Source organism: Adiantum capillus-veneris, chromosome 27 (assembly GCF_014529385.1).
Source record: "Adiantum capillus-veneris isolate H3 chromosome 27, ASM1452938v2, whole genome shotgun sequence".
NCBI lineage: Eukaryota > Viridiplantae > Streptophyta > Polypodiopsida > Polypodiales > Pteridaceae > Adiantum > Adiantum capillus-veneris.
In genome coordinates, this window is record NC_140957.1 from 125579798 (window position 1) to 125651886 (window position 72089).

General features: G+C 40.9%; 1 protein-coding gene across 4 annotated transcripts; it reads left to right on the forward strand.

Annotated features, from left to right (window-relative positions):
* The first annotated feature begins 43709 nt into the window (after positions 1-43709).
* Positions 43710-49576, forward strand: LOC147422721 (F-box/kelch-repeat protein At1g67480-like). Of its 4 annotated transcripts, XR_015186808.1 has the most exons (6): positions 43710-43916; positions 46143-46435; positions 46509-46731; positions 47066-47451; positions 47782-48557; positions 48673-48934. XR_015186808.1 is itself a non-coding variant. In XM_086503278.1 (5 exons), exons 1-5 carry the CDS (start codon positions 43907-43909, stop codon positions 47875-47877), a joined length of 1008 nt encoding a protein of 335 aa, XP_086359404.1. In that variant the 5' UTR covers positions 43710-43906; the 3' UTR covers positions 47878-48934. The 4 variants fall into 4 exon arrangements, 3 of the variants coding, with proteins under 3 accessions (XP_086359404.1, XP_086359402.1, XP_086359403.1); XM_086503278.1 differs by having other exon boundaries at positions 47782-48934; XM_086503276.1 differs by lacking the exons at positions 47782-48557; positions 48673-48934 and adding an exon at positions 48952-49576 and having other exon boundaries at positions 43717-43916.
* Positions 49577-72089: the final 22513 nt, after the last annotated feature.

A 72089-nucleotide genomic window follows, 5' to 3' on the forward strand; every position in this document is an offset into this window, starting at 1 on the left:
GACATCCTACGTGATTCTGCACCAGGTGTTTTGGGTTGGGGTTTTGGTTCATAGTCCTTAGGGAGAGCGACCTATTGGTGTTAGTAGGGTCTCCTTCAAGTTCTGTGGTGTTTCGAGATTGTTTGATGGGTGTTCGGCTCTAGAAAGCGTTGTAGGAAGTTTCCTCTTATGCACTCTTGAAGGCTGTGACTTAGACATTGGGTAGAGACCTCTGTAGGAATTAGTTAGGAGTCGGTCGAGTGTAGGTTGACACCCTATGCTTGCTTCCATGCGCCTGCGGGTCGAGCTTTGTCCTTAGTTGACAAATCTTGTTAGGTGAGTTCTCGTTGTGCTGACGTCCGTCGTGGTGTATCCGTCAAACACGGGTCGCCACGATGGACGTCTGCAGCATAGCTTTCTAGCACTAGCATAATGTCAATACTCAGGGAAAGTGACTCAGATGGGGCACGGAGACTTTATGAGATCGTCAATCTCACGAAGTGAACCTTAACAAGCAAACACAACAACTCTACAAGCAAACCAACACTCAATTATCAGGGAAATCTGTCTATGTCCTTTCTCACAGCTCTAGGTCATCACGCCATTTCGGCACTCGAACGGACTCGAAATGCAACGAAACTTTAGGAGTAGTTCTAGGACACCTAGCACTATCCTAGAAAATTTGTAAATAATCCGATAAGGTACCAAAATCACGATCCATCATGAAAAAGGTCCTAAAAACTGCAACAAAATTATCCAGAAAGGTCGCCATATGGTCTAGGGGAACACTCTCCTATGGTCAAAACGACTAAAAACAACGATTTAAGCACTCAAATCTGAAATTATAGCTCACAGACGTGTAGTCACTGAAAATGCTTACACTTAATTTAAAGAGCAAAGAGAGAGGAACAGAATGCAAGTTTCGGATTCAAAAATTGATTACCCATTCATTAACTACAATGATTACAAGGTTGGAGCCGCTCATAGCTTGAGCGTACGTTTTTTGAGCTCCCACTTCTTCTAAAAATAAGCCTCCTTTCCCATTAAGGTTATTGTCATTTATAGCTAGGGCATTCTAAATGGCCAGTGGCTGGCTCACACGGACCTTTACAAATAACATGACAAAATTACAACTCAGGGATTGACTGTTACTGTGGAATTGGGATTTACACAGAGTATTACTACACTAGCTCGAAAAACTAATAGAGTACATATGTAGTGTCCGGCTTCGTGTCCGACCAGCTGGGCGCTCGTTTGATCTCTCATCAAACATTCCCCCCTTCCTAATTTGTGTCGTCCCTTGACACGACCTTGTGCCGTCTTGTCATAGGGTTGTCTTCAGCTTTGTCTTCAAGGTTGGTCTTCATCTTGGGAAGCACGTTCTCGTTGATGACGCTCCCCCTTCCTTGAGTGATGCATAGTTGTCATGTTGTTGATACGTGAGTTGAGCTTTGATTATTGAGGCAACGTTTATTCTTGTTGTGCATTCGCCTCTTGGTTGCCAATCTTAGCCGCCGTAAAGATGGATGTTGAAGTGTTTGATCGTGTAGAACTGATCCTCTTTGTGGCGTGGACGTTATGATGGATATTCTTTCAAGGTCCACTACAATTTGAGTTGTCTGCAATAGTTCACCAATGTTGAAGCACTGTGTGAGCTACGTATGGTTGTTGTGGATAGCTCGCTTGCTGAATTTTTCATTACTTGTCGTTGTAGGCCATTCTTTGACTTGCCATTTTTTTATGGAGCTTTGTTGTTGCCCTTGAAGATAAAAGATACTCTTGATAAGCATTTGGAGACCTGCTGTGTTTGCTCCAAGTCATTGTCAATTGATTTAGGTAGCTACTTCCTTATTGTTGATGTAGAAGAAATATATACAAGAAGTTGATGATGAGGGCTTCTAGATTAGGGTCTTAAAACCTGGATGACCAAAGGGAAAAACCCAGTGGCAAAAAAGTGCTTGTTGTATACGCTCTTATTGGATTTGAGCATTTGAACTTGAAGTACATGTCATGCAAGGTGAGTGCTTGGGAGAAACAAAGGAAGAGTGCCTAATGCAAGTGCCAATTATGGGACACTCTATATGCATATGAAAATTTTCAAACAAAAGCATGTAGTGTAAGAGATGGAGTTGATGGGTGCTTCAAGGAACAAATGTAGCACATGTGACATCAAAGGACGTCTCAATAGCTTCTATGTTTCCAAGAAGGGTTTTCGATGCAAAAGCTTCTCCACTCATACCTCACTGTGTTGAATGCATGAGTGTCTTTTGGACCTCCTCCTTCACTTACCACTATACTACAATGGCTTTGACTTTTATGCTCACCTATACCAGCATGAGCGACACAACGTAATTATACTCAACTCTTCCAGCTTGAGCAGTACCTAGAATAACTAAGACGCTTAGACCACAGAGAATATTACATGAAGGTTTGGGACTAACGCCTCGCTCATTTATTGGCTTAGCTACCCGACTCTGACTTTTATGCCATGTATTTTTAATGGCGACTTGGACTTACCTCTTCAAGGCCAGAAACCCAATTCCATAAGTTTTGGAAATTTAGGCCTCTTCCATTAAGTTGGTCTTTGGATGCCACCATTTTGTGGAGTAGGTTGGAATATTTTGGCTCCTCTTGACTTGCTTGTCGTATGTTGAAACTGCCTTGTGAAGCAAGTCCTTCGGCTCTTGTAGGGCTTGATGTAGCCTTTGCATTAATTTCCATGAGAAGCGATTATTGAGATGTGTGGGTTCTCTGTGATTGAGATTCCACTAGCAATTTTGGAACCCATCTTGTTTTTGGTCCTTGTGTGACCGTCTTTTGCATTTTCTCCTTTTGCTCAATGACTTGATGGACACTAGGTTTCGGTAGCCAGATCTGATGATTTCCTTTGTAGAAGCCTTGCTTTTGTAATTGATGACAAGGTATCCATCTGTAGATTGCAGCAGCCTTGGTTGCAATTGGCTTATGTTGGATGTTGGTTGTCTTGCTTGCATTGTGGTAGAAGCTTGTGCTGCCTGATTTATCCTGGTTGTTCCAGATTGAGCTACAAATTTTGGTAACCATATTTGAGTGTTACCTTCATAAAATCTTTGTGCTTCGAGTAGCTTAACTGGAATCATCCGCTGCCTCACCTATCTTTCTTGGGTACTTTGACTAGCGTCTGACTTTCATAACCAAACTTGTCGCATTTCTTGCTTGGAAGGTCTTTTCTTCTGTCCTTTTTTGTTGTTCTTTCTCCTGCTTGAGTTGTTTTTATTCCGTTGATAGCTTGGCTTTCTCGTTGTAGAACTTCTTTGTTGAGGTGAGTAGATCCAGGCTGTTACTTTAGGCTTTTTGGCCCAAACATTAGCGTGTCCTTGGAAGTAGCCCTGAGCAATGATTGACTCATTTGATGCTACCCACCCTATCACCTTTTGTTGATGTGGAACTTGTGCTTCATGTATCCAAAATGGGTCTTTGACTTGGATGTGCTCTTTGGATACCAACACTTGGTTGACATTCTTCGGCTTCTTCTGGATGCTTTTTTGTGATGGAAACTTTGGTTGATAGACTTTTTGCTTTGGTTTCCATTGCATTGTTGATGGTGTGGCTCTTGACGTAGAGGCTTCGTGGAAAACTCGATGGAAGCTCGTTGAAGGTAAAGTCGTCTGGCGAGGTTGATACACTTCAGTGTTTACCTTTGCTTTACCTTTTTTCGCGATGGTTGGTTGCTCCTTTTTTGCATTGAATTGAGGTGCTTTTGGGGCTTTTGATGGTGTTGTTGTTGCGACTTTTGATTGTTGTCGAAAGAAGATGTTCCTCCAGCTTTCTATCAGGATCAGAATCTCGTTGATATGATGGGAGTTAATTATGTGGAAAATATCCTTGTACTCCCCATTACTCAATTTGAGTACTGCTTCTGCCACTCCGAAGCTAGGAATCGGCATTTTTGAACTTGTGTACACGATGTCCTCTAGCTCGATGAATGGTGGCTTTCCCATCATGATCCAAGTTCCATATGTCATTAGATTCTTTGTTGCTTCTGGATCTATCACAGCTGAACATGTTATTTTGAGTCCTGTTTCTCTGCATATGCCGAATTTGATGGTCATAGGAGACAATCGATCTTCTTCCTTGTCTCTGTTCTTCTTTTGATCTTGCGTTCGTTGAATATTTGACATTGAACTTGGAAACTTTTCTCCTTCGTCTGCTTTTGTTTGCGCTTTTTCTGTAGTCGACTTATTTGAAATAGCTTCTAGTGATTCTTCAGGTATGTCAATGATGACATATTCTTGTTGTTGCTCTGCTTCCTTCATGTGCACTTTGGCATCATGCTCCATGACGTAGCTATCTGTTTCACCTTTTCTGCTTTCACACTCACAAATCTCGTTAGCTTCCTTCAACACCTTTATTGTAAATACGGGAGTTATATCATACCCTTCCTCATCACAAAATTTAGTCGGGGTCACCTCATTCACACACACATCAAGAGTGGCCAGTATTTGATCCATCCAAAGGGTTCAAATAACTCCTCTGGAAATGGCTCTGGTACATATGCCTCATCTTCTACTGAACACTCTAGGATGAAATATTGCTTTCTAAGACTTCCACTCTCAGGAGCTTCGTACATCCAAATATGCGCTTTGCTTTCTAAATCAGTTGTGGAGTTTAAGTCTTCCCCCGGGGTTCATACTACATCTTTATAACTATGATTTGTAACACTGATCTTCGTAGTGACATCCTTGTGTCTCAAGTAGATATAGTCATAGCCCCAGTATTGTACCATTTTGAGTTGACGCATGAATGGTCTACCCAATATGATATCAAAGTTGCTGCTCTTGTCAAAATTCATTATGGCAAAGGTGTGCTCATACTCGATGCCACACTAGGATACAATGATTTGGTCTAATATTCCAATCGGTTTCTCCGTGTATCCATCCACTAATTGCAGTTTCATTCGAGTTTTCCTAAGAGCAAGCTTTTCCCATTTTTTCCATACCTCTTTGGTTGCAATGGCAATTCCTGCCCCACTATCTAATATAGCAACCGTCTTTACTTCTTTATACTCAAGTGGTAAGGTGGTGTTTCCTTCGTCTCCTTCATAGTAGTCACCCACCTTATTTACCGTTACTGGCTTTGTCTATCGCTTCTTCTACGAGGTGTCATCCATGTTTTTGTCCGCAAGTTGATCATGAGAAGGAATTTTCAACCCCATGTTTTCCAGGTGTTTGCCCATTTGGCCCCATAGATGCGGTCTAATTTTTAGTAGCTCTGAGAGATAAAGTGTGCATTGTATAGGAGAAGACATCAATTCATGCAAGCTCTTGGTATCCATCATTTTTGGTGTGGCTTTCCACTGAGAAGGTACCATTTTAACCTCCGATTTTGTTTCATGTTCTCCTATGAAAGATGGCAAAGTCTTTAGAGAGCGTGGTTTACTCTCTTGAGATGCGACAGACCCGAAATCCCTGTAAAGAGATCGTAGATCCCCTAGGAAGAATTTGTGATCCATGTTTATCTCAGGGATAGGTGCTGACTGTAAAGTAGCACTACCATCTTTTTGGTTTCTGATTGATTCCCACAAGGATTGTGGCCACGGTTCTTCTACCTCTGGAATTGGCATTACTGCTTGTGAGCCCACCCCATCTGTGGTATTGGCTACTTCCCTTGTATCTAAAGGTGCTTCAACTCCCTGCTCTTCCTGGTCTCTGTTTACAATATCCTGGCTCTCTAATTCTTGGAGTTTATCGTGGATTAGCACCTTTGTTTTTGGAGCATCTGGAACATGTAGTTCCATAAGAGCTTGGGCCTTCTGGATAAGCTCCTTGCACATTTGCAACCTCTCTTTTTCATACCCTGGATGAGGGTACGTTAGCCATCTATCCTCTTGGGTTTGGTTGGGTTTTAGCCTAGCTTCATAAGATTTCAAGATCACATCCAAAGGTTCAACCATTTTGTTGACCAAGACTGAACCTCCCGAGTTAGTCTTTGACTCTTTAGGTCCCTTTGTGTTTTTGTTTCTTTCTTGATCTTGTCTAAGCTGCTCTCTTGTTTGATTCAGTTCAGTTTCCAAAACCGCTTTCTCCTTCAGCCTCTTTTGTCCCATCTGCCTTTCCATGATCTTCTTCCGAATCTTCTCACCAGTTTGTTCTCAGATTCTGTTTGAACAGGCAATGTTGCTTTTTCAGCTGGTCTGTTTTTGGCAGCTTCTTGAGCTTGAGCTCGAGTCATCACGTTTAAAGGAATGGCGAGTTCTATCTCGGATCCGCTTGAAGAAGGCATCACGCCTACAACATTCATTGTTGCTTTCCCTTTGTAGTCTGGATTTTTAGCACACTATTGGCATAGATGGTCTAAACCACAATGTTCACAGAATACAAATAATTCAATTTGTGGACCCTTATTTGGACAACTTCGTGCCCAATGATCACCTCCACACTCATAGCACGGACCTTCTTGTTTCACAGCTGGTGATCCAGCTACTGGTTGTTCTTGCCTTGTGAGGATGTTCTTTGAACCATACTCCTAATGATTGGCTATGAACATGAGCACATTCACATCGGAGTATTGGTTTCTCGCGGGTTGCGTCATATACGTTGGCTGAGTGTAGTTGACTACTACTCTACCATCATTCAAAACAGGTGGTTGTTGCCCTACCACATGTTGTGGCTTTGGCTGAGTGTTACACCATGGAGTGGGGTGATCCCCTCCGCAAGTATCGCATATCCTCAATTGAGGTTGTCGTACATCTAGGTTTTGTTCGTAGCCTTGGTTTATTCTTCTAATCACACCCTTGACCACTTGATCAATGATTGGTTCCCAAGGAGTTTGAACATCTTGCTTTGTTGTGGGTTCTCTCTTTGGAGAAGAGGCACTACTAGTCGTGTTGTCTGTATCTTCAGTCACCTCTCCATAGGCCTTGCAATTGTCAACTAGATATAGAGCTTCTCTAGTGACTTGCTCAAATGTTGTGCATCCTTTTAAATACAGGTCCTTTTTTAGAGTTTCATTCCTCAAGCCCTCTATGAAGAGAACTGATAATCTCTCATCTTGCGGTAGCTCTCTCACAGGACATCTCTCAACATATCGTTTGAAACGAGGCAAAGCTTCCTTCACTCTTTCGTTTGCTTTTTGTTTGAAAGCGTAGATTTGGGACATTGTGTTATGTTTGATTCCTCTTTTTGAGAATTCCTCTACAAACTCTTGTAAGAGTTGTGCTATGTTTGGAAAATCATCTCTATTTAATGGTTGGAACCAAGTCAAGGCTGTTCCTTCCAATGTTAACCCAAATCCCTCATATTGAGTATGAAAATCCGCAATTCGTTCAGCTCTCAACACTTGTTTGAAGAGTGAGACATGAGCATATGGATCCTTCGACCCATCGTATTTTGTCTTGACACATTGAGCCACTTGATATGGTCTTAACCTTTGTGGTTCAGTCACTAGTCTAACCAATTTGTGGTCTCTTGGAAAGACAACCTTCGCTCTCTCCTCTCGTCTTGGAGAAAATCCCGGTGGAATCCTCTCTGATGTGTATTGTGGCATCATTATTGGATGAAAGTAAGTAGAGATTGGAGTACCCTTGTATGTGTATTGTTCTAGGTCAATTGAATCAACAAGTTTGTACTCACGTCCATACTTATCTACCATCAAAACTTGCACTCCATGCGCATCTGTATATGTGAATGCATAGAGGTTCTTATGGAATGTCAACTCTCCATCGTAGGGTTCTACACACCTATAAAAGATGTATTGATCTCCGTTAGTGAATCTGTTTAAGCCATCACGAGCATAATCTGTAAGCACTCTCACAGATTCATTGGCTTTGATGAATCTCACGTTTGGTTTGTTGATCAGAGGATGCCTCTCCTCTATGTATTCTCCCAATCCCCCAATTGTCGGCATTGCATCGTTTTTCTTGTCTCTGAGTGGAGTAGAGAACCCTAGTGGCAAATGATTTGTCATGGTTAAGGCCCTCTCTAAAGTCTCAAGATAGTCCTTGACGATCCCACTTTGGCTTAGTGCAACCTATCCCCTTTTGTCCTTGACGAGGTCTCTCAGAAGTTAGGAATTTTTGACTTTTTGGTCTTTGGAAACTGGTCTTGGGGTACCCTAAAATTTTGGATTTAGGAAACCCGGAAGCTTTCTTCCTAGCTATACCTGACTCAATTTGGAGTTGTCTATCAAAAGTTAGAGCACTTTTAGTGAACTGCACTTGAAACAGCACTCAAAACAATCTCAGGATCAAAAAACAGGAACTTTGGCTTGTATCTTGGTCTCCAAAAGGTATTTTTAGCTCAAACTTGAGATTTGGGATGTACTCAAGTATATCTATAAGATCACAAAGTCAGATACCCCCACTATGCTGAGAGGTACATGGATCGCGATCCATGTTCCCTGTCAGATTTTTTTTTTCAAATTTTCCCAAATTTTGACTATGTGTAGACAGGGTCATATGCAAGCTGTATACCAATTTTCATCAAATTCTGAGGTCAAGGTACATGGTTTGCGATCCATGTTCAACCACATCTGAACTTGTCCCCTAAGAGGTTTGTTCCTGACTATGTCCACAAGCTAAATCTCAAATCTTTTTGGATTTGGATTTGTTTTGACAGGCCAAATGGCCAACACTAGGTCTACAATGCGGTTTTCTGTCTGTCACCTGTTTTGCTCCCTTTTGACCCAAATTTGCTCAATTTTTTCCAAACTGGACTTGGAGATAAGTTTCTTTGTGTATGCACTATTGATCTGGAAAGTTTCAACTCAAGCTATCACTATGGGTACATGGATCGCGAACCATGTTTGAAGCCCAAATTGACTTCTCTTTGTACCATCAGATTTAGCATGATTAGTAAATCCTATCGTATCAAATTTTTTAGAAAATGACCTCTGGATTGAAAATTAGGTCAGTTCTAGCACTTGCTCATAGTACTTTGTAGTTCTGGGCTTTTGGACAGGTTGTTGATATCCAAATTCACTTTTGAAAAGACCACTAGACTCCCTGTGATGTGCTCTAGCTATGGTGCAAATATGGTATCAGTCTGTGTGACAAAGGAACATGGATCGCGATCCATGTACCTATGTCAAAAGGTACTGAAACTTGGCACACTTCCCTTGGTCTCCTGATACTAGCTATGTGGTTTTTGTGTGATTTGGGCTTGTTTAGGTCAGGCAAAAGTCAATTCACAAGTCTGTTTTAGGGTTTTCACCTTGAACAGTTTTTGACTCTTTTCACCCACTTTTTGAACTTTTTTGACAAAAATTCTTTGGGGACTTTTGTTCACAATGGTCTGTGCTACAGACTGGAAAAGTTTCTGTCCAAAAATTTCTCAAGGGTACATGGATCGCGATCCATGTTCCACCACTTTTGGATCTGAATTTTTGGTGTGCTGATAGCTTATGATGTTTGTAGACTGCTCACCAAGAATTTTTGAATTTGGATCAATTTGGCCCAACCAAAACTGACTTCTACAGTCTGTTGTGGCAGTTTTGACAATGCTCTATTTTTTGCTCTTTTGACCACTTTTTACAACTTTTTGCATTTGGTTCTTTTGGGAAAGTTGTTCCAAATGGTACTAGCTACCTACTGCTCAAATCTTAGCAAAACAAAAATCAAAAAATTTTCATGAGGTACATGGATCGCGATCCATGTTTGACCATGTTTTGACGTGAAACTTGGTCAGCTTGTAGTCCATGTTATGGTGATACTCTTCCCCAGATCTGGTTGAATTTGGCCAACTTTTTTTTAATCAAAAGTGAGGCTTTCTGTCTGCCCTGCGGTTTTTTGACTAGTTTCTGTATTTGGCTATTTTAAACAACTTTTTTCAATTTTTTGACATGGTCCCTTTTGGCAAAGTTGTTCCAAATGATATCAGGAATGTACTTGTCAAATATTAGCCCCAAATGCCAAAAAGGTACATGGATCGGGATCCATGTTTGGCAGCATTTTTTCATCAATTTTGTTCTGTAGGTTCTTTATGCCCTATAGAAGCCAAATCTCACCCCTTTTTGAATTTGGATCTCAAAATCTCAAGATTTGCTCAGTTTTGTGTCTGCAATGCCTATTTTACTATTTTTGCCGTAACAGCCAATTCTGAAGTGATTTTTGAGTTTTTCTTTCAAGCAAACTTTATCAGAGCAGTTTCCCACTAATGCTCACTATAACTGGTCACTTTTCACCAAAAATGGTTTTTTGGGGTACATGGATCGCGATCGATGTTCCTCCATAGAATCTGGCCAAACTTCTCAGATTGCTTCTAGAGAGTCTGTTGATGCCTTTGATCCACAAATTTTTGAATTTGGATCACTTTTGAGGTCTCTACCATCAAATTTTCAGAATTTTAGAGTTATGGTCATTTTGGCCAAAATATGGTTTTCACCCTTTTTTCCCTCAATCTTTTAGCCCAAATTTGATGGTTGTAGTTTCTACTTACCCTACTCCTACGTACTGAAATGAAACATGAAACAAAAACATACAAAACGGTACAAATTAAAGTCGTAACGAAAAACGGTACAAAACTCTGAGAGCATAGAGAAAATCGAGAATGAAATGCTTTTGGCTATCTCACTCACAACCCTCTTTACCTCTCAAGAATAGATCTAGCAAGTCCTCGACTTCTAGACTCTATCAAGCACTAAACCCATGTCTAGCTGCTTCACTCCTAAGGTGTAAATGGAATGGAAGGACAAATCTTCAAAAAAAAGAACGCTCTAAATACGCACTAGGTCACTCACCATCTAAGGATCATATCCCCGGCAATGGCGCCAATGTTAGCGGGTCGCCGCGATGGACGTCTACAGCATAGCTTTCTGGCACTAACATAATGTCAATACTCAGGGAAAGTGACTCGGATGGGGCACGAAGACTCTATGAGATCGTCAATCTCACGAAGTGAACCTTAGCAAGCAAACACAACAGCTCTACAAGCAAACCAACACTCAATGATCAGGGAAATTTGTCTATGTCCTTTCTCATAGCTCTAGGTCATCACGCCATTCCGGCACTCAAACGGACTCGAAATACAACGAAACTTTAGGAGTAGGTCTAGGACACCTAGGGGCACTATCCTAGCAAATTTGGACATAATCTGATAAGGTACCAAAATCATGATCCATCATGAAAAAGGTCCTAAAAACTTCAACTGAATTATTCAGAAAGGTCGCCCTATGGTCTAGGAACACTCTCCTATGGTCGAAACGACTAAAAACAACGATTTAAGCACTCAAATTTGCAATTATAGCTCACAGACGCGTAGTCGCGAACCACAACAAAACTGAAAATGCTTACACTTAATTTAAAGAGCAAAGAGAAAGGAACACAATGCAAGTTTCGGATTCAAAAATTGATTACCCATTCATTCACTGCGATGATTACAAGGTTGGAGCAGCTCGTAGCTTGAGCATACATTTTTTGAGCTCCCACTTCTTCTAAACATAATCCTCCTTTCCCATTAAGGTTATTGACATTTATACCTAGGGCATTCTAAATGGCCAATGGCTGGCTCACATGGACCTTTACAAATAACATGACAAAATTACAACTCAAGGATTGACTGTTACTTTGGAATTGGGATTTACACAGAGTATTACTACACTAGCTCGGAAAACTAATAGAGTACATATGTAGTGTCCGGCTTCGTGTCTGACCAGTTGGGCGCCCGTTTGATATGTCATCAAACAGAGAGGCTATGTTTTTAATGTGGTGAAGCCCTTGGAGGTGCTTGCATTTTTCAACCCTCTTGCAGACAATCATTTGAAAATTTGCAGAGGAAAGGAGGTTGTGTTTATGCAGGAGGTGGCTTGGGGGGGCCTTGTCCGTTTTGTTAGTCTCTATTTTGGACCCTCTGACTTTAGAGGCATAATCATCAAAGGATTTACATGAAAAAAATCTCTCTATCTCCCATTTACTGTACCAACATGTGTACTTCGAAGTACTTTTAAACTTACTACAATTCAGGTTTCAGGAATCTGACTGCTTGTTCAGGTACTTAAAGGGGGTATCCAGGTAGTGTCAAAGTACCAATGATAGGTTTTTAATGCATGTTCTACAATGTAGAAGTGTGAAGATTAAGTACTTAAAGGGCCATGCATGGAACATATCTATAAATTAGGTACTTTAAGTACCATTGTTGTTAGTCTCCAACATTCTTCACATGTATCTGCTTGTACATAGGGTACTCTAAACTACCATTGTGGGTGTTTTGAAAGTTCCCTTTTAAAATACATGCCTGCACATCAGGTACACCAAGTACCTTGGTTGATAACTGTATTGTTACTTTCTAGTGCTAGAGCCTAGAATGCTAAAACACAACATGATTTTAATGACAAGATGCCTCTAATGACTACGCAACATGGACTTAGAAGCCTTAACTTACATGCCTGGAACCATCCAGAGCCACAACCAAACACACACTACCCACAACATAATTTGAGTCCAAAGCATGTTAAACTGACATAATGGAATAACTATAAATTCAACTTTCGTGTTGCCGATGAGTTACATGTGAATCACTCAGTACAAGGCATTCAAAATTTTGTCCAAAAAATCATCTCTCATGGGAAGTAAGCATATACATGCGTTAGAAGAGAGCGTTAAACTGTAATGACAAAACTGGAAGTACAAGGGTTTGCTACAAAGCTTGGCTTCCTAAAATGACATGAACTTTTTACAAATATCCCTCACATGACAAGGATGAGATACTAGGTCTAAAAGACCATTGGCATCAAGAGTGGCCCCATCAAGTATCCTTCATAATTGGTCGTCTTTTCACCTTGCTTGAGTGCAGCTTTAACATAGTCGTCCTCCGAAGTAGGCTTCACATTGAAGGTGAAAGCTTCAGCTGGCCGATTCATAGCATCACGCCACTTGGCAAGAACCTCCTACAAATCCTTGGACAAAAATTCACTACTCTGATCCTCTAGGCTAGGTACAATGATGTAGGAACCAGGAAAATTATAATGGCATTTATAAAGACTGTTATTGATCAATAGCACATTTCTTGTAACGTATCGTGGAACTAGCTTTAGAAAATTCCACAGATTCTTGAAAAAGACTAGTTTTCCACCTACCATTTTGAATGTGGCTACATCACACAATTGTTGTCCAACCCATCCACTGAAGTAGTCACAAAGCCCCCCAAAAGCTGCCTTGATTTTTGTGTTCACTCTGTTGAGCATTGCTGAACTCCAGATGTAAATATTTTCCCAACCCACAGCCCAAGCTAAGAACTGTTTTTCATCCTTGGGAACGTACAAATTCTTGAAGAACAACAATTCCCACTCCGTAGGTATGCACAAATCATACATACAACAAAAATACTTCAAAGCCTCAGTCAACCTCTCATCCTTTTTGTTGATGAGGTCGAACCCATCAATTTCAAGATCAAGTGGTTGAGCATCCAGGTTATCAGGATCTTCAATCCATGAAGTAGAGAGGACATTGCTACATCGCTAAGATCAAGCACTAATGCTGGTCATGAGGGGATATCAAATGGCATCGATGTGATGGTTTTTGGAATATAAGGGGATGGATCTCTGATAATTATTATTTCTTCGACAGGCAATTTGAGAGTCCCCTTTCATTTTCGTATCTCTGTAAAATACATGGGTTTTACATTGAAAAGGAACAGACTAAGACCTTTTTAACCAAAACAAGAGTGACAATTGCAATAACTTTAGAGACAAAGAAATAGAGGCCAACATAAAATTCTCATTTTTATTAAAAAAGCAAGAGTTAAAGATTTTGTCATTACAAGAGAGTGAAGACACGAAGTGTCTTCAATGTCACTGTTTCTTGCAAACATGAGGCTTTGGGGGGTGGGAAATAATATTAGGATGTTGGAGGGGAGTACTTTTTTTGGGGGACTTCTTTGCAGTAGGCGGTAACTTTGGAACTTCCTCGCTCATCGCTTTTCCATCTCTGCCTATCCATATCTACCTAAAACCAAAACCCAAGCAACTTACACACTGATGAGTATGAACATTAGCTATAGCGATAAAACTATCAATGAGGTTGACCCTACAAACTTCCTCTACGTGCTGAGATGCTTTTTCTAAACAAGCCATGAGTAAAAGAGGTCTCACCATCATTCTCTTCCTCAACCTTGTTAGATTGTTTGTTTGAGTGGTTCATCTCTGATGCTCGCATCTTTTTGGACTGCCCAATTGCACCATAAAGGGACACATCAATAAAAATCATTCAATGCCTGTAGGGAGCCATGTCCTATAGCCAAAACAACTTATCATTAGCATGTTTCTTTCGCTTTCTTGACTTCTTCACCTTATCACTAAGGAAGACAAGGGAATCTAGATCTGCATCACCATGAACCATGTGTTGCATCACCTCCACCCTCTCTTGCGCTACGGAATCTGTCATCTTAACATCAACATCTTCCATTGGTTCAGTATCCTTTGGTTTTGGTTCACCTACTGTCTGTTGAGAGGGCTCCACCTCAGTAGTTGGGGTTTTGTCAATTGCCACATGCGAGCCTTCCTCGCAAGCCAGAGTTTTGTCACTTGCCAAGGATGAGCTTCCCTGCCACCTGGAGTTGACTATTCATCAAATTGCATGTATGTGTCTATGATGTGGGCATCCAAAGTTGCATCAACATTCATCTTTCGCACCTCAACTGGTAATGTTGCCACATATGGCATATGACTGGAACCTACAACTACACGACACAAGTTGTAGCTTGTGTAATCTAGAAAAAGTTTCTTATATTCTTAACAAACTCCATTAATCTCAACAAACATGGAGAATAGAAAACCAGTCATTATGCACACGCATAAACTTTGCCGATTCCAGAATACTCTGCCTACAGGAGGGGTTGGCACATTCTTTCTTTGATCCATCCCATCCAGCAAAACACAAAGCATGGTATGCATCGCCACACGCTATTGTATACACACATACTACACTCGAACGCCACAAAACCTAAACCACATGCATCACATGCTCTTGGAACAGTCACTTTGGCCTGTCAATGACTCCCATGCTCGCCAGCAGCTGTGGGACGTAGCAACATTGAGTCACCTCTCTTCACTTGATCCAACAAGCTCTTACAAAATGTGACTTGAGTAGCAAATGTAGATTCTGATGCTACTAGCTCAATTAGCTCCTTCTGCACCACACTTGGCAAGTAAATATTAGTCCATGTCAAAAAAGTACCAATGATACACTCTAAGTACCTATGAGAGTACCAGGACAAGCTCAAAGTACCAATCACAAGAACTTGCCAAGCACATATGAAAGGCACTTTGCTACAAAGACATATGCACTTTCTTATGGTACAAACACATGCATGGTACTTAGCCAAAAAAAGACATGTACTTTCACAATGTACAAACACATGCATGGTACTTTGGAAACAAGGCATATGTCCTTTCAAAGTATCGACCTATGAAAGGTACTTTGAAAGATAAAAGCATACATTTTTTCAATGTACTTATGATAGGTACTATAAAATCTACCAAGTAAGACAAAAATATGTACAGAGTGCCTACATGGGTACTCTTGGTTGTACCTTGAATTTGACCTACCATATAAAAGATATCATATTACTTAGCTTCACAAAGTACCTTTAATCCTAGTCTAATGGAGGACTTTGTGATTCCCACCACCATCACTAAGCTTTGTGAACCACTGGTCAATAAACTTGCATTGGTACTTACAAAAAGTACCATGATCTACTCAATCAAATTCAAATGGTGGATTTTGATAGTTCTACCTATTTGCTACCATTTATAAGCTCTATGAAGCACCAACAATGCCTCATTGGTAACTACAAAAAGTACCATGGTGTATATAATCACAATCACATGGTGCAGAGATGGTGCAATCTAAGACTTTTGACTCGTTTCTATCAACCCTAGGCTTTGTGAAGCATGTTACTTATATAAAGTACCATGACATATTTAATCCTTGTTAAATGGTGGAGTTTGTGTAGTTCTATCTAGTTGTGCCTTGTTAAGTACCAAAAAGTACTAATTTAATAGATTCGTCCATTCATGAGAAGAAAATGGGTGATTAGCATTGCTCTTATCAGAAGCCATAAACCACTCTTTGGTCTGCTACTTTTGGAATGCAAGCTGGTGGATGACACCTCAACCAATGATTTGTTTGGTAAGGTGCACTTTCATGGTGGCATTTCATCTCTGGTGTCCCAATAAAAAAAAACATCAAATCTCATCCAACAATGAATGCAACACCCTCAGCGTAGAGAGAGAGAGAGAGAGAGAGAGAGAGAGAGAGAGAGAGAGAGAGAGAGAGAGAGAGAGAGAGAGCTCTCACTAGCTTGAGGAAGAAATGGCTCGCAGAAGTCTCCTGACACAACACAGCAGAGAGTGAGCTCTCAAAGAGTTGAAAACAGGAGCAATCCATGCAAAGCGACCTTGGCACGTGCCAACACTAAGCAGATTACCTTTTGCATGCTTGCATTTCAAAAAATGATGAAATCTTTGTTACCATATACATGTGGTAGTGATGTGATTGAACATACTTAGGACTGCCGGGGCATTTTTCCCCTCGCTAGGAGGTTTCTTCCCTCGTGCATTGTATATATGCCCATCACTCTAGGTCTATCTTATCGTTCCCCAGCACATGCCTGCTCACTTTCTCCGATTTTTGTGAGCTTTGGCGAGCGTTCGCAAGTCGACAAATATTCTATGTTAGCTCGTAGAGCTTTGTCTGCTTAGATTTTTTATGTGGGCTCATTTCGGCCTTCGTTTCTGCTACAGGCAGTACTGTGTAGGCTATTTCATCATTTTGTGCAAATTTTTTGCCGATACCATTTTTTGCATAACATGTCCCTTAAAGTCTTCTACCGTTTGTGCTATATAGCACATGTTGTTCCTGCTTCATTTCTCCTCTTTTTTGTCAGTTTTCACATTAGGTGCAGCATTTGCCATGGATGACAACAACACAAATGTGTTCAAGATGTTTTTTGTTAAGGACAGATTGGATGGGGACAATTACCCTATGTGGGCTTACATGATGTACATGTCCTTGTGTCAAAAGGTGTTTGGAACATTGAGCAAGGCATTGATGTACGTCTTGGTTCTAAGGATGTAGACGATGTTGTAGGTTTTGGTGACAGGATTGCTGCTACGAGAGTTGTTTTGCCTATAGCTAAGCAAGCTCGTTGGGATGCAAAAGATGCACAGGCTCATGCATTGATTGCGTTTTCTGTGAAGCGCACTATTACTCCTCACATTCGTTCAGCAAAATCTGCAAAACACGCTTGGGATGTTTTAGCTATTCTTTATGCAGGTCGCAATGAGGCAAAAATTGCATTGTTGCATAAAGAGCTGGAGTCAAAGATTATGCATGAGGAAGATGACATGGACACTTTCCTTGCTGGTGTCAAGGATATCAATGAGCAAATTATTTTTGCAGGCGAAGTCATTTCTGACAGTTCCTTTATGCAAACTGTTCTTGATGCTTTGCCAGATTCTTACCAGACTTTTGCTAGTACTTGGAGACTCATGACCCAAGGAAACCCAGAAGTTGTCAAGTTTGATGCATTCTACACATTGTTATTGCAAGAGTCACTTTCCAGAAAAAAAAGGACTAGATAGCATGCAGTTGAATAGACCTTTATTGTTGCTCAAAGAAAAGGTGGTAACAACATTGTGGCCACTTCTCATGGTTCTTCTGCGACTAGTAAATCACTTGTTTCTAATGCTTCTGCTGCAAGAGATTCATCTGGGAATTTTGGTGAATAGGGAAAAAAGAAGACGTGTTGTCATTATTGTAAAGCTAATGATCATTTGATCAAGCAGTGTCCTAAGTTGAAGGCCAAAGAGGCTAAGAAGAAAGAGGGTGGTTCCACTGCAAATGTTGGTTCCACTACAAATGCAGCTATTGTTGAGTCTTTTGTTAAAGGACACCAATGATGTTGATGTTGATGCAAAAATGGGCTATTAGTGCAAAGTGCACTTATGATCCTAATGTCCATGATGCATGTTTGGTAGTTGCCACATATGCTCAAGTGTGGTACTTTGATAGTGGTGCTACAAAGCACATTACCTCTCATCGTGACTTCTTTACCTCTCTCGAGGATGTCTCTCTCATGGAAATTCAGTCACTTGTGCCAACAATGCCTCTTATCCGGTCAAGGGAGTTGGAAAGATTGTGCTTACTACTGCAAATGGTAGTTCTTTCACACTTGTTGATGTGTTGTATGTACCTGAGATCAAGAAGAATCTTCTATCTATATATGGACTTTCTAGACTTGGTCTTGTAGTCGAATTTGTGGATGACAGATGTACAATACATGATCTCAATTTCGGTGATGAAATTGTTGCATCTCATATTTTATGCCGTGGGCTATATAAGCTCACTTTGTATGACAAGTGTGGGCATAATTTTTCAAATGTAGTTGTGGATTCTAAGTCTATTTCAGATGCAAAACTTTGGCATGCACGTTTTGGGCATCTGAATTTTGCCAGTTTCCTGTGTTTGTAGAAATCTGTTATGGTTGCTTCTTTGCCGCCTCTTGAAGCACCTATTAAAACATGTTTGTGAAGGTTGTATTTTGGGTAAGATGTAGCATTCTAAGTTTTCAAAGGATGGTTCAGTTAGGGCCACATGCAGGTTGCAACTTGTGCATAATGATGTTTGTGGGCCCAGGCAAACTCTGTCCTTGGGCAATTACTTGTACTATGTGACTTTCATTGATGATTATTCCAAGCATGCATGGGTATATCTACTTAAAGCTAAGTCTGAAGTGTTTTTGTGCAAGGCTATGGCTGAAAATGTCTCGAAATGTACTATGGGCACCCTCCATTCTGATCGAGGGGGGGGGGGGGAGTATATGTCTCATGAATTCAATGCATTTCTGGCTAGTCGTGGGATAAAACACCAATGTACAGTGCCTTATACGCCTCAGCAAAATGGTGTTGCTGAGAGGAAAAACATGTCACTTATGGAATTGGCACGATGTATCGTCAAAAGTCAAGCTTTGCCGCATTTGTTTTGGCTTGACGGTGCCACTTGTGTACTAAACGCATGTCCTACAAAAACTTTGCAATCTGTGACTCCATATGAAGCATGGCATGATAGAAAGCCTTCTATTGAACACATGCATGTTTTTGGCTGTTTGGCATATGCTTTGGTGCTACAAACACATCACAAAAAATTAGATGATAAGGCCTTCAAATGTATTCTTGTTGGTTATAGTGTTGAAAGCAAAGGTTACAGGTTGTATCATCCGCAAACAAAGCATATCTTGGCCTCACGGGATGTTGTGTTTGTGGAAGAATCTATTTAGCCCTTGTTGTCATGTACTAGAGACAGTAATTTTGTCTCACAAGACATTTATGACACTTTGTTGCCTCTTTTGAGTGGTGGAAGTTTGAAATGTTACAGATCAGCCTGTTACTGATGCAGATGTACATGATGTACTTGATGAGGAAAGGGCTCAGAATGAGTAGGCTAGAGGTATGCCTAAATGGTTGGTGCATACTTTGTGTGATAGTAAATTGGATGCACCTTTGTGTAGTCGTACTCGTTCAGGTTCTTGCCATGCATCTTATGCATCAAATTGTTATGCTTTGACTGTGTCTAGCTTACATGATGTTGAAGAACCTCTATCTTTTGATGAAGCACAGAATTCAAAAAATTGGATGGCTGCCATGCAATCTGAATATGATGCATTTATAGAAAATGACACAAGGAACGTATGTGGTTTTCCTCATGGCAAAAAGGCCATTGGTACAAAGTGGGTTTACAATTTGAAACGCAAGCCGGATGGTGAGATTGATCGCTATAAGGCTCGACTTGTTGCAAAAGGTTTATGCACAACAAAAAGGCATAGATTATGAAGAGACTTTTGCTCCCACCTGTCACATGACTACTGTGCATTTTCTATGTGTATTGGCAGCTCATTTTGGTTGGGATGTACATCAGACAAAGATTGTTATTGCTTTCTTGAATGGTGACATATTTGAGGAAGTTTATGTAACAGTTTTGTCATTAAAGGGTAGGAAGATAAAGTGTGCAAATGTAAGAAATATGTGTATGGGTTGAAGCAATCTCATCGTGGTTGGTATGAGAAGGTTGACACTCATTTGGTCAAATGAGGCTTTCGTAACAGTCCAACAGAAAGCACATTGTATGTAAAGCGTGAGGGTGATGTAGTTCTCATTGTGGTTCTCTATGTAGATGATTTGCTGATCACTGGACCAAATGAGATACATATTTCTGAATTTAAGGCTAATTTTAATGCTACTTTCAAGATGAAAGATTTGGGGCTATTGCATCATTACTTGGGTATACAGTTTAAGCAGTGTGATGGTGGCATTGCCTTGTGTCAGAAAAGTTACATAGAGACATTGCTATGTAAGTTTGGGTTTGAGGATTGCAAACCTATTGCCACTCCCATGGAAACACGTTTTAAATTGAGTCTTCATGATGCTGGTGATCCTGCCAATGTCTCTCTTTACTAAACTGCTATTGGTTGCCTCATTTATGTATGCAACACAAGACGTGATATCGAGTTTGTAGTCTCACAGGAGGTCAGCAGATTATGCATAGCCTAGGGTCTAAGCGTTGGCAAGCTGTCAAGAGGATTTTTTGCTACTTGAGTGGCAGTTTATATCTTGGCTTGTTTTATCCCAAGGGGGGATCATTGCCTCCAGATTTACATGCTTTTTTGGACTCAAATTGGGCTGATTGTTTTGACACACCAGTGTCTACAAGTGGTTTTTGTTTCATGCTTGGCAGCTCATGCATATCATAGTTGAGAAAGAAGAAAACTATTGTGGCCACTTCTAGTTGTGAGTCTTGAGTATAGGGTAGTTTCACAGCTACGATTGAGTGTGTATGGCTCAGACACCTTTGCAAAAAGCATAACGAGCATAACATAAACTTTGCGAAAAGCGTTAACTATCCCAAGCCTCAGTCCCAAGGCCTCAAACACCTTTGAAGGTGGAGAGAGCTAGCGGAGAATGAGGGTAGGGAAGAGGAAGAAGAATCATCCATAGGAGAAAGAAATAGGTCCTCACTTATCATCATTCTTCTTGCTTAGCATAGTAATGGAGATTGTGCGTGTCTGTTGCACGTGTCAATGCAAGGGACTTGTCGTACACTGTGTGCAAGCCACAAATGGCTGCAAGCACACAACCAGACTAATCTAGCAATCTCAAGAGAGCAAGGGTGGATCACTCACCGCCCTACGCTCGCCTTCATGGAGGATTCCTCATTGCGAAGAAGAAGGGGCTACCATTGTGCCGCGCTCAACCACTTTGCCACCGTCGTGCCGTTATCGCAATTCTCAATCACACACACACACACACACACACACACACACACACACACACACACACTCTCCCTCTCTCTCTCTCTCTCTCTCTCTCTCTCTCTCTCTCTCTCTCTCTCTCTCATGCATACACACACACACAAGGAGACGAAGAAGAAGAAGATGGAGATGGAGCAAGAGCACTCTTCAATTGCACAAATGAGAGAATGAATGATTTTTAGGTTTAGGTGACTTTTATATGAGCTTGCCCATTCACACTTGGGCACCCGTGCTTAGTCAACTAACTCTTGAATGTTCCAGTTAGAGTGCACCTCTCATCGGCGATCACTCTACCCTTTTTCTATTGGACCGACAAGCCCGGTCCCTGACTCTACCAAATAAATAATAATGCGTCTGTCGTAGGTGATAGGGTGTCCGTGAGCCGTGAGGGTTAACATTGCCCCCCTTTCTGATGTAGATTCCGTCCTCGACAGCTATGGAGTTGAAGCTCATTCGAGGTGGAAGAGCGTTTGAAATGAATGTCCTTAGCCTTGTTCAGTCACTGAAAAATCAAACAACATTGTCACAGTAATTGCATTCTCATATACGATTAAAAATCATATGCAGTTGTAGTCAGATAAATTGATTGGTAAAGAATTTTAAACCATTTGTCAACAATAAACATTAAATTGTAATATAATCAAACGCATAAACAGTTGTAAAGGTAAAACATTAAAGAAGTTCGGGGTCGCTAATTTAACGGTCGAAAGGCACTAAAGATCGACTATTAATACCATGGGTAAGCTTCTCAATTTTCTCTGGTAAATTAAGTTGTTTAATCGCGAGAGCCAAGCATTTCATGTTCGAAGGCTGACTAGAAGCTATACCTAGAAGACATCGTAGTTAAGCTACGATAAAAGTAATTCTCATGAAATCATCGCTTGACTTATTTACTTTTCTTTGACCCCCCAAAGTCTTTTCACATTGATTCAATTTTGATATGTGTGTGCTTATTTTGTATGCCTTTGGTTTTTTGCTTTTCAAGGAAAAGCGCCCACACTGAGAACCTCTAGGGCTCTAGTACCATAGGCGATATATGTGAGTGAAGTACAAAATCAAGCTGAGATTTCACTTCTAGCTTAATATTTTACATTGTGGCACTTTAATTTTTTTGTTTTGTTTGTTTGTTTTCAGTATTTTAATTTTGTAACTTTGGGGGGTCATATAACATTGTTACGCCCTCCCCCCCCCCCAGGCTCATCACACTAGTAAACTCCCTTATAATACTTAAGCTAAAGGTCAATAGGGACTAAGCCCACTAGAAAGCCCTAGTACATTGCACACAATGCTGCCTAAATCGGATTAAGAACCTTAGTAACCATTGATTATTAGGAAGGAATTCCCCATGGTATTAAGAGAAGATCTCTAATGCCTAGCTTGCTCAAACTAGCTTAGTCGAACTGCTTGCTTTTTAAACCTAGACGAGTGATTATGACAAAAAGTTACATTGAATTTAATGTTTGGTACTAAGCAAATGTGTTGAATATTATGCTACCAATCACAATTAAAGTAGACAAACATAGATGCAAAAAAGATAAGGGACAATGCTAGTGGACAAGAAATACCTGTTTGTGTTGATGATCGCACTTGGTTTGAAGAGTAAACGAGAGAAAGATTCCATGAAGGTCCAAATCCTAGCCACAGCAACACGTTCATGTACACATTATGAAACACAAGAATACATCTAGGAGGCACATCAGTGGGAAAAAAGAACTTTAAAACAAAAACACTCCTATTGTACTAATCCTACCTACCCTCCATCACTCGAGTGATGAGGATCAAAGGTGTTTGATAACATAGGTTTCTATTTCACTGTATTGGATGTGAATGTTTAGGTCTGGGTCAATATTTTGACTTTTATTGTGCGAACTTGTTTGCTAATTGCTCTTGCTCTTTAATATTTTTTGTTTTTTGTGAGTATAAGGCTTTTTATATACATTCCCTAAGATCGGAAAGCTCAAGGGTCAGGAAAAGAAGGGTAAGAGGGAAATAAATTAATAGGCTGACGTGAATGAAGACTCCCCCCTTCCTTGGGTAGATCATACTTTAAAAGGATGTCATCACCTTTTGGAACCAGTTATTCCGATTGGTAATAGGTGAGGATTTTAGCCAATAGTTCTCTATTACCTTGGGTGCCTCATCGAGTTGCAAGGGTGGTAAGGTACTCTCCCATGAACGAACTTGAAGTAGTGCATCAGGTAATAATTGAACAATGGGAGGTGTCAAATCTTTTGTAACTTCATGGAGGTTGCCTATGGTAGGTGGAGGTTGTGTAGAAGCGTTTACCTCTATGGATGCATTACATGAGGAGATAGAAGCTTTATTAGTTTTTTCTATGGTTGACTTGAGCAAAACAAGCCTTTCTCGCTTGAGAACCCATACCAGCTTCGAATCCGGTGTATAGTGTTCTGTGATTTTTCCTTTCCCTTGATCTTTCATCGGCTTTGTTGTCACAGGGTTTGACTCACATGGGTCAGGTGATAGGTAAGAACACAGTCTACGTTTTGGCACCCGGACTTGATCATTCCCTTGATAGTAGCCTTGGGCTTCCAGGAATCCAACGCCACATTTCCTTGCATTTCTTGGAGCGAGTGGGACGTTTCTTACAAGGCTTCTATTTTTTAGCATCAACCATGGTCGCTAAAGAAGATTTAGGGGCCCACTTGTATGTTTTCTTTGTTATATGCGGATGAGTCTTGTCAAAAGCTATATGCATTGCTTCTAGCATATTTAAGGGTACGAGTGGTGGCATTTCATTTCCCTCAAGTGTTATCCAGGTCTTCCCCCTGTTTCCCCAAGTGTCTATGGTTGTTGCTAGGTGGACCCAATCCACATTGTCCGACTCAGTCATCCCAGGTAGTACATCCATATAAGGAGAATCTTCCCCAACATCAGTGTTCGCTTTACACGTGTAACAATACTGCAATGGGACCGAGTGGACTGTGGTGTCAGATCTATGATCAATTATAAACATGTTTCCTAAAGGATGTGCTCTACCACTTACAAGATCCACTCGAATGATAGAATCTTGGAACTGCAAGTAGACATGGTTTATAGACCAGTCATGCACAATTTTTGCTTCCTACATGAAAAAAGGACGTCCTAAGATCATCTCAGATGCCATAGTGTGCTTGGAGAAATCCATACCAATGAAGGTAATTCTTATTTTATGTCCAAAGACCTTGATCTTGAGATCTTATAGCATCCCAATAGGTTTAACAATAGACCCATTAGCCATCTTTACTACTATGGTTGTGGTCCCAAGGTGAGGTCTTCCCATAGTTTCCCAGCAATTTTTAGTCACAATGCTAACCCCAACGCCACCATCAAGGATTCCCTTCACATTTAATCCCTTAGTAGTGATTGGTAGGGTTGCATTGGATTCATCACCCTCAAAGTATTGTCACAACTTGTTAACAGGTATTTCTACCACAAGGTTCTCATCTAGGTTGGGTTGTGGATCTAAGTGTTCCTCCTCTATTGGCATCTCCCCAGCTCCATCCATCTGTGCAAATTGTGGTAGCCTGACCTTCAGTTCTCCATTGAGGAAAGCTCGAAGAGCTAAGAATAGCTCAGGGTATCCATATATTTTAGACATGATGGTGGTTCTAACTTCTGAAGACATGAAATCCATCAATTTGGCAATGTTTAATGGCACCTTTTGGGCTTCAGTCCCTTGACGTGGGACAGATCGGATCTCCATTTCTTCGATAGGGTTAGGTAGTCCCTCTGTAAACATTCTTTCCATCAAGAAGTGAGTATGCCCTCTTTCCCATGACTTTAAGTCACTTTCTTCTTGGATGACACTAGATATGGCTAAGGGTCTATGGGTTGTTGTTGCATAGGGAACATTGTGTCTGTAATCTGGATCTACCTAGGTGCTGGTTCTAGATCCCTTTGGGTATCTTTTACCAAACTCCTTAATTGCTTGACTCTCTCGATCTCCTGTAGGGTTTGGATAAGTTCCTAACTTCTTCTTGGATCCTGGCCATTGTGGCTCATGAAGATCTTCCTTGTTGGTTTCTATCTTAGTGGTCGTTTTGGTCTCCATGGTTTCACCTAAATCAAAATCCTCTTTAGTGTCGTTCATATATATTGAGTCGTCACCAGTCCCTATGTTGGCCTTTAAACTGGGGTTTGAATTCATTGATTTTGCGATCTCTTTCTTCGTGTTTTCTTCTTTTTCTGAGATTGGGAAATTGATGCCGTGTCTCTTTCCTCAAGAATATCATTTTGTTTTTGGAGCATCGATCGTGTGAGTACGTTTACTGGTACCATAGGTGTACTTTGTGATGGCTCCTCAATCAAGTTTAATGGCGTGATCTTTGGTGCATTTGCATTATTCGGACATTGGGCAATCAAATGATCTATGCCACATCGATTACACATGAGTATCAGCATTGCAGACGTGCTCGCTTGATTGGTTTGCATTAGTGTGGTGTTCTTTTGTAGCCTAATAGGACACTTGGCCACACGATGTGGACCTCCACACTCATAGCATTGAAGAGGTGGTCTTTTAGCAGTGTAATTGATGTTTTGGCCTCTTGCAGCAAGAGCAGCTACTTGATAGACAGGTTTGACTTGTCCCCAAGTTCCTCCATGTAGTATTGGACTTTATTCAAGTGCATCCATCCCATAGGCAATATTAGGGTCTATATCTTCCTCATAGCCTTCCAAACACACAATAGATGACTCACAACCCACTTGATTCACAGAAGTGATTCTCGAATGTGGTAGTTGCGGTCCTAGCATTGGAGGTGGTAAGGGTGTTGTTTGGAAAAAAAATTGGGCCCTAGGGACCATGTGTTGTGACGTTTGTTCAAGAGGTGGGGCCGACATCAATGCAGGCACTTGAGGTGTGTCTGTCCATGCTAAGGTTGGTCTATTGGCCATCGCACACTTAAACACTATGCAATCCTTAGCTTGATGACCATACCTCCCACAGGCATTGCAGTTCCCATTGAATTTTACTCTAAAATTAGGGCATTCACTGGTACTATGCGGTCCATAGCATACTGAGCACCATTGTTGCTCCCTTCTTGGATACGTATGATTGTTTTGTGGAGCACAATTGTCTCTAAGACTCTCTTGAATGGCCTTGGTGAGATCTGCTAAAGTCATCAGATATCTTTGGCTCCTTAGCAATAGGCTTTAGGGTCATTGGTTGATGCCTCGATGCTTGCGAGCTAATAGATTTATTAAATTATCCTCCAATTGGATCGCATTGGTGGTGGTGACTGCTTCCCAAGTGGTGATACCTCTAATGACTAGGCCATTGTAGATATCCTCATGTCGTATCCCCTAATGAATCTATCAAGCAATTGATTAGTATTGAAGCGCTCATTTGGATTACAACAAGAATTCAAATGCTTTAAGTGACTAACAAAGTCTTTCACCGACTCTCCTTCCTCTCGTTGGGCTTTTTGGAGTTGAGAGGCTACACCCCAAAGCATTCCCTCTTGTATGTATTCTGTCAAGAACAATCTCCTAAGAGTAGGGTAAATCGTTTTTTCTTCCACCCTTAGGGTTCTATACCAATCCCTATCCTTCCCACTTAAGGTTAGGCTTAAAGCATTACTCTTATGCAGGTCATTGTGTTCTCCTAGAGAATCGCATATTTGTTCAAACACTTTGATATGCTTTCTCACATCACCATCTCCACTAAATTTTTGTCTGAGCTTGGCTATTTGTACTACCTTACTTCTAGGTTCTCTATCAGGCGTGTTCGATTATTCTCAGCAATAGATCGATCGATAGCTTGAGCAAATGTTGCCAAGTCACCTAAGTGAGCAGGCATCGTGGGTGAAGGCACTCCATAGACGACATGTGGTGTAGGTATTGCATTGGGCTTGGCGCGTAGGAAGCCCTTGGGTTCCACGCTCGTTCCACGTTTGGTACGGAGTTGTGCCATGTGGTGGCCCAAAGTTCATATGTGTGGCCCTAGGCATAACAGACATAAGATATCACATGCTAATGCTAGCTGGTATGGTCCCATGGAAATAAGAACTTGGGTGTTGTGGTTGTGGAAAATAGGTTGTTGAAACAATGGGAGGGGTAGGGACTACATGAGTACGAGGACCCATAGGTGTATACAATTAGTACACACTTGTAGGTATTGTTGCAGGCATTGAGCTACCATGTAGCGGTGCTTTAATAACAAATGAGGTCCATGGTGTATTTCTTGGCATGCCCATCATTGGGGTAGGCATGGTAGCCGTGGTGTCATCAAGGAAGATGATGTAGACTTGGAAAGGTAAAGCTATCACTTGTGGGGTGAGATTGCATTGAGACCCCTGGCAAAACAGCATATGGAGGATCAATCGGACTTACTGAGGGAGTCTCCATTTGCAATAAGGTTGGTTGTTTAGCCTCTTCCGTATCCAAGAATCTCATGAGACCCATTGAAGGCATGTGGATCCCCTTGTTCTGTCTCTCTAGCTCAATAACCCTATGGATGACCTCACAAACTCTTTGTTGTTGATCCTCCACACTAGTAGCACCCGTTGTGCATTGTAGGACATCTAACCAACCCACGTGATAGGTGTGACCTATGTATAGGTCGGTTAGAGTTTCCGTTTGTAGTTTGTACTCCCAGTTCTCATTTAAGAACGCTCCATCTAGGATTGAGGTGGTAGGGGTGTCTTTTGAACTAGATGCAATGTGGCTCTCTATGGGTTGACCCTTAGTGGTCGTTGATTCAGGAGCACTCGATTGCTCTCCTAGCAAAGATATTGACATAAGGGCTTTCGCTTTTAACTCTCTTCGTTGCTCCACCTTGTGTAAGCTCTCAATTTCCTTTTCCCTAGCCGCGATGATATACCTCTCAACTTCTTGTACTTCAGCAAGGCTTCTACCATCAGGTAATATAACCTCGGAGGGGAATAGCTCTGAAGAGTCAGGGGGTGCAGTGAATGGAGTATTCACATGCACACTCTCTAAGAGCATAGGCTCTACGTTGGTCATGAATGGCAAATTTACTTCCCCATCCCCCTCATTTGCATCGTTAGCTCCATGTTCGGAGCGAGTGGCTCTACTAAAGGTTTCCTTCAAGCGGCTAAGCACGCTCGGCCCCAACCATGGGCCCATGGCATGCATTTCTTGGCTTGAGCTATCAGGATTAGGCATTGGGTAGCCCTCCATGATGTCCTAGTCAAAGGAAGAGTCACTAGACGCTATATGTGTGTCCTGAGTGGTACTACCTTGGGTTCCCGCCGAGGGCCCGGAACCTAAAGCAGGTGGATATTGAGAACTCGCGTAAGTCAAAATGCTCGCTAGTTGCTCGACCTCTAGCACATGACCAAAGCGTAGATGCATGTGCCTTTGGCACCCTACAAATGTCGGCGAATACCCTTGAAGGTTAACCGCCTGATTTTTTGGGCGTTTTGCACCCCGTTTTCACTCATTTTTTATTTTTTTAAATATTTTTTAATAATCGGTTTTGGATTATAGCGTGTGATAGCTCAAAACAAGAATATTGCTCAGGGGGTTTTGGTGTGCTGCTTTACAACACAACGTTCGGTTACCCGAAGCTCCGATAGTCCTCAAAAAGGTTGATTTTTACTTAGGCATGAGGTTAAAATAAGTAATTTTAAAGGGTGACTGAGGCCTGAGCCTGAGCGTGGGCTTGGGCTTGGGTCTAGGGAATGTCCCTGACCTTGGTCCTACCTTTAAAATTTTAATGCTTTTATTAATTTTTTATTTTTTTAATAAAAATTGTTTTTTCTTTTTTGGGATAAGGTCGCCGCGGCCGCGTTGTGCACGCGAGCACACACACACCTAACCTACCTATTTACAACTAATACAGCTACTGTTACACACTAACATAGTACTACATCAACTCATTAGCTAACAAATCTACTTATTGTACTTTACACAGAGCTAACATTATGGATCTACTACCTAAATTCTAACACCTTATGAACAAAGAAAACACAAAACACAGTACATTGCAATACCTTATTAACAAAAACAGTACACAGTAGCAAAACAAACTCCTTCTCAACACACACACCTTCCTTCTCTACCTTTCCTACATTTCATAATGCACCACAAAGCAGCATAGAGTGCTACTCAAGCTTAATTTAGGGCATTTCTCCGACAGCGGCACCAAAAATGTGCACGTCTATCGCACGTGTCAATGCAAGGGACTTACCGTACACTGTGTGCAAGCCACAAATGGCTGCAAGCACACAACCAGACTAATCTAGCAAGCTCAAGAGAGCAAGGGTGTGTCACTCACCGCCTTACGCTTGCCTTCGTGGAGGATTCCTCCCCGTGAAGAAGAAGGAGCTACCATCGTGCCACGCTCAACCGCTTTGCCGTCGTCGTGCTGTCGTCGCAATGCTCAATCACACACACTCTCTCCCTCTCTCTCTCTCTCTCTCACACACACACACACACGCATGCATACACACACAAACACAAGGAGATGAAGAAGAAGAAGATGGAGATGGAGCAAGAGCACTCTTCAATTGCACAAATGATAGAATAAATGATTTTTAGGTTTAGGTGACTTTTATATGAGCTCGCCCAATTCACACTTGGGCACCCATGCTTAGTCAACTAACCTTTGAATGTTCCAGTTAGAGTGCGCCTCTCATCGGCGATCACTCTACCCTTTTTCTATTGGACAGGCAAGCCCGGTCCCTGACTCTACCAAATAAATAATACGGTGTCTGTCGTAGGTGATAGGGTGTCCATGAGCCGTGAGGGTTAACAAAGATGAAGAAGATGGCAAGTTTAAGCATTGAAGCATGGCTCTTGGTTGGATTTTCATTCCATAGCCAAGAGTGTTGGTGTAGGCTCTCCACTTCTCAACAAGCTAGCAAGGTTCCCACAACCACTTTAAGCATTTTAGCACCTCATGCTTGGGTAGGATTCCCACCTCGAAGTTAGCCCTAGGTTGCGTAAGGTCAAAGAACTTTTTAACACTAACTTTGGAGGTCTTTAATGCAGCTAACCCTAAGGTCTTTTAAGCTCCATTATATGCACATTGCTCTTTGATAGACTACCTACTTTTGGACCCCTATTGAGATGTAACCATCTCTCCTCTTGGTCCCTTGCTGAGGTAAATCTAGAAGCACTTATTGCACATTGCACATTGCTCTTTGGTAGACCGTCTCCTTTTGGACCCCTATTGAGATGCAACCATTTCTCCTTTTGGTCCCCTGTTGAGATAGGTCTAGAAGCACATATCTATATCCTAACTCTTATTCGCCTTTTATCTTCTCATATTAAATGATTAGTTTAATATAATAAAATCATTTGGTAAAGTTAGATATTATATTTTATGACATTACCTCTCTCTTGAAATCATAGTCGTCCTCGACTATGAGGTAGAGAAGATAAAACCTAGTCATTAGTCCATGTTTCTTAGCGGGTAGAGGATTGTTACCATATACATGTGGTAGTGATGTGTGTGAACACTCTAGGACCGCCGGGGCATTTTCTCCCTCTTTAGGAGGTTTTTTCCCACGAGCATTGTATATACGCCCATCACTCTAGGACTATCTATCTTTCCATTTCACACTAAGTAACACACTCTCTATTGTGTGCCTTGAGCTTCCTTCGTCTTCTCCAAGCTGTGTGCATTTCTCTGCAACCATAATTTCAACAATTGGTATCAGAGCAGGTTGCGTCCTCCCGAGCTTAGTCATCCGCTGCTCCAGCACATGCATGCTCACTTTCTCCAATTTCAGTGAGGTTTGGCAAGAATCCGCAGGTCGACAAATATTTCGGGAGTACTCGAAGAGCTTAATCTGCTCAAATTTTTGATTCGGGCTCATTTCGGCCTCCGTTTCCACTACAGACAGGTCTGCATAGGCAATTTCGTCATTTTGTGCAAAATTTTTGTCAGTGTTGTTTTTTGCATAATAGGTACCTTACAGTCTTCTACGGTTTGTGCTATATAGCACATGTTGTTCTCGCTTCGTTTCTCCTATTTTTGGGTATTTTTCACATCAGGTGCAACATTTACCATGGCTGACAACAACACAGATGTGTTCAAGATGTTTGCTGCCGAGGACAGGTTGGATGGGGAAAATTACCCTAAGTAGGCTTATATGATGCAACATGTTCTTGTGTGAAATGGGGTCTGGAACATTGTGCAGGGCATTGATGTACGTCCTGGTTCTGAGGATGTAGGCGATGTTAAGGATGTTGCCGATCTTGTTGCAAGGAGCTATTAGAGTTGTTTCGCCTATGGCAGAACAAGCTCGTTGGGATGTAAAGGATGCGCAGGCTCATGCATTGATTGCATTGCCTATGAAGCATAGCATTGTTCCTCACATTCGTTCAGCAAAATCTGCAAAACAGGCTTGGGATATTCTAGCAGGTCTTTATGCAAGCCGCAATGAGGCTAGAATTACTTTGTTGCGTAAAGAGCTGGAATCAAAGATTATGCATGAGGCAGATGATATGGACACTTTCCTTGCTGGTTTCAAGGATATCAATGAGCAACTTACTTCTGCAGGTGAAGTCATTTCAGACAGTTCCCTTGTGTAGACTGTTCTTAATGCCTTACCAAATTCTTACGAGAGTTTTGCTAGTACTTGGAGACTTATGACCCAAGGAAATCTTGAAGTTGTCAAGTTTGATGCATTATCCACATTGCTATTTTTGCAAGAGTCACTTTCCAAAAAAAACAGGACTAGGCAGCGTGCAGTTGAACAGGCTTTTATTGCTTCTCAGAGAAAGGGTGGTAACAGCAATACAATTACTTCTTATTGTTCTGCTGCAAGTGGAAAAAATTATGTTCTTAATGCTTCTGCTGGCAACAATTCTTCTGGAAATTCTGGTGATAAGGGCAAAAAGAAAATGCGTTGCCATTATTGTAAAGCTAATGATCACTTGATCAAGTCGTGTCCTAAGTTGAAGGCCAAAGAGGCTAAGAAGAAAGAGGGTGGTTCCATTGCAAATGCTGGTTCCACTACAAATGCAGCCATTGTTGAGTCTTCTGTGAAAGGAGACTGTGTTGCTGGTGTTGATGTAGAATGGGCTTTTAGTGCAGAGTGCACTTACAATCATGTTGTCCATGATGCATGCATGTCAGTTGCAGCAGATTCACATGTATGGTATTTTGACAGTGGTGCTACAAAGCACATTACCTCACATCGTGAATTGTTCACCTCTCTTGAGTCTCTCTAATGGGAATTTAGTCACTTGTGCCAACAATGCCTCTTATTCGGTTCAGGGAGTTGGAAAGATTGTGCTTACTACTGCAAATGCAAGTTCCTTCACATTTGTCGATGCACTTTATGGGATCAAGAAGAATCTCTTGTCTGTATCCGCACTTGCTAGACTTGGACTTGTAGTCAAATTTGTGGATGACAGATGTACAGCTCATGATCTCAGTTTTGGTGATGAAATTGTTACATCTGGCCTTTTGTGCCGTGGGCTGTATAAGCTCACTTTGTAATGACAAGTGTGGACAAAATTTTGCAAAGGTTGTTGCAGATTCAAGGGCTATTTCAGATGCAAAACTTTTGGATGTACGTTTTGGTCATCTGAATTTTGTCAGTTTGCTGCGTTTGCAGAAATCTGATATGGTTGCTTCTTTGCCACCTCTGGAAGCACCTATCAAACATGTTTGTGAAGGCTGTATTCTAGGTAGAATGAAGCGTTCTAAGTTTCCAAAGGATGGTTCAATTAGGGCCACATGCAGGTTGCAGCTTGTGCATATTGATGTTTGTGGGCCCATGCAAACTCCATCCTTGGGCAATTACCTGTACTTTGTGACTTTCGTTGATGATTACTCCAAGCATGCATGGGTATTTCCGCTTAAAGCGAAGTCCAAAGTTTTTATGTGCTTCAAACAATTTTTGGCTATGGCTGAAAATGTCTTGAAATGTACTATGGGCACCCTCCATTCCGATCGAGGGGGGGAGTATACGTCTCATGAATTTAATACATTTCTGGCTAGTCGTGGGATAAAACACCAATGTACAGTGCCTTATACACCTCAGCAAAATGGTGTTGCTGAGAGAAAAAACAGGTCACTTATGGAAATGGCACGATGTATGGTCAAAAGTCAAGCTTTGCTGCATTCTTTTTGGCTTGAGGCCATCATGTGTGCAAGTTATGTACTTACCAAGTATCCTACGAAAGCTTTGCATTCTATTACTCCATATGAAGCATGGCATGATAGAAATCCTTCTATTGAGCACATGCGTGTTTTTGGTTGTTTGGCATATGCTTTGGTGCCAAAAACACAGCGCAAAAAATTGGATGCTAAGGCTGTCAAATGTATTTTTGTTGGTTATAATGATGAAAGAAAAGGTTACAGGTTGTATCATCCGCAAACAAAGCATATTCTGGTTTCACGGGATGTAGTGTTTGTGGAAGATTCTGTTCAGCCCTTGCTATCATGTACTAGAGACAGTAATTTAAGCTTATAGGAGACTTATGACACTTTGTTGTCTCTTTTCAGTGGTGGAAGTTCGAATGTAAATTCCAATGAGGCAAATGTACAGCCTATGGGGGTTCCCGAAAATGTTACATATGAGTTTATTATTGATGCAGATGTACATGATGTACTTGATGAGGAAAGGGTTGAAAATGAGCAGGCTAGAGGTATGCCAAAATGGCTGGTGCATACATTGCGTGACAGTAAATTGGATGCACCTTTGTCTAGTCGTACTCGTTCAGGCTCTCACCATGCATCTTATGCATCAGATTGTTATGCTTTGGCTGTGTCTAGCTTACATGATGTTGAGGAACCTCTCTCTTTTGATGAAGCACAGAATTCAGAAAATTGGATGGCTGCCATGCAATCAGAATATGATGCACTTATAGAAAATGACACATGGACTTTATGTGATTTGCCTCCTGGCAAAAAAACCATTGGTATAATGTGGGTTTACAAGTTGAAACGCAAGCCGGATGGTGAGATCGATCGCCATAAGGCTCACCTTGTTGCAAAGGGTTATGCACAACAAAAAGGCATAGATTATGAAGAGACTTTTGCTCCCACTTGTCGTATGACTAGTGTGCGTTTTCTATGTGCATTGGCAGCTCATTTTGGTTGGGATGTACATCAATCAGACATTGTTACTGCTTTCTTCAATGGTGACATATTTGAGGAAGTTTATGTAACACAGCCTCGCGGTTTTGTCATAAAAGGACAAGAGGACAAAGTGTGCAAATGTAAGAAGGCTTTGTATGGGTTGAAGCAATCTGCTCGTGCTTGGTATGAGAAAGTTGACACTCATTTGGTCAAACGAGGCTTTCGTAACAGTCCAACAGAAAGCACATTGTATGTAAAGCATGAGGGTGATGTACTTCTCATTGTGGTTCTCTATGTAGATGATTTGCTGATCATTGGACCAAATGAGAGACATATTGTTGAATTTAAGGCTGATTTGAATGTTACTTTCAAGATGAAATATTTGGGGCTGTTGCATCATTACTTTGGTATACAATTTAAGCAGTGTGATGGTGGTATTGCCTTGTGTCAGAAAAGTTACATAGAGACATTGCTATGTAAGTTTGGACTTGAGGATTGCAAACCTATTGCCACTCCCATGGAAACAGGTTTGAAGTTGAGTCTACATGATGCTGGTGATTCTGCTGATGTCACTCTTTACCAAACTATTGTTGGCTGCCTCATTTATGTATGCAACACGAGGCCAGATATTCAATTTGCAGTCTCACAAGTCAGCATATTTATGCATAGCCCAGGGTCTAAGCATTGGCGGGCTGTCAAGAGGATTTTTCGCTACCTTAGTGGCACTTTACATCTTGGCTAGTTTTATCCCAAGGGGGGATCATTACCGCTAGACTTACATGCTTTTTCAAACTTAGATTGGGTTGGTTGTTTTGACAAGCGAGTGTCCACAAGTGGTTTTTGTTCCATGCTTGGCAGCTCATGTATATCATGGTTGAGCAAGAAGCAACCTACTGTGGCCACTTCGAGTTGTGAGGCTGAGTACAAGGCAGTCTTCATAGCTACGGTTGAGTGTGTATGGCTCAGACGCTTTATGGCTGATTTGGGTGTTGGACAGGACACTGCCAACACTATCTACACTGAAAGTCAGAGCACATTGGCAGTTGCGAGAAACCCAGTTTTTCATGCTCGCACAAAGCACTTTGAGGTGCATTACCACTATGTCTTTTCTCCAAGCTGTGTGCGTTTCTCTGCAACCCTAATTCCAACAAGGATCCCTTTTTACCCTACGACATCATTCCAGAATGGATGACTAATCCATTTGGTACTCAGGAGACTTAGCTGCCGCAAGCATGTCTGCTCTTTAGTTCATATCATACTTCCAAAGTAGAGTGACAAGTTCTACTTGGTGTTTGGGAGACATCGTCACCACAAACATGATCCTAAGGATGCATATTTCGTAAATTTTGTGCACAATAAAAAAAAGTGAATGAGTCTTATAAGACAAAAACATTGTTCATCTAATTTAAAATGCATTTTCATTTGCTTACTCTAGTGTAGCATTGTAAGCATTGACAAGGTTCATATTATCCTTAAGCTAGGTTCCTTGCATCCATCTAGCATCTTTAAAATGATAATCCTTAAACTTAACAAGGTATCATTGGATAAAGTTGTCATTTCTTAGTACCTTGTCTTTGTGTCGAAGAATCGATTCGGGCTACAACACCTATTCTTGATCTTTGATATCTGGCGGGTCCTCCATTATTAATTCTTTTGGTGGCTCTCCTTTGTAAGGCTTGAGTAGGCTCACATGGTTAGCATTGTGAATGAGCCAATGGTTGGGCAATTTTAACTAATAATCCATCTCATTGATTGGCTTAAAATTTTTAAAAGAAAGGACCATAGTATCTTTTTGATAGTTTAGCATAATACTCTTGGTGGCTCGTAGGATTCTTGCCCATAGTATGCCTTAGACGAGCCTCGAGAAACTTTAGGAAGACCCAATCATTTTCCTTAAAGGCTAATTCTCTTCTATGCTTATTAGCAGCAGCCCTTTTTGCCTTTGCTGTGAAATGGATATAACCTCTTTAATCTTTGGAAAAGATTCTTGTGAGTCACGGCTATATTCATCAGTAGTGAAGATCTTCCTATCTACTTTAAGTAGTAAGGGACTTTTGGATCTTCCCTTTTTAACCTCGAAAGGTGCTTTCCCCATAGAATTATGTACAATGTCATTGTACACATACTCTATAAGAGGTAGATACTTCTCTCATTGAGAACGTTGATCTACTTCCATGACATAGGCTTTTAGTAGATTCAAGAATCATTAGATTAGTTATTTTGCTTTGATAATCCATTTGTGGATGATAAGCTTAAAGAGAAATTTAATCTACTTCCTAGATTCTCAAAGAGACCCTTCTAGAAATTACTTGTCATTCTAGGATCTTTGTCCGGCATTATGGATGTTGGCAAGCCATGATACTTGAAAATTTGAGATCTACAGAGGGTTGCCGTTTGATGTGCCTTAATAGTCTTTTTAACATGCATAGAGTGTGTTTTCTTGTTAAGCCTATCGACTGAAACAATCCAAGTTGCTTCTCTCAATCAAATTTCAATTTTTGGTATACCACGCATTTTGAAACATACTCTTGTATGTTTACTTTTCATGGTAGACCAACAAAAATACATTTCTACTCCTCAAAAAGTAGATTATGGAATCCTTCTTTGCCCCGCATAATGCGAAGCATGGGATTCATACATGACTTTTTTATTGTATGGGTGAGCAACACATAGCCTATTGCCGTTTGGAAGAAAACCATCCTTCAAGGTGAATGGTTCTTTTTTCTTCCCTAGTGCAAAGGCTATAATTACTTACTTAAAGTCTTGGTCAGTAGCATACTCATCTATCTTAAAAGATAGATCATTGTGAGTTGCTATATACAACACATTTACCCTTGGCGGTTGTGAAAGTCCATCGACCACTTGATTGTGCTTGCAAGAAATGTGAGCAATATGAAATTTAAATTGCGAAAGAAAATTCGCCCACCTCATTTGTTTGTCAAAAAGCTTGGTTTGCGTCATGAAGTTCTTGAGACTTTGGTGGTCTGTTCGTAAAATGAATGGAGTCCCCATTAAATAGTGCTTCCATGTGTCTAGGGAATGTAAAACAACTAAAATCTCTTTCTCATAAGTGCCCAAGACCCGTTCATCCGAATTGAGCCTTCGGCTCTCATATGCTATGGCATGCCCTTCTTGAAGCAAGACTGCTCCAAGGCAATCACCACAAGCATCACATTGGACCTCAAATGGCTTTGATAGATCCGGAAGCATAAGGACTGGTTGGGAGGTAAGCTTCTCTTTGAGCTTGTCAAAAGCATTTTGTTCTTTAGTAGTCCATGAGTATTTAACGTTCTTCTTTATTAAGTCATGCAAGGGTCCTGCTATTTGGCGTCTATAGTATGCACACATATCAATAAAGCTTCTTAGCTCATGTAGATTTCTTGGATTAGTCCATGCCTTTTTTTACCTCCAACTTTGATGGATCCATACGGATACCATCTTGAGAGATAATGTGACCTAAATATCGAATCTCTTGTACGAAAAAATCACTTTTATTTTTATTAATGAAAATCTTTTTCTCTCTCACAACTTGAAAGATTACCTGGAGGTGTCACTTGTAATCCTCAAGATAATTTGAGTGGCTTGAATATTTTTGTCCATCGTGAGTTTAAATGCGGCTGGAGCATTTGTCAAGCCAAAAGTTTTAACTTATCAAATAGATCTTCTACTTGCGGCACGGGAAATCCTCTTCTTTTTTAGTAGCAATCCTATTTAGTGCTCTATAGTCGACACACATGTGATATGTGCCATCTTTCTTTTGCACTAAAAGTATTGGTCCCTTTTTCCACCAATTCATGCACTTGCCTCATGATCTCCTCTTGTTGAGCTTGTGAAACTCAATAAGGAGGTTTATTATGCGGTGAGCTTTCTAGTAGAAGCTCTATTGCATGGTCATCATCCCCTCATTTTGGAGGTAGCTCACTAGGGATGTCATCAATGAAAACATCTTGGAATCCATTTAGGAAATTAGACAACTCTAATTCCTCTTGATTCCCTTTATTGCTACTTGTGAAAACATTAGAATCGTTTACAGACTCTCTAACAAAAATCATATTATCAAAAGCAAGCGTATTTACCAGGGATATGGTGTTCCCCGAATCATTAACATCTATGTACATGCTCTTTTCCCTGTAGGTGAAGTAGATTCTCCTTTCAGGGAACTTCATGTTGGCAGCCATGCAATCAAACCATGGCGCCCCTAGGATTGCATCCTCATGTTGGAGAGGAGAGATTAAACAAAGTCTTCTTTGTCAATGTAGCTTTGGACATGAAGCCTCAACTTTCCAAATCAAGGGAGTAACGGAGGCATGCTATCCCTTGAAAGCTATGTCAGCAGTTACATTATCTCCCATCTTGAAAGCTTGAATGCCCAACATAGTGGCCAACTCCGTTGATATGAAGTTGTGAGTAGAGCCAAGGTCAAACAAGATGAAGGCATCATGCTCCCTTAATTTTCCCCAAGCATAGGAGAGGGATGAGCCTTTGCAATGAGTATCCTCTTTTGGAGCTTCGACCATGGAAGCTCTAGGAGTGTCATTGCGTACATTTCTTTTGGGGCAAGAACGATAACCATGTCCTTGCTCCCCACACTTAAAGCATTTATGGTCTTTATGAAAGGTCTCTAATTCTTCGGGAGAGAGCTTATTTTTACCTTTGTAAGCTCCTTTCTTCTTGGCCTTGTTGTTGTTGGTGTTGCCTTGGGAAGAGTTTTGAGCATTGCTCTTCCCTTTAGCTTCATTTAGATCCTTGTTTTCCACGGGCTTGAAATTTCTTCTCACCCCTTGTTGGAAATTGATCCTTGAAGCAATCATAGTGTGGTGGATGACTTTGGTGATAGTGCTAGGCCGTTGTGAGTTGACATACTCGACCATTTCTTCAGGTAATACCGCAAAAAATTGTTTCTTTTGTTCGGAGAATTCTATCCTTTGAAAGACTGTAGCTTTGAGATGTAAATCCCAAAACTTGTCTACATATCTGTTGATAGACTCGTTGAAGAGTAGCTTCAAGCTCCGCCATTCGGTAAGCACTTTGTCCTTTGCATCGCTTGCAAATAATTGCTTCATGATGGTAACTCGTAGAGTTTTCTATGTCTTTGGGGCCTCGCCATTGCCATGAAGGCTAGCCCACCATTGATGAGCAGATTTTTGAAAGTGCATAGCTACATGGTGTAGCTTGGAGGACTCCATGAAGCCCTTGTCTCCAAAGGTCGCATCAAATTGTTGGATGAAGGCCAATACTTTGTCTGTGACACCAAAGGTGCCATCATAGGTGAGAAAAGAGATACTCTTTCAGAGATACTCTTTCCTCCCTCTTTGAACTTTTTGAGCTTTTGTGATCTTCGCCATGCAGGGTATGATTTGCGATGTCCTCCCCTCTTGTATTCTCTAGGAGAATAGCCATAGATTTCGTCGAAAGAGAAGGAAGGTGAAGAAGAAGGAGAAGAGGGTGACCTCTTTCTTGCCTTTTTCTTCCTTTGTTTTGTCTCTTCCCTTTCGGAGTGACGAGGAGAAGAACTATGGGTTGACCATTTCCTCTTGGGAGGAGTTCGCGATAGTCTAGACCGCCGTCTTCATGAAGCCACATCTTTAGATAAACTTAGGGATTCACTTCTTTCTCGTTCTTTGGCTTCCTCCTCTCTTATGGGATAGAGTCTTCTTTTGGGAGTCTCATCAAGAGGCCTCCTAAACTCTCTCTCCTCTTGGAGAGGAAGGAAAATCCCATAAGCACGAAGTTGTTGAGTAACTTCGGCTTGTAAATAGGGTTGCCCATAGCTTGATGCAACCTATTAACAAGATAATTGATAAACATGGGGGCATCATCATTAGCACCTTCATGTAAAAAATCAAAGTTATCAATGTTAATTCTACTCTCTTGGTTATTGTCAGCCATGCTAATTATACTTATGTGTTTACTTAGTGTATTCTTTGGCAATTCAAAACCTTAGTTGCTACTCCTCTTAGCCTTTGAAAATAAGCACTTAAGTATCTACACCCACAGCTCGAATTGGTTAATTATAGAGAGTAGTAGGGTAGGTCTAACATAGCAGAATTGCCGAGGGATAGCTCCTTTTGGACTTCTTATGGTTCAATAATGGTAAAGCCATAGGCAAGTCTAAAAAGACCCCATTATTAAGACCAAAGCTCTCGAGGTGTGCACCATATCCCACATAGCGGGCTCAACAAAATTGATAATAGATCCAGTCCCACTTACCCTGATATAATTAACAAAATCAACCATTAATAGGCTACTTAAGGACCTCTCTTCTTAAGTAAGAAAGAGAAACCAAATACTCTAATACCAACGTAATGGAAATGGCCTATGAACTTTGAGAGTAGTGAAATTAAGAGAATTAAAGTGAGCATTTTTGTGAGATTACTTTGAGAACATAGAGGGTGAACTTAATTGATGGTATCAACATGAACATATTACTTAATTAACTTGGCATAAATAATACTTTTGCAAGAGAGGAGTATTAGAGAACATGACAATACTTGAGGACCGGATTTACTTGGAGTTGGTCCCCCCTCCAAAGGCGTTTGTATTATAGATTCTTCCATCAAGAGATACTTGGTACAATACAATCTTTGTGTTCCTTGTGACCTTGGTGATGCTATGAAGATGGAAATCTTCATGCATCATGAGCATAACATAAACTTTCCCAAGGCCTCAAACACCTTCGAAGGTGGAGAGAGCTAGTGGGAAATGAGGGTAGGGAAGAGGAAGAAGAATCATCCATAGGAGAAAGAAATAGTTCCTTACTTATCATCATTCTTCTTGCTTAGCATAGCATAATAGCATAGTAATGAAGATGAAGAAGATGGCAAGCTTAAGCATTGAAGCATGACTCTTGGTTGGATATGCATTCCATAGCCAAGAGTGTTGGTGTAGGCTCTCCACTTCTCAACAAGCTTGGAGAAGGAGATGGAGCTCTTGCACTTTGCACTCCACACAATGAGAGAATGTGTGTGTGTGTGTGTGTGTGTGGGAGAGTATACCCCCCTCTCATGCTTGGTCCACACCTCTCTCTCTCTCTCTCTAGTAATATTTAATCATATCATTTGGGACATGTGTCCTCTTTTTCCTCTTTGAGAAAAAGAACTTGATTATTTATTTTTATGCATCTAAATTCTTATTGGACCCCTTTAAAGATTATCCAATAGGATTCAAGCACATCATGAGAGCCACATGTGGATAATTTTTTGAACATGTATCTTTTATGCTTCTTAAGTCATTTTGTTTGAATTAAATACTTTAAGCACTTAGTCAATCTTTGAATTGAACACTTCAAGAACCTTAGTCATTTTAAGCATAAAAATCACCTCAAGCTTTGGGCAAGGTTCTCACAACCACTTTAAGCATCTTAACACCTCATGCTTGGGTAGGATTCCCACCTCGAGGTTATCCCTAGCTTGTGTAAGGTCAAATGACTTTTTAACACTAACTTTTGGAGGTATTTAATGAAGCTAACCCTAAGGTCTTTTAAGATCCATTAGATCCATGTTGATCTTTGATAGACTACCTCCTTTTGGACCCCTATTGAGATGTAACCATCTCTCCTCTTGGTCCCTTGCTGAGGTAAATCTAGAAGCACTTATTGCACATTGCTCTTTGGTAGACCGTCTCCTTTCGGACCCCTATTGAGATGCAACCATTTCTCCTTTTGGTCCCCTATTGAGATAGATCTAGAAGCACATATCTATATCCTAACTCTTGTTCCCCTTTTATCTTCCCATATTAAATGATCAGTTTAATATAAGAAAATCATTTGGTAAAGTTAGATATTATATTTTATGACATCATTCATAAGAAGGAATTCTTTTTCAAACGTGTTCTCCAAAGCAAACCATATTCACAATATAATTCTCTTCTCCTTAACACTAGTCTTGTAGAGAAATCCACTTTGGTGGCTTTTAGAGACTTTTGTAAAACAAATCACCATTATTTGTTAAGATCTCAACATTGAAAAACATTTCAGGCAAACATGATTAAGGCATAGTACGAGTTGATAATTTTTTTAAAGAAAATCCCACTAATGCAGAGATTCACTTTTTGAATCCACCTTTAAGAGGTACTTTGTCAAAATACTTAAAAGTTTACTAAAGTAGCTCAAGGATAGGTCAAATAATTTTTAAGCATGTTGAAAATTCATTGAGAAAAACCTAAAAATGTATCCAATAGACCTATCAAATTTTTATATTTTTGGGAGAAAGATTGACAATATTGAAGAAGCATTCCGTTTGGGTTACAATTTTATAGAGAAAATGTCTTCAAATTTTAAGGATTTTTAGCCACCAAAAAGTACTTGAAGAGGCTTATTTGCACTTGAAACGAACGATGAAGAGGTTTTGTGAAGTTTTGGTGTGATATGGAAAAGTTATGGTCAAATTACTAAAATCGAGCTTAAGCCACTTTAGTGGCTCAAGAAACTTTTGGGGCCCAAATACTAGTGCTAAGAGACATCCACCATTTATAGGCCTTGCCTTTTAGTGACAAGCTAGTCTACAATGTCTTGACTACATCTTGAGTACAACTAAGATGGTGAATACCTTCCCATTTACTAAGGACAATATTGAACTTATCTTTGTTGCATTCATTCTCTTCACCTCGAAAGACGGGTGGTTTTGTGTTTTTCAATAGTTCATCCACCTCTTTCTAAGTAAGAGACTGCAATGGGTCCAACTTGGAGCTCCACCTTGCTTCAGAGAGCCACGATTAGAATTTTCAAGTCCTGTGCCGGAAAAATTCATAGGCGGCTCACTTGTAGTGCGCTTGGCATAGTGGTTCATGAAGTGCACAACTAAATCCGACAATTTGGTGATATTTTCATTCAGGTGCACAAAATTTGCATCCTTGTTAGTGATGCGTGACTACAGTGCTCTAGATTCCTGAATGTCAAACAATTCAGTCTCATCATTCGTGCTAGTTGCCGTGCAGGTATTCTCCATGAAAGCAGTCCCACTCGACGCATGTGGTGCATACAGTGCAAAGACCTCATTAAATGAAGCCTCGTCTCACTGTATGCGCTTCAAAGTTCTCTTTGCTTTTCAATATTTGTAGCATTTGTAGTGCAAAGGCCGTTGTGCTCTATGCGGGGCAAGTGTACAATGGGACGCAACTCTAAGCTAAGTGTCGAGGTGTGAATGAGAGCATGTTGGAAAGGCAAGCCCGGGTTGGCAACCTAGGGTAGTCTGAACGCACCGTTACTCTAGTAATCCCAGAGGTTTCTCAAAAGGGTATGTATTCATGAATTCAATCGTAGATGCCTCTTGAAGTCTATCTGTGCACGCGCATGCGTGTGCACACACACCTGCTGCCCAAGCCCAAGCGTGTGCACACACACCTGCTGCCCAAGTTTGGGCTTGGTGTGTAAACAGCCTCAGGCCAAAAAAGCTTGGGCAGAGAAGGCTAACCGAATGCCTCAAATTATGAACAGGACACTGGATTGGTTTGTAAAATGCCATTAAATCTAGCCCAGATTACTGTTCATTCGAATGCGAAGTGTAACCACAGGAGAGACCCAAACGTTTGTTTGTGTGCGCGCTTCATAACACGCACATAGCAATGCCGTTTCGCTCTCTCAGGATGCGCTCTGCTTGCCACAGAGCTTGCTGTATCTTCACTCTGGGCCTTCCTTGTCCGCAAGAGCTGGATGGCTTCAGGCAAGATTCTCTCTCTCTCTCTCTCTCTCTCTCTCTCTCTCTCTCTCTCTCTCTCACACACACACACACACACACACACACACACACACACACACACACACACTGAGGAGTCAGAGCGTCCTTTTTTTTGGAACGGCGATTTGCTCTTTGACGACCAAGTTCTGCATTGCAGGATTATATATCGTGAAATGAACTTGCATTTATATTCTGCATTTGTGACCACAGGATGCGCGTACATTTTGGGCCTGCTTTTCTCGTTTTGTTAATGCATGCGTGCGCGCATGTGTGCGCACGTGCGTCCGTGCCTGGAAGTTTTCCTCACTTTGTTTGAGAAAGCAAGCAAGATGCTCAAGGACTATGGCAAGGTCAAGGAGCTCTTAGTAGCACCTTACATCACTTAAAATAAGCGGTATCGACTAGGTTTGATCTTCTTGAGCATTCTGAAACACATTTGCTTATTGCCTATTGCCCATCTACGCACTTGAACGTCTCATGGCTTATCAATATTGTTGGCTATGTATTGTAGGTGTATTCAATAATCACATTCTTGATCACCTAGAGAGTAGTGGGTCGACAATTTAGACGATTAGGATAAGTGTTACTGCTTTCATGATAGAAAGCTAAGGTTGTGGTAATGCACGTAAAGAAGCAAAATAAATCGGTGTTTGGATTGTTTATTTGGGCCAAAAATATGACCATGTATCAGAAATAATGCTTTCGCCATACCAAGAAGGCCATGTCATAAATTTCCTTTGTGGGAACTACATTGTGGTAATTCACTAAATTCAGGTGGTAGATGTTTAAAGGCATTTGATGGAGGGATGAGCACTGGCGCTCCTTTCCATTGCTTGGTATATTGCGTGTTGCTGGATGTTTCACTCAAGAGTGACTTCTCAATCATGGAAGTTTTCATACGTTGTACGATGCCCATGTCGTACAATGGTACAGTATATAGTCGTACGGTCATACATATACAAATACGGTCCAACCTTTTTTTTAAAATTGTAGCTTGTACCTTGAGTCTTTGGTCTTTGTGCCCACTCCCTAGGTCATTTTCCAAAAGTTGTAAGGCCCTTTTACCTTAGGCCTAGGTATAGTCCTAAGTCATGAGGTAATTTGTAGATATATTTTTGGTTTTAAAGAGTTTTTTTAAAGAAAACACATGATACTTATCCAAACCGTATGAGATAACTAAAATACAATGTATTTTTTCTCATACGAAACTGTACCGTACTTTACTGTGCGACCGTACGGTGACAACCTTGTTCTCAATTAAGACACTTTGTTTAATTTTATTTGTGGGAAGGTTTTGATGGGATGACAAACATACATGCCTGGTTGGCTTGGCGCATTGTATTTTGCCCCGTTTAGAGGATGATTTCTACATTAATGATCATGGGATGGAGAGCCCTATGCTGCTATCCAAGATCATTGTCCATGGTTTTTTTTTTTTGACTTGAGCGTTGGATGCTTGTCACATGCGCATTGCACTTAAGATACTGTTACAGGTCAGCATCAGTCTTAGTATAGTTTAGTATTTAGCATGGCACCTTGTGAGCCTCTAGAAGGACGGGCATGATCAAGCAGGTCATAGTTGCATACCCTCACTTGCATAGTGCAGTCATTAAGCATAGACATATGAAATTTGAAGAGTCACTTTAGTCATTTCTTAATAAGTGACTTTAACATGACATTTGTAAAAAGTAGGTAGGGAAAATCACAAAAAAGCCTTTAAAAGAGTCACTTGGCCTTCAGTTTTTATACATCATCACCATCATCAGCCCTAGCGTTTTTGCATCAGCTCAGCTTTAGCAAGAGATGCCTTGTTCCATAGTTTCTTTGGTGCAAGGTGCCTCCTACAAGTATCCCTCCATTTTAGCTAGACTACCTCCTCTTTTAGATCCTAAGCTAGACTGCCTTCTCTTTTAGATCCTATGGCTAAGTCCTTCAGGTTGTCTAGTAGTAATGCAAGGCATGAGCTGCCTCTAGGTATGATTACAATGAGGTCTGCACTGCAATTCCCTTCACTAGAAAAATCTTGTAGGAAAGCTCGTGGACCGAGTAAAACCAAGACTTGTTCTTGGTCGTTTTGCACGGGTTTAAGGGCTACATCTCTCTTATATTTGGCTTGACTTGGAGTCTCTCTCTCTCTCTCTCTCTCTCTCTCTCTCTCTCTCTCTCTCTCTCTCAATAGTCAAATAAATATAGTCCTCGATCGATTTTCAGAAACGGACAACAAAAGCTGGAGAGGGCTTTTTGGTGGAAAGAAAGGAAGGTTAAGGAAGACCATGTCATCCAGTGATATGGCTTGCAGACAAAAGAATGAGCTTCAAGGGTTGTATGCGAACAATTTCAATGCCTCTTGGGAAAGATTATGTTTGATCCCACGGTTACCAAATGATATAGCTCAGCATTGCTTGGCCAAAGTCCCAAGAGTGGAGTTGACCAAGCTACGTCTTGTGTGCACATCTTGGAAGCGTCTTATTGAGAGCAAAGAATTTTATCGCTTGCGATCTGAGGTATCAAGGAAGTATCTTGCATGCATTAGAATGTTTTTCGAGTTCTTTTGAGAAGGCTTGACACATTGAACAGGTGGGATCTGCAGAGTCATGGCTATTGGTTCTTGCTGAAAATCCAACCAAGACACCTTTCAAAGCATTTTGTCCCCGTGGCAATAAATGGTACAAAATGCCATCAGTCCCAAATTCGTCACAAACTTCTCTATGGCAAGGGTTTTCTTGTGTGGCTGTAGGCTGCAAGCTTCTTCTTATGGGAGGAATATATTTTGATGCTACTCCACAAGAATGCTCCTCAGGTAAACTTGTCCTGTCTTGAAGTCATCAGAACAGTCTTTGAAGATTATCACTCATGATTTTTTATCATAAACGTCCTTGCATATGGCCTTGTTGATAGATCCACACTTTTGCAAAAAGTGTGCTAAGATTAAAAAGCCATTTTATGTTATGTAAATGAAAGATGGAAACCTTGTCAAGCAAGCACTACTTACCCTGAGAATCAGCAACTAGCTTTCAACAGTCCTTGCATACTCAAGTTCTTGAGTCCCTAGTTGTGATATTTATGATGTTTGTGGAAAAGGCTTTGTTCAGTGATTGGGTTAATTCGGTGCATATATTGCTTATTAATAACAGGGGTAGTCTGCGGAGATGTTTATGTCTATGATGCAAGCACAAACAAGTGGTCCAAGGGTACTAGTATGAACACTCCTCGTAGTTGGTTTGCTGCAACAGCTATTGGCGAATATGTTTATGTGGCTGGTGGCCAAGGAAAAGACCGTTTTCTCAACTCTGTGGAGGTTTATGATACAAAGCAAGATTCATGGTCTTATGTTTTAAGCATGAGGTTTGTACGGGCCAGCTGCTATGGCTTGGCCTTACATGGTAAGCTCTGGGTGATTGGAGGTGAGTTTGTTCAGAACCGTTGTGGTGATAAGCTGGAACGAGGATCTGCAGAGGTTTATGATCCTTTTACTGGCTTTTGGAGTGTCATCCCTGAAATGTGGTTGGATACTCAAAAGGTAATTTTGCTGCCACATTCTGACATATGTGTGTGGGTGTGTTCTAATATGTGTGTGAGAAAGAAAGAAAGAAGAAAGTTCTATTAACGTGTGATGAAGCTCAAGGATAAAACGCTCTCACTCTCTCCTAATTGCTTTTTATTACCCCTAAGCACTAATTTATCTGTCTAGTTCATAACGAATATCGTTCTTTTAATACCTTCTTCTCCTCGTACTAGAACTCAAAATAAATTAAAAACTTCATTTATCAAAGGACTTCGAGTCTAATACAAAGCTGTCCTTCTCACAGTGAAGCAAAAAATCTGTCTAAATTTCTTGTCTGATGCTCAGATGACAGAGTCCCTTCTGCAATGCTCACTTATAGTTTCGGGCTCTCGTTTGGTGATTCTCACCCCCGGCATCCAGGCTTCAGTTCTTACAGGCTAGGAAGACGTATGCACGCATGTCAAAGTATTTTCCTCTGACCCCAATTGTGGGAGTGGTGGGGGTTTGAGTCCCAGTCACGAGAGGGTGTGCATTCCGATATTAGGGTGCAATCTAGATCAGTTGTTCTCCTGAGATGAGCGTTTCTCGATCAACGATCCCAGGTTACTGACAAGGCGGCCTTTGCATTGACAATGGCACACCATTAATCCCATGCCCAGGATATCTTGACAACCAATATCCATGATTTTGCAAAGCTTATTTCTTTGTGTGGTCCAGGGAGATTCCAAAGTTTTCATTGAGGGATGGGCAATATGTGTCGACATGTTTTTCCTGCAGTTGTCTGAAGGACTTTATATTTTTCATGGTCCAGAGAAATCACCTATGATCAAATTCAGAGTGCAGACTTTACATGATATTTCTTGGACAAGGGAGGCTGTCTAATATCCTACAGGAACAGACAATGGTGTAGGTCACCTATGACATGGATGTTATACAATTTGTAGGTTTGTATAAGAGACAGATTAATGATGCCTTGGGGAAGCTGGTTTGGTGAGAGAAATGTTCATCTTGGTACCTTCCCTGGCCTTTTGTGATGGAGGACTAAAGGGTCCCTTCTTCCTCTCTTAAGGCGCAGCATAGGGGTGTCACAGTCTCTTGGCTTTTGTGTGCTGCTACATGAGGTTTCTTAACTTCCCTGGCCTTTTGTGATGGAGGACTAAAGGGTCCCTTCTTCCTCTCTTAAGGCGCAGCATAGGGGTGTCACAGTCTCTTGGCTTTTGTGTGCTGCTACATGAGGTTTCTTACAGTGGATACTTTATATCATTTTTGGTAGCTAGCACTGGTCTTTATGGTTCCTCTACATTGCCAGAGGTGGAGAAAGCTTTTGGCAGAATTGTGTAGGCTTTTTACAGCCAGATAGAGCTTCTTTACTACTTCATGTTTCAAGTATCTTATCCTTTGCTGTATCCTGTGGTTGTATGGGTATTTTTTCTCACACACAGAGAGAGAGAGAGAGAGAGAGAGAGAGAGAGAGAGAGAGAGAGAGAGAGAGAGAGACTCCTAAGGACATGGCAGGTACCTGGACCCGGTACGGTGCACTGTGGGAAGTTGCTTTTTGTCCATCAAAGTAAGTTGATGATGTATGAGGATGAGAGGAATCGCTGGTGCCATGTGGGGTACTTGCCTGGTGGAGAATTGTATAGCAATAGGTTTTCTCGGTTTGGATTTGCCTTTGAAAGCGTTGAAAACGAGCTTTACATAGTGGGTGGGATGAGAATATCTCGGCAGCATAGATATTCCTTGCAGTCCTTGAATACAACAGAGGTCTGTAAAATTTCTTACAAACAGACTTTCAAATGCACGGACTGGCGAACTGTGGTGAGTATGGGTGATTGTGAAGGTAATGTGCTAGCTTCAGCTGTTTTAAGGTTTTGATTGCTTCTGATACATTGTGCCAAAATACCTGAGGCTAGTTGTCCGTCATCATAATAGGGCCTTTTGTAGCTACATTTCTGTGCTCTTTTGTCAACTTGCACAACAGCAATCTTGACCTTCCCAATGTAGACATTGTCGTTTGCACACACAAACGTGCCTTCTTGTCAAATTGTGACACTCCAAGGGACAGCACCACTGTCAAGGGAGGTTTTGTATTTCCTTTCTATTCAAACTGATAAGCATTGTAGATGATGATTCTCGAAAATATCCTTTTTATTTAAACTGATAAGCATTGTAGATAATGATTTGGTTGTCTTGGCTATGTGGCTATTCAATTTTGTATTGTAGGCTTGACCTTCTTGACCACTTTGTCTATTGTGTTGTCACTTTCACTCTGCTTTTGGGGTTTGCTCTTTTGGATATATGGTCTTAGCCCTTAGTCCAGAAGGCAAAAGGTCCATCGTCAAATAGTTGTACATGTATCTCCCGCACTTGGGGATTTCCATGGTGATGTAAAAAGCTGCATGTTGCACTACAGCAAATTCCTTACATATTTTACCTACAGGCCACCAATATCCTTGCCACTTGCTTAATCAAACCATTGGTCATTAGCTAAGTGTTAACCACAACAAAACACATGGGTGTGTCTCAAAACTGACTTGCACTCCTTAGGGCATATTACTCTCTTGAGCATTAGATCTTTATCTTCTTTGTAATAAAGGTATCCAGCTATCAAGGAGAATTTGCCGCTTTGGCATGTAAAAATTTGCTCTTGATTGATCGTCTGAGGTTGATTCGGACAAAATAGTAGTGTGTAAGTAGGTGAGCACCACTTCACTCCAATTGGGGGCCCATTTTATTTCAAACACTTGCATATGGCAATTCATCTACGAATTCAATGGTTCTTCTCCCCTTGTAATTAAAGACAAACGATCAGCTCTCCTTGCATTTTGTCTTTGTTGGATTGCCACTTCAAAATTCAACTAGAATAGAATGACAAACACAAAATTCTTCTTGTTACACTTGGCCCATTGATTACATAGTTGAGTGCTTGGAAGAAAAATTAATCTGTCAGCAAGTAGTTTTATGAAACTTTTAGTCTTACCTTTCCATGTTGGTGTAATCTTTTTCTGCTTGGTTTATTTGGCGACTTGCATAACTAGTTAGGAAATCCTAGGCAATTCCTCATGTTTCCTATATTTATTTATTATATAGACAGAACTTGAGAAGTCTGTCAATATCTTCCTCGATCTTCCAAGCAAAAGTGTCATTGTACATGTCTGGCCTTTGCTTCTTAGGCTTGGCATCCTCCTTGAGACATATCATGTATCGATGGATGTCAGGATCCACACCCTTGAAGTCCCTTGTAGGCCAAGAAAAGACATCCCGCTACTTTCTTAAGGTCTTGACTAGTAAAGACTCTTCCTCATTGGTCAGGTTAGTAGGCATCCGAACCTTTTTTGCTCTTCTCTAGGGTTTTCTAAATCCACTTGTTTAAATATTTAGGGCCATCATAGGATTTCCTTTGCATAGCAAGAGGGATCCATTTTGAATATTCTACATAGGATAGCATAGTGCCTATAATGATTAGGTATCCTATTTGAAGGACCCTCATTATTGCTTGAACTTGCAAATCCTCACAAGCTCTCCATAGGATAGCTTTGAATGGGTAATTATATTTCTTCACTTCCAACGTTGATACCCTAGGCCTTTCCTTTTGGATCTTGCTCCCACTTTCATGAGTATTTTGGTCTAAGCATAGAGCTTTTTTAATTAAAAAAAAATTAAAATCCTTGGACTTACTCTCTTTTGGTTTTCTAGGGTTAATTTGTTTCTTCGTCTCTAGTTTCTTGTTCTTTTTTTCACCTTCTGCTTCTTCAGGTTCATTTTCATCACTAAAATTTTCCTAGACACCTTAGAAATAGTTCTGCATCCCATACTTTGATTCCATTTTACCTCGTCCTTTTTTTTTTGGCCGTTGGAAGCTTCATTTCAACTAGTGGGTGTGGGTGAGTGGGTGCAATCCTGTTATACCTCATCCTTTCTACAATTACAAGCTTGGACATAGAAAAGGTAAGCACTTTTGTTGGCCAAAGTGAGTAGTCTTCTCCACTCCTTTGGATTTCAAAGACATCTCTCTCTCTCTCTCTCTCTCTCTCTCTCTCTCTCTACTAGTGTAGTGGGGAGGGTTTCCTTCAATGTTGTATTACTTTATCTTTTATCCACGTTGAATCGTTGTTTATATAGGACCTATTAGTATAATCTTCCTATGAGGTATCTATTTTGGACTCATCATTGTCAATAGGCATAACGACTCCTATTGCCACAGTGTCTAATCCGTCTTTGCTATAGAAAATACATTGTGAATGGAGACCACATGTGTACATGGCCACTAACACATGCATCCATTCTTGTTGCACGATCTTGTCCTTGGGAGAATGGATTAAATAGATAGGGTTTGTCTCTACTAGTTTGCCTATCATTCATATCAATTTCATGACATATGGTCCAAACCATCAACCATCTTTTGCATGGGTGTGTACAAGTTATCCAAATTGCAATTCACTTTTGTTTTTCAAACGAGTCTTCAATAACTTCATCTTTGCCGCTTCAGTGCTTTGAGTTCTCTTGTCTAACTAACGAATCCTTATAAAAGAAAATCTTCTCCACTCAATCTTGCATCCCAAGGCAATACACTGTAGTCGCTACCTCCTTTTTAAGCATACCATGTTGTTGCCCATACATCAAGTTTATCGGTATAAAATCTGTAACCATGTTTTGTGTATTGTGATTTGCCTATAAAGCATAAGACAACAATCAAGGTCAATCTCCAAGCCAACCTTTGTAAGCTTTAGCTAAAGCTTTGATAATCGAAAGGTGTCCCCTTTCACTCTTAGTATTTCCTTTTGGATTGTATGCGACAGTAAGAGCTAGCATGATATCCTTATAAACAAAAATGTATTTAGCTTCATTGGTATTTGATTCATCTTTATCAACAATAATCTTCTAAATACAACCGTATCTACATATCACATCATCAAGCAAAGCTCTCGCTTCAAACCGATTTGTTAAAGTCTCCTTGGCAAGCACAATTTCTTTCATCGGCAACAATAAACCTATAGGCATGGTAATCAAATCAACAACCCACTTGAAATGCATGGCTAATGGGCATCTAGGATACAATCCATTTTGATGTTTTATGTTCGAATACATTTGGTACAATGTACTAGTTTCAACACATTGTACCACATTCTTGTACATACCTTTTCATCAATATCGATCCTTAATTTTGACAAGAAGTGGCCCAAATACCTCTATGCCCAACCCATAATGATACTATCATAGACCACTCATTGTGCTGTTACTCTTTTTTTCTTTGGATGCTTCCACAAAAAACCATCTTGCAAGAATTACCCATAAGCTTTCTTTCAAATCTGCTTGAATTCTTGTTCACTCCCAAAGATCATCCATGTATATTTCTAAGAATATTCTCAGGTATTCTTTGAACGCGTGCGTCATTAACCTTTGAAAGGTAGCTGGGGTATTAGTTAAGCCAAAAGGCATAACTCTATACGCATATATTCCCCATTTGGTGGCAAACGCTGTTTTGTGTTGATCCTCTATTGCAATTGCCAGTTGGTTGTATCTTGAAAACCCATCTAGAAAGGAATAAGCCCGTTTCCCGGCCACCCTCTCAAGTACATGTTCTGTATTTCTACCAATGTTTTAGGCTGGAACCCGTCACTTGCTCCATCTGTAGTATTTGGCATTCGTGAGTCTTTCCTTCGTTTCTACTCGTTCCTCTAAAGTTGGTTTGATAGGGGTTGGAGCTGGTACTTCATGTCCATTTGCAAGTTTACCAAGCGGATTTTCTATCAAAGATTGAGCTGTTTCAATCATCTTTCTACACATTTCCAACCTCTGTTTTTCTATGTCAGCATATGGATAAGTCATCCATCGTTGCTCTTGGGTTGGTTCTTTTTGAGTCTGGCTTCGTAAGCTTTTAGAAGTGCATCTAACTGCTCATTTACCTTGTCTGCCAGTACTGATCCTCCTGATCCTGCACTTTTGGGTTCTGCTATTTCCTTGGGTGCTATGGTTGCCGCAGTGTGTGAGCTTATGCTAGCTAGATCCTCTAACCGCTCTAATCTATCCTTTGTGTGTTTTAACTCCTCGGATAAAGCCATTTGCTCTCATTCTTTCCTGGCTTTCATACGCGCCTTTCTAGCTTTACAAGTGCTTCTCTGATTTTTCGTTTCTGAACTTGGGGCATCGGTTTTGGCTCTTCAATTATGGGTACGTTTGTCATTCTTTGCGCTTGGGCTCGTGTCACTGCCTGAATAGGTATTATTGTCTCATTTTCTGACCCTCCACTGGAAGGCACTGCTTCCAGCATGTTCAAGGTAGTTTTTGCTCCTTTGCTCGGGTTCTTAGGGCAATCAAGAATCAAATGAGTAACTCCACACTCGGTGCAATATGCGTTGACTCTAATAATTTCATCATGACGACAGTCTCTTAGCCAATAGTCTCCACCACACTTGTAGCAGGGTCCTTTAGGCTGTTGAGGTGCTCCTTGAGCTCCTCTTTGTTGGTATGCATGTCTCTGTCTGCCCATGCCTCCGTTGGCTATGAACAACAATGTTCGTTCATCTAAGCTATATCTTCCTTCTCCTGCTGCCTGCACAACTGTTGGTGGTCCTGCACCTCCTATCATGCTCCATGGTTCTGGTGTTGAGGGTTCTTCCGGTGAATAATAGGCAGGATTTGCCGCATATCCACTTGGATCTTCATAATATGCATGCATAGGCACCAAAGTCTTCTCTTCTGATTCGATTACTGTTGGTGTGTATCATATGCCGATTGGTCGTAATCCTGGTAGGGGTGGTTGTTGCCCCAACACTGGTTGTGGTCTTTCTACACCTACAGGTCCTGGTAGGTTGCTTGCTTGATACCTAGGCATCGATGGAACTTGAGGAGATGCTACCTGAGCTTGGGGAGCATAAGGTCTCTCTCTCACATATTCCTTGTTACAATAACATTCCTCCGTCCCATGGTTTGTCCATTTTTGTTCAATAGCACACCACTTGTGCTGTTTAGCCTAGGGTTTGGCGTACAAGTTAATCTTTTTTAGCACTTCCTCTACAAGCTGCTCCTGGCTTACAACTACTTCTCCTTTCGGTGCTGTTTTAGAAGACTTGCTTCCACTTTGTTGTGAAGATGAATCGTCGTCAAGATCCTTGAACTCACCCTCTTTGTTGACCGCCACAATTGTCCACAAGGTAAAGAGCCTCCTTGGTTAACTCATTCAACGTCGTGCTCCTCTTCATATGTAAGTCCTTATAGAGATCTGCATTCCTTAATCCTTGGATAAATATAAGCATAAGTTTGGACTGAGTTGGCAGTTCTTCCACAGGGTAGAACTTAACATATCTTTTTAGTCGTAGGTCTACCTTTCTGTTTGAATTTATGGATTTGTGAGACGATATTATGAGCTATTCTCCTTTGTGAGAATTCCTTGATAAACTCGTCAAAGACCTCCTCCATAGACTCAAAGTCTCTACACTCCACAGAGTCAAACCAAGTAGCAGTGTCATCCTCTAGGGTTAGTCCAAACCCTGCAAATTGGGCAGGGAAGTCTAACACCTCTTCCGCACTAATTACACGCACAAAGGATGCTACATGATCTCTTGGATCTTTGTTTCCCGTGTATTTCTTGTTTACCCATTTTTGCACTTGAGAAGGTCTAATTCTACGATGGTCTACAAATCTCATCATTGGATCTCCTCGTCCCAATCTATATACCTCCTCAGGTCTTCTGTAGTAGGCTGGTTCCTCTCCCAGTGGTGCTCCTAAGCCATAATTTCTAATAGTTCCTGCAAGAGATGGTTCATCTCTTTGAACTCGTTCTATGGGTGGTCTTTCAGGCTCTGTTGACCCTTGAGTCTTTGGCTTACTCTCCCCTTGATACCTTGAATAGAGTGGTGGTTCTTGCAAATCCCTTAGCCCTCGTGCGGCTTGATAATCATCTCGATTTCGGTCTTGTTCTAATGTCGCACTCTGTCGAAGCCATGCCTGCAATGATGGTTGAGTTGCACGTTGGTTTTGGTTGTTGAATGTCTGCGGTCTGGTAGAAGGTGAGGTCGCATCATACTCCTCTGAAAATGGATTTGTCGACTTGCTAGGGGTGTAGGTGGCTCTTGACACTTCATCGGGGGCATATGTTGATGCTCCTAGAACTGTTGCCTTTTCTACCTCCTCTGGGAGAATACATTGGTATTCTCTCTCATACCTATCAACAAAAACGATATCCTTCCCTATTGAAATTTCATAAGAGAATAAGTAAAGAACCTTGTCTTTGCTTAACTCGTTTGGATAAGGTTCTTTGTAGCGAAAGTAAGAGACTATTCCCTCACTCTCATGCTTGTAAATTCCCACATTCTCATTATAAGTTGAAACCTTGGTTTTTTTCTTATCATACATAAAAATTGATCGAGGTCGATGAATGTTTGGAGGCGGTTCTTGAGTTTTTGAAACCATTTTCCCCTTCGCCACGTTATCTCTATATCTGTTGTAATCTTCAGGGTTACTAACTATCAGATAGTGGTTCCCCTTTTTGTCTCGGAATTTATCTCCATCATCATAGACTCGGATTATCTCCAGTCTCTAAGACGGCCTTTCTTCAATACAAATACACTTGCGTCCTCGATAGTCAGAATAAACTAGGGCTCCCCTCAAGTTTGTTCCTTCTAAGAAGATCACAGTGAACTTGGAATCATTCAAAGGATTTAGGGAGGTGCTTCCTCTTGGCATTGGTCCGTGATAGGTGAATCCTCTTGGCTGTTGACTACCCATCATGAAGAAGGATTTTTCTGATGAAGTGTCATTATCACTACCCTCCTCAATAATCGGTGCTAATGGATCTAGCCTTGCCCGAGTTACACTCTCCTCGGTGGATACTAAGCTACCTTGGTCACTGCCACCTTTTGGTCTCTAAAAATGTATCTTCCTGATCTTAAATTCATCAAACTTAGCAATGCAACTTATTACAAATCCAACCACTCACTTGGCAAAGGATCAGTCTCCGCACAACTTCTTGCTTTACTGCTGAATATACCTATACACAAGCGTTTAATTTCGGCTCGAATCAAAGCATCTAACTGCTAGAGGTGATTTTAGTAATGATTGGTATAACTGGAGAGTTAACCTCAACCACTATTGTATTTTATACATTGCTGATGTTTTGGATTAGGTCTGCTAATCTGGAACTATACTTCCCTCGGATGTTGGTCAATTTACGTGAAAAGTCTGCATTCAGTCTTTGCTCCGTCAAATGGTCAAACAAGGTCCAAATTCACTTCTGAAAGAAGTTCTGGAACCCTTAAGCCAAATGCAACCTCTCTGTAGAAGCTCAGTCAAATTTTCTCTTCAGTAGGCCCCAGTAGATATCCTACACGTAGGATGTCTCTTGCTCTGTTTTGCCTGGATTCTTGCACTATGAATTCCCCTTCATGTGCTGAGTCCACAACTGTTTTTACTTTTTGATTTGGACACCTATAAGCTGGTCAATGGATGAGAAATCTGTTCCGACAGCCTGATGTTAGTCTTGATCAGTCTAATCAACTCCAATTTGGACCAAAATTGACTAGGAGGCTTGCCTCAGGCTATACAACACCTTGCTAGGCCTATAGTCAGTATTTGGCTTCAATTTGTAGACATCTTACGTGTAGGATGTCTTTTTGCTCTGAATGGCCTCAATTGCAAAGCACAGACTCCTCTTGAGGTGCTGATCACTTTGGTATGCTCAAAATTAAGTTTGGAGTGCAAAATCACACAGATGACATCCTACGCGTAGGATGTCTTTTTGGCCTGTTTGACCCCAGACTTGACCCACAGCTTCCCCTTGATGTCAGCAACCCAGTGGTATGCTTAGATTTTGGTTTGGATTTCAAAAGTCCCCAATTTTAGCTGTTCTAGCCTTTTCCAGTCAAAAGTGCTAAAGTCTGCTTAGAACCCAATTTTTCTCACCCAAATGAGATGAAACCTCTCTCAGTCCACTGAATATATCATAAAGATCATGTTCATGCAGCCATCCTAAGGTTTTGGTCTTTAAATAATGCCTTGGCACAATTTGGGTAGGATGTCTGGCAATTTCAGTCTATCTGGCCTTATCCTGTCAAGATATGGTTAAATTTCCACTTTTCAGGTGAAAATAGGGTAAAACCTACCTTTTGAATACACTGGTCAACTCAAAATTCCAAAATTCCCAACAGATTAGCCTATAGACATCCTACGCGTAGGATGTCTCCTGGCTTAAAATTAAATTTTTTCTTGACAAAAATGCTCTTGGTGCTCTGCAGCTCTATCAGAAACACTCACAGTAACTTTTGGACTTCACGTCAGCTTTCAAACACACCTTTGCGTCTTTTACAACCTTGTGATGAATCTAACAAGCAAATATACATGCATGAAGTGCTCTAGATCCTGAATCATGATGTCCTACTTACTCTACTCCTACTCATCCTGTGAAATGGTGATAATGGTGTTTTGGTTGCTTCCTGGACTCTCCGGACTCTCAAGCTCTCCTCTCACCGCTTCTACCACTCAAACTCCTAGTCTTTACAACACAAATCAACTAAAAACTACCTAAGTCTACCTAAAACTACCTAAGTCGAAGGATCTAGGCCGGACACATGCTCCCTAGACTACCTCTAAGACCTAAAGAGTCCTCCACCCTCTGATCCTATCTAAATATAAAACGAGAATCTTGGCAAGCCAAAGAATACCTATCCTCAAGGACTAGTCTCGGTCACCTACCTACGGTTTTCCTCCCCGGCAGCGGCGCCAATGTTTGACGGATACACAGCGACGGACGTCAGCACAACGAGAACTCACCTAACAAGATTTGTCATCTAAGGACGAAGCTCGACCCGCAGGTGCGTGGAAGCAAGCATAGGGTGTCAACCTACACTCGACCGACTCCTAACTAATTCTTACAGAGGTCTCTACCCAATGTCTAAGTCACAGCCTTCAAGAGTGCATAAGAGAAAACTTCCTACAACGTTTTCTAGAGCCGAACACCCATCAAACAATCTCGAAACACCATAGAACTTGAAGGAGACCCTACTAACACCAATAGGTCGCTCTCCCTAAGGACTATGAACCAAAACCCCAACCCAAAACACCTGGTGCAGAATCACGTAGGATGTCTGGCTGAATTTTGCAGGTCTTCGTTTCCAAAATCTAAAGTGCCTAATGTGTAGCTCTACTCAATGTGAACGCGTGGATATGCTGTAATGCAAAATCGCACAACGTATGCTCACCGAATCACCAGATGAAGCTTGTAGATGGAGCTCGCAAAACCGGACCGTACGCGTGCAATGTAGGTATCGGCGCGTAGCTCTCGTCGGGGGCAACACGCTGCACTTCTCTGCACTCGATTCCGACCACCGCTACGCGCGTAGCATCAAGATGAAGCTCTGACTCTCTCTCGTACACAGTACACTCACTCACAGACTTCAAAAACTTTTTAAAGTGACAAAAGCTTTTTCATTAAGGTCAAAAAGTGGTATAAATACCTTACAATTATCAAACCCTAAAGTTCCAAATTAACCATCTACTCAATCTAAATGTCAAAACTGGGATACAATCTGGAAACTTCTGTAAGCCCGAATATTTACAAGGTGAAATGTCGGGTTTTCTCAATAAATGAATAATTACAAAAAATAATAATCTTGTCGAGCAGTCATTTCCCGTAGGGTGTATCCATCTTCTAACAACCCGCTAACACTCTCTCGGTCCCTTTTATAAAGAGATGGTCTCTTGAACTTTACCAACATGAAAACACTACTACATGTGTCTTGTATGCTCGCTAAAAATCGGCACTCTGATATCATGTGAGAAGTGGCAGTGGGAGAGAGAGAAACACACCACACATGGACTAAAGAAAGAGAAAAGAGAATCATGAAGCTACATTTGTGATTAGGTGTTTTGGGAGGACTCAAGTACAACAAACAATAATTGCAGCAAAACAACTGTTTATTAGGCTCAAAGATACAAAGATCTACAACACCGTTGGCATGTTGTTGTACAAATTTTCGTAAACCTCTCGAGATAATCTAAACTTATGTGGCTCTACATGCAAGGGTTCCAAAGGTATCTTGATGGATCAAACCAAGTGCCATGCCAACAACACTTTTGGCTAGTCAAGAGGTATGTAATACACATCCTCGGTACCATCAACTAGCTCATAGTAGTAGCCCTCAACCAAATAGGAATTTGGAAAAATGATGTTTTCCCAAGAATCTCGTAGAGCTCATGTTGTTTTGTATTTCTCCTTAGAGCACCTCAAGAGGTAGAAGTCTGCTTTGTCTTCGTTCGTACTGAAAATTGTCACCTACATGCAAAGCATCACTAATGGCATCATGATGTCCACCATACATAGGCAAATGCATTGATTGTGTTGTTTGTGAAGTGCACTATCACTCCTCACATTCGTTCAACAAAATTATCAAAATTGGCTTAGGATATTCTGGCTGGTCTTTATGCAAGTCGCAACGAGGCAAAAATTGTATTGCTGTGTAAAGATCTGGAGTCGAAGATTATGCATGAGAAAGATGATATGGACACTTTACTTGCTGGTGTCAAGGATATCAATAAGCAACTTATTTTTTCAGGTGAATTCATTTCAGACAGTTCACTTGTGCAGACTGTCCTTGATGCCTTGCCAGACTCTTACCAGACTTTTGCTAGTACTTGAAGACTTGTGACCCAAGGAAATCCTGAAGTTGTCAAGTTTGATGCATTGTGCACATTGCTATTGCAAGAGTCACTTTCCAAGAAAACAGGATTGGACAGTGTGCAATTGAATAGGCTTCTATTGCTGCTCAAAGAAAGGGTGGTAACAATAGTGCAACCACTTCTTATGGTTCTTCTGCGAGTGAAAAATCACTTGTTCCTAATGCTTCTGCTGGCAGCAATTTGTCTGGAAATTTTGGTGATAAGGGCAAAAAGAAGATGTGTTTCCATTATTGTGAAACTAATGATCACTTGATCAAGCAGTGTCCTAAGTTGAAGGCCAAAGAGGCTAAGAAGAAAGAGGGTGGTTCCACTACAAATGTTGGTTCCACCACAAATGCAGCTATTGTTGATTCTTCTATGAAAGGAGATTGTGATGCTAATGTTGATTCAAAATGGGCTTTTAATGCAGAGTGTACCTATAATCCTACTGTCCATGATGCATGCATGTCAGTTTTGCTACAGATTCACATGTGTGGTATTTTGACAGTGGTGCTACAAAGCACATTACCTCGCATCGTGATTTGTTCACCTCACTTGAGTCTGTCCCTCAGACAATGCCTCTTATCCGGTTCAGGGAGTTGGAAAGATTGTGTTTACTGCTGTAAATTGCAGTTCTTTCACACTTTTTAATGCATGGGATCAAGAAGAATCTTTTGTCTGTATTTGCACTTACTAGACTTGGTATTGTAGTCAGATTTGTGGATGACAGACGTACAATACATGATCTCAGTTTTGGGATGAAATTGTTGCATCTGTATTTTATGCCGTGGGTTGTATAAGTTCACTTTGTATGACAAGTATGGGTAGAATTTTGCAAATGCAGTTGTGGATTCAAAGGCTATTTCAAACGCAAAACTTTGGCATGCACATTTTGGTCATCTGAATTTTGCCAGTTTGTTGCATTTGCAGAAATCTGATATGGTTGCTTCTTTGCCACCTCTTGAAGCACCTGTCAAACATGTTTGTCAAGGCTGTATTTTGGGTAAGCTGCAACATTCTATGTTTCCAAAAGGTTGGTTCAGTTAGGACCACATGTAGGTTGCAGCTTGTGCATAGTGATGTTTATGGGCCCATGCAAACTCCGTCCTTGGGCAATTACCTTTACTTTGTGACTTCTATTGATGATTACTCCATGCATGCATAGGTATATCCCCTTAAAGCAAAGTCCGAAGTGCTTATGTGATTCAAACAATTTTGGCTATGGCTGAAAATGTCTCAAAATGTACTATGGGCACCCTCAGTTTCGATTGAGGGGGGGGGGGGGGGGGGGGGGTATACATCTCATGAATTTAATGCATTTCTGGCTAGTCGTGGGATAAAACACCAATGTATAGTGCCTTACACACCTCAGCAAAATGCTGTTGCTGAGAGAAAAAACAAGTCAATTACAAAAATGGCATGATGTATGGTCAAAAGTCAAGCTTTGCCGCATTCGTTTTGACTTTAGGCCATCATGTGTGCCACTTATGTATTAAACAGGTTTCCTACAAAAGCTTTGCAGTCTATTACTCCATATGAAGCATGGAATGATAGAAAGCCTTCTATTGAGCACATGCGTGTTTTTGGCTATTTGGCATATGGTTTTGTGCCAAAAACACATTGCGAAAAATTGGATGATAAGGCTGTCAAATGTATTTCTGTTGGTTATAGTGCTGAAAGCAAAGGTTACAGGTTCTATAATCCACAAACAAAGTGTATTCTGGTTTCACGAGATGTTGTGTTTGTGGAAGATTTTGTTCAGCCGTTGTTGTCATGTACTAGAGACAATAATGTAAGCTCATAGGACATTTATGACACTTTGTTGCCTCTTTTTAGTGGTGGAAGTTCGAATGTAAATTCCAATGAGGCAAACGTACAGCCTATGGGGGTTTCTGAAAATACTACAGATCAGCCTATTACTGATGCAGATGTATATGATGTACTTGATGAGGAAACAACTGAAAATAAACAGGCTAGAGGTATGCCAAAATTGCTGGTGCATACATTGCTGACAGTAAATTGGATGCACCTTTGTCTAGTCGCACTCGTTCAGGCTCTGACCATGCATCTTATGCATTAGATTGTTATACTTTGGCTATGTCTAGCTTACATGATGTTGATGAACCTCTATCTTTTGATGAAGCACACAATTCAAAAAATTGGATTGCTTCCATGCAATCAAACTATGATGCACTTGTAAAAAATGACAAATGAACTTTATGTGATTTGCCTCCTAGCAAAAAGGCCATTGGTACAAAGTGGGTGAAACGCAAGCCAGATGGTGAGATTGATTGCTATAAGGCTCGACTTGTTGCAAAGGGTTATGCACAACAAAAAGTCATAGATTATGAAGATACTTTTGCTCCCACTTATCGTATGACTACTGTGCCTTTTTTATGTGCATTGACAACTCATATTGGTTGGGAGTTACATCAATCAGACATTGTTATTGCTTTCTTGAATGGTGATATATTTGAGGATACTTATGTAACGCAGCCTCACAATTTTTTCAAGAAAGGACAATAGGATAAGTTGTGCAAATGTAACAAAGCTTTGTATGGGTTGAAGCCATCTCATCGTGATTGGTATGAGAAGGATGATACTCATTGGTTAAATGAGGCTTTCGTAACAGTCCACAATAAAAAGCAAATTGTATGTAAAGTGTGAGGGTGATGTACTTCTCATTGTGGTTCTTTATGTAGAGGATTTGTTGATCACTGGTGGACCAAATGAGAGACATATTGCTGAATTTAAGGCTGATTTGAATGCTACTTTCAAGATGAAAGATTTTGGGATGTTGCATCATTACTTGGGTATAGAATTTAAGCAGTGTGATGGTGGTATTGCCTTGTGTTAGAAAAGTTACATAGAGACATTGCTATGTAAGTTTGGACTTGAGGATTGCAAACCTATTTCCACTCCCATGGAAATAGGTTTGGAATTGCGTCTTCATGATGCTAGTGATCCTGCAGATGTCACTCTTTACCAAAGTGTTGCTGGATGCCTTATTTATATTGGCAACACAAGACCAGATATTCAGTTTGCAGTCTCACAGGTCAGCAAATTTGTGCATCGCCCAGGGTCTAAGCATTGGAAGCCTGTCAAGAGTTTTCCCTACTTGAGTGGCACTTTACATCTTGGCTTGTTTTATCCCAAGGGGAGATCATTGCTGTCATACTTAAATGCTTTTTCGGACACAGATTAGGCTTGTTGTTTTGACACATGAGTGTCCACAAGTGATTTTTGTTTCATGCTCGGCAGCTCATGCATATAATCATTGAGCAAGATGCAACCTACTGTGGATACTTCTGGTTGTGAGGTTGAGTATAGGGCAATCTCCATAGCTGCGGTTGAGTGTGTATGGCTCAGACGCCTTATGGCTGATTTCAGTGTTGGATAGGACACTGCCAACATTATCTACACTGATAGTCAAAGTGCATTGGAAATTACAAGGAACTCAATTTTTCATGCTCGCACAAAGCACATTGAGGTGCATTACCACTATGTCAGGGGGAGGCTCTCAGTAGAAGAGATCAACTTGGCTTATGTGCCAACACACGACAACCTTGCACAAAGCACATTGAGGTGCATTACCACTATGTCCGGGAGAGGCTCTCAACAGAAGAGATCAGCTTGGCTTATGTGCCAACACAGGACGACCTTGCAGATCTTTTCATAAAGGCATTGTATGGTGAGAAGTTTGGATCGTTTTGCAAAGCTTTGGGCTTACTCTCCTTTGTGGACTGATCATGTCCTCAGGGCATGGCACTTCTCTTTACTCTATGTGCCAGCTCTTGTTCACCGCATCACTCAAGGGGGGATTTGTTACCATATACATGTGGTAGTGATGTGTGTGAACACACTTAGGACCGTCGGAGAATTTTTTCCCTCTTTAGGAGGTTTCCCCCGTCGTGCATCGTATATATGCCCATCATTCTAGGGCATGTATCTTTCCATTGCACACTAAGTAAAACAGTCTCCGTTGTGTGCCTTGAGCTTCCTTTGTCTTCTCCAAGCTCTGTGTGTTTCTTGCAACCCTAATTCCAACAATAGCATCTCAATGTCAATCAAAGAGTAGTACCTAGATCAATGACACATCTCAAAGGCTAAGAAAAAACAAGAAACTTGAAATCCTGTTCAAGAGATCAGAGAAGCTAGAATACAAAAAAAAAAAGGCATGGATGCCTCGAATTGAGCAGCACATCCGTCTGACTAGACCTAGTGCCGCTTCAACTTGCTCTTCTAGCCACACGCTATGCAATTGCATGCAATGCTCCATAAACAATGTGTCATTCTCTCTGTCATCAAAGATTTAAAAATGTATATAATTTAACAACATGTTAGCCATGTCTCAAACATAGGTGATGTGCACCAAGATTATGACTTGTGAAGAGTACCAATGCATTGATTGGATTTCATTTTGCTCCTTGAAAGAGTAATTCATAGCAAAGTCTATAACAGAGACTACCACATCTCTAGGAAACCTTTGAATACAGTCTTTGAATTGCTGAGATTGCCACCTAGCAATAAAATTGTGTCTGATGTAGGTGGTTAGATGATTTTTAAGGAAGAATGTAAAATTTGCACATCCCATTTCGTTGATTAGTAGATCCTTGCTTTTCTTGCCCTCTTGATATGGCTAATGCAACGTCTTCAAACACCTATACTGAAATCTAGAATGCATTTTTACATTCTTCTTTTGGAGAGAACTAACCATTGTGATCCACATTGATCATATTCTCCCTTCAAGGAAAATAGCTTATGAAACATAGACTCATCTGGATTCACACATAATACCATCTCAGCCAATTTGTTGATGCTATTGTGTGTGTACGTAGTAGCTCCACACTTTCCTAGATCCTCTTCTGTGAAGCATACTTGACACTTGCGGCCACATCCTTCACTGTGCACTCTTGTCTTGCTTTGTCTCATATGGTTGAATGGATCCTTGAGGTTTATCATATGTATGTGAGTAATGCAACAGCAAGTGTACCTATTGTTCAACTTGTTGAGAAACCAAGGCTTCAATTCCTCAAAATATCTGAGAGAGATCTTGATGTGTCAATATTGCATTTGGAATCTCCTATAAAATTCCACCAGGCCACCAATGAAAAGAAAGTCTCATCAAAACTTTGAGGCTGTGAAGACAAGGTTAAAGTCATCGTAAATTAAACATGCTACCTAACATGGTAATTTTGTAAACCTTTTCTTAGGTACTAAAGTACCTAAGCCACTGTAAATGGTGCTTTATGAAGTACCAATTTTTGCAAAGTACCTAAGTCCTTGAAATTGTACTTTAATAAGTACCTCAGAGAGTACATATAAAGTATCTATATACCTAGATTTTGTATTCCAAAAGTACATTCTAGTGGTTGCCTGCTAGCTTCTACCTAATCTCAAGGTACTTTTGAAGCTTCCAAGTAGCCCAAGAGAGCCTATTGGTATGTACTCTGATGGTTGCTAAGGATGTATGAGTTTACAAAGGTGGTTTTAAACTACCATTAAATGTACATTCGTTGTCTAGGAGGACCCTAATAGAACTTATGAGTTTACATTGGTGCTTTTGAGAATCAACCCCTTTGACATGGTAGTATTAATAGCATCTACATGTAGGTACTCTTGATAATCTTCGATGTAATATATTTCTACAAGGTGCATGTAGCAAAAATGGTAGTGCTAAAGTACCTAGTCTACGCACTTTGGCCCAATGCACTTTTTTTTTCTTTTATGTATACATGAAGTACTTGTTTGACCTCATGCTAGCTTTTAACCAGGGTGAAGGTATTATTTATGTTTCTAAGTATTTTAGGATCCATGAGTATATACTGGTGGTTGAAGAGTTTGCATATACTATACCTATGGTGCTTGCAATGGTGATAGTAAGATATATTGAGTTTATATTGGTGCTCCAAGAGTACCAAAAGATTTCCGTTTGGAGTGCACACACCTCTTGGCTTCACTTACAACATTATACATGATGTAATACTACCTATATGTAGTTACTACCTATACACATGGTACCTATACTAGAGCATGCAAGAGAACAAAATAATTCAAGCACGTTTAAAGCATACATGTGACTCGTCAAGAAAATGTATTGGATGCTTTATGTAAGATTTTTGGCCCGGATGCTTCAGACACAGATTCTTTTTGTTTGGGGACACTCGCGTCTCCATTTTCCAAAAAGCAAACACATTGTCTCTTATCTCCTGCGTGATGCAATGACTTTGAGGCTGCTGACATTGGCATAATTGCAATGTAAATGCTCATGTATCAACCTATTTTAATCGTGAATTAGCTGCTGCAGAATTTCATCAATGAAACCTTGTGAACCTTGCAATCTCCAAATTGCTTATAGACCTTGATGGATCCCATTCGCTATTCACCAACATCATGCATAAAGCTCTTTTTAGCTTCAGCTCCTCCTCAGACAAGGATGCTTCAACTTTGGTGATTGTGCTTTTTATGTTGGAGGGTATAGACTTCTCTGATCTACACTACAACCGTCAAAAAGCTGGCTACTCTAGAAGCAATCAGAAGGTGTCTTTCTTAGCTTCACAATTCACACCTTTTGTAGTTTCTTGCCAGCAATGCATGATTGTTTTGCAAACTATACTTATATATTGAGGTGTTGACAAGCACGATGCATCACGTTCTCTTTTCTTTGACAACTCTCTTGTTTCATCATGGCCCAATACTCCTATGTGTGTCTTCCTTGTGAATTGTGGTTGAGTAATCAGTGTGGCCATGAGGGGGCATCCGAGCATTTCTGTTGAAATTAGGGATGCACAGAAATGCACACAGCTTGGAGAAGATGAAGGAAGCTCAAGGCACACAATAGAGAGTGTGTTTCTTCGTGTGCAATGGAAAGATAGATAGCCCTAGAGTGATGGGCGTATATACAATGCTCGGGGAAAAAAATCTCCCAAAGAGGGAAAAAATGCCCGGCCGTCCTAGTGTGTTCACACACATCACTACCAAATTCCCCCTTGGAGTGATGCGGTGAACAACAGCTGGCACGTGAGTAAAGGGAAGTGCCATGCCATGCCCTGAGGACATGATCAGTCCACAAAAGGGAGTAAGCCCAAAGATTTGCAGAAAGCTTGAAGCTTCTCACAAGACAATGCCTTTGTGAAAAGATCTGGAAGGTTGTCCTGTGTTGGCACATAAGCCAAGCTGATCTCTCCTGCTGAGAGCCTCTCCCTAACATAGTGGTAATGCACCTCAATGTGCTTTGTGAGAGCATGAAAACTAGGTTCCTTGCAACTGCCAATGCGCTCTGACTATCAGAGTAGATAGTGTTGGCAGTGTCCTGTCCAACACCCAAATCACCCATAAGGTGTCTGAGCCATACACACTCAACCGTAGCTGTGAAGACTGCCTTGTACTCAGCCTCACAACTCAAAGTGTCCACAGTACATTGCTTCTTGCTCAACCATGATATACATGAACTACCAAGCATGAAACAAAGACCACTTTTGGATACTCGTGTGTCAAAAAACTCAACTTCAAAACTGTTTCCATGGGAGTGGCAATAGGTTTGCAATCCTCAAGTTCAAACTTACATAGCAATATCTCTATGTAACTTTTCTGACACAAGGCAATACCACCATCACACTGCTTAAACTGTATACCCAAGTAATGATGCAATAGCCCCAAATATTTCATCTTGAAAGTAGCATTAAAATTAGCCTTAAATTCAACAATATGTCTCTCATTTGGTCTAGTGATCAGCAAATCATTTACATAGAGAACCATAATGAGAAGTACATTACCCTCACACTTTACATAAAATGTGCTTTCTGTTGGATTGTTACGAAAGCCTCGTTTGAACAAATGAGTGTGAGCTTTCTCATACCAAGCACGAGGAGATTGATTCAACCCATACAAAGCCTTCTTACATCTACACACTTTGTCCTCTTGTCCTTTTATGAAAAAATCGCGAGGCTACGTTACATAAACTTCCTCAAATATGTCACCATTCAAGAAAGAAGTAACAATGTCTAATTGATGTACATCCCAACCAAAATGAGCTGCCAATGCACATAGAAAACGCACACTAGTCATATGACAAGTGAGAGCAAAATTCAGATTGCATGGCAGCCATCCAATTTTCTGAATTCTGTGCTTCATCAAAAGATAGAGGTTCTTCAACATCATGTAAGCTAGACACAGTCAAAGCATAACAATTTGATGTATAAGATGCATGGCAAGAACCTGAACGAATACGACTAGACAAAGGTGCATCCAATTTACTATCACGCAAAGTATGCACCAGCCATTTAGGCATACCTCTAGCCTACTCATTCTCAGGCCTTTCCTCATCATGTACATCTGCATCAGTAACAGGCTGATCTATAACATTTCAAACTTCCACCACTAAAAAGAGGCAACAAAGTGTCATAAATGTCTTGTGAGAGAACATTACTATCTGTAGTACACGACAATAAGGGCTAAATAGAGTCTTCCACAAACACAACATCCCGTGAGACCAAGGTATGCTTTGTTTGCAGATGATACAACCTGTAACCTTCGCTTTCAACACTATAACCAACAAATGTGCATTTGACAGCCTTATCATCCAATTTTTTGTGATGTGTTTGTGGCACCAAAGCATATGCCAAATAGCCAAAAACACGCATGTGCTCAATAGAAGGCTTTCTATCATGCCATGCTTCATATGGAGTCACAAATTGCAAAGCTTTTGTAGGACATGCGTTTAGTACACAAGTGGCACCCTCAAGCCAAAACAAATGCGGAAAGCTTGACTTTTGACGATACATCGTGCCAATTCCATAAGTGACATGTTTTTCCTCTCAGCAACACCATTTTGCTGAGGCGTATAAGGCACTGTACATTGGTTTTTTATCCCATGACTAGCCAGAAATGCATTGAATTCATGAGACATATACTCCCTCCCCCCTCGATCAGAATGGAGGGTGCCCATATTACATTTCGAGACATTTTCAGCCATAGCCTTACAACAAAACACTTTGGACTTAGCTTTAAGCAGATATACCCATGCATGCTTGGAATATTCATCAATGAAAGTCACATAGTACAGGTAATTGCCTAAGGACAGAGTTTGCATGGACCCACAAACATCATTATGCACAAGTTGCAACCTGCATGTGGCACTAATTGAACCATCCTTTGAAAACTTAGAACGCTACATTTTACCCAAAATGCAACCTTTACAAACATTTTTTGATAGGTGCTTCAAGAGGCGGCAAAGAAGCAACCATAATAGATTTCTACAAACACAGCAAACTCGCAAAATTCAGATGCCCAAAACGTGCATGCCAAAGTTTTGCATCTGAAATAGCCTTAGAATCCACAACTACATTTGAAAAATGTGCCCACACTTGTCATACAAAGTGAGATTATATAGCCCATGGCATAAAATACCAGATGCAAAAATTTCATCACCAAAATTGAGATCATGTATTGTACATCTGTCATCCACAAATTTGAGTACAAGACCAAGTCTAGAAAGTGAAGATATAGATAAAAGATTCCTCTTGATCTCAGGTACATTCAACACATCAACAAGGTAACTCCCTTGACCGGATAAGAGGCATTGTTGGCACAAGTGATTGAATTTCCATGAGAGACATCCTTGAGAGAGGTGAACTACTCACGATGAGAGGTAATGTGCTTTGTAGTACCACTATCAAAGTACCACACTTGAGCATATGCGGCAACTACCAACATGCATCATGGACCTGTTATGCAAAAAATGGTATTGGCAAAAATTTGCACAAAATGATGAAATAGCCTACACAGTACTGCCTGCAGCGGAAACGGAGGCCGAAATGAGCCCACATAAAAAATCTAAGCAGACAAAGCTCTACGAGCTAACATAGAATATTTGTCGACTTGCGAACGCTCGTCAAAGCTCACAAAAATCGGAGAAAGTGAGCAGGCATGTGCTAGGGCTGCTAGGGAGTGAGCCTGAAAGACGCAACATGCTATAATATCAATTGTTGGAATTAGGGTTGCAAGAAAACACACACAGCTCGAAGAAGATGAAGTAAGCTCAAGGCATACAATAGAGAGTATATTACTTAGTGTGCAATGGAACGATAAGATAGACCTAGAGTGATGGGCATATATACAATGCACGAGGGAAGAAACCTCCTAGCGAGGGGAAAAATGCCCCGGCAGTCCTAAGTATGTTCAATCACATCACTACCACATGTATATGGTAGCAAAGATATCATCATTTTTTGAAATGCAAGCATGAAAAAGGTAATCTGCTTAGTGCTGGCACGTGCCAAGGTCGCTTTACATGGATTGCTCTTGCTTTCAACTCTTTTAGAGCTCACTCTCTGCTGTGTTGTGTCAGAAGACTGCTGCGAGCCATTTCTTCCTCAAGCTATTGAGATCTCTCTCTTTCTCTCTCTCTCTCTCTCACACACACTCTCTCTCTCTCTCTCTCTCTCTCTCTCTCCTTCTTCTTCTCTCTCTCTCTCTCTCTCTCTCCTGTTGATGCTTGCTCATCTTTGTTGGGTTAGATTTCCTTGCATAGACTGTTGAAATGTTGGATTTTCTTCTTCTTGTTATTCTTCTTCTCCTCTCTCTCTCTCTCTCTCTCTCTCTCTCTCTCTCTCCGCTAAGGGTGTTGCATTCATTGTTGGATAATATTTGATGGTTTTTTATCGGGACACCAGAGATGAAATGCCACCATGAAAGTGCACCTTACCAAACAAATCATTGGTTGAGGTGTCATCCACCAGCTTGCATTCCAAAAGTAACAAACCAAAGAGTGGTTTCTGGCTTCTGATAAGAGCAATGGTAATCACCCATTTTCTTCTCATGAATGGACGAATCTGTTAAATTAGTACTTTTTGATACTTAACAATGCACAATTAGATAGAACTACACAAATTGCGCCATTTAACAAGGATTAAATATGTCATGGTACTTTATATAAGTACCATGCTTCACAAAGCCTAGGGATGGTAGAAACGAGTCAAAACTCTCAGATTGCACCATCTTTGCACCATGTGATTGTGGTCATATACACCATGCTACGTTTTGTAGTTACCAATGAGGCATTGTTGGTGCTTCATAGAGCTTATAAATGGTAGCAAATAGGTAGAAGTATCAAAATCCACCATTCGAATTTGATTGAGTAGATCATGGTACTTTTGTAAGTACCACAAGTTTATTGACCAACGGTTCACAAAGCTTAGTGATGGTGGTGGGAATCACAAATTCCTCCATTAGACTAGGATTAAAGGTACTTTGTGAAGCTAAGTAATATGATATCTTTTATATGGTAGGTCAAATTCAAGGTACAACCAAGAGTACCCATGTAGGCACTTCGTACATATTTTTGTATTACTTGGTAGATTTTATAGTACCTATCATAAGCACATTGAAAGAATATGTGCCTTTATCTTTCAAAGTACCTTTCATAGGTCGATACTTTGAAAGGTGTGCGCGTATGTTGCACGTGTCAATGCAAGGAACTTGCCGATACACTGTGTGCGAGCCACAAATGGCACCAAGCACACAACAAGCCTAAACTAGTAAGATCAAAGAGGGCGTTGGTGTGTCACTCACCGCTCTACGCTTCCTGTCGTGGAGGATTCCTCGCCACGAAGAAGAGGGAGACACCGCTACATCGCATTGAACCGCCTCGCCGCCATCGTGCCATCACAATGCTCGATTGCACACACTCTCTCTCTCTCTCACGCATACACACACACACACACACACACACACACACACACACACACACACACACACACACACACACACACACACACACACACACACAAGGAGATGAAGAAGAAGTAGCTGGAGATGGAGCAAGAGCACTCTTCAATTGCACAAATGAAAGAATAAGTGAATTTATGGTTTAGTTGACTTTTATATGAGCTCACCCCATTCACATTTGGGCCAACTAATCCCTTGAATGTTCCAGTTAGAGTGCACCTCTCATCGGCGATCACTCTTACCCTTTTCCTATTGGACCGACAAGCTCGGTACCT

Coding starts and splice junctions, on each gene's coding strand:
- LOC147422721 (XM_086503276.1), top strand. Junction 46,436..46,508: donor TTTATCGCTTGCGATCTGAG/GTATCAAGGAAG, acceptor CACATTGAACAG/GTGGGATCTGCAGAGTCATG. Junction 47,452..48,951: donor TGTGGTTGGATACTCAAAAG/GTAATTTTGCTG, acceptor AGGACATGGCAG/GTACCTGGACCCGGTACGGT.